The following is a 72,089-nucleotide window of genomic DNA, read 5'->3' as shown; positions in this document are numbered from 1 at the left end:
TCTATTATCTCCAGTGGTATACCAAGCTAATAGACTATCTTAATCATTAGCATTATTTAGAATTATTGGCACTTAGCAATGCTGTAATAAAAATGGACTAGATTTTAATTGGTTGATTATTCTTTTTAATTTTTCTGCAAACAATCCAACTATTTACTACTCAAACCTAAGAAAAACAGTTTCAACTACCTACTCCTTGATTAATTATTGTCTCTTAGAATATTTGAATCACCACTGAATTTTTTATTTGTATTCAAGTTTCTGTATTTCAAACTCCACACTATAGACACGTGCACCAATTTACATGTCTTGTCTAATCATGACAACACTCTGCCTGAAATACCAGAAAGTCTTCTTCTTAAGATAAAAACAGCACATGATAAACACAGCTAACACAGATGTGCATGACCAACTTCCCCCTTACCTCTTCATCTCTCCTCAAGTAACACTAATCCATTCCTGTCCACGCTTCATCTCTCCCAACTTGTTGCTTTTGCTCTCATATTTGGCATACTTCTCCATTACTCGGAAGGTTCTCTTTCTTCTCTTTCCTTAGCTTCATTGTCTCTTGAGATCTGGGTTGGGATATACTCTTCATCAGAGAAAACTTTTCTGGTTCCTTAACTAAGCCAAGCATCCTTTATAGGACTCAAAATTGCAATTTGAATTTGTGTCTAATTTTGTTCATATTTGAAAATACTTAATAAATACTTATTAAGTGTCATCTGTGACTCTTGCACTGTACTAGGCACTAGAAATACAGCAATAAATAAATAAACTAACATTCAAGTGGGGCAGTGAGATAATTTATATTATAATGTCAAACTATATGAAAAGAAAAAAATACAGCAGAGAAGTGATTAGGAAAAATAGTCAAGAAATTATTCTCATTATGAGAACAAAGAATAGAATGAAATATAGGAAAATTATTATAAATAAGTGGGAAAATATCACTCCCAAACAGAGGGAGTATCAAGAGTGAAGAGCTTGAAGTAATATTCTGCTTGGTGAGCTCAAAATCCAGCAAAAGTAGCAATGTGTCTCAGAGTCAGGAGTTGAGAAATGAGTTCAGAACAGTCACAAAGGGATTGAGATCAGGTACAAAGAGGTTGAGATTACATGAGATGTTATAGACTCAGACAAGGATTTTCCCTGGGGATTTTATTCTTAGTGTGCTGGAGAGGTTTCTGAGAAGGGAAGTTTGCAATTATTCTAGCTAATGTGTCAGAAAGATGATGGGGCAGTGGAAGAGCAGAAGAAAAGGGATCATTGGGATGTTACTGCAGAAGCATGGACAATAATGGCTTCTGCTAAATTAGGAAGATAATGATAAGACATCAGACAGTAGGAATAAATTCTGACAATAAAACCATCAGAATATACTGATCATTTGGATACAGTGTATAACAAAACAAAGACTCCGAGATGAGTATGGGTTTTGGCTTGAGCAACTAGCCAAAGAGTGGTATCATATACTGAAGTGTGGTAAATTGGGAGAGGCACAAGTTGATGAACTTTGGGTTTTGGACATGGTAATATTGTAATGTCTACTGAATATCCAAGTAGGGATGTCAAGTGAACAGTTGGACATATGCCAAGGTTCAAGTTTTAGGACATTTTTTGTGTTGCTTATTTTCAAATCATCAAAATTAACAGAACAGAAAAGACTATAATTTCCATGATAATTCAAAAATAACTGCTTTCTATTTATAACCAGTAAGATGGAGACAAACCAATTGACTTTATATGTGCTATCATTTGAGAAACGTATGGTATAAGTATACTCTATGTAGCTCTACTAGTCTTAGGCATTGATAGCACCAAAGTAGGTGTTAAATAAGCACTATTTTGGGGGTTTTTTTGGGGGGTAATTAAGATAAATAGAAAAAGATATAAACTCAGTCTTTGGCACAATAAAACACAAAATAGAATTTACAGAAAAAATTTTGATAAACTGTCTAAAAGCTAAGAATTAGGAAAGATGAGAGGAAGCATATAAAATAAAAACCAGCCAACAGGGAGTTAGCCTTTGTGCTCTGGCTCTTTAAAAAAAAAAATCCTCAATTCTCTGTCCTTCAACAAAATCTGCAACAAAAAAGGCTACATGATCTCAGGTTTTTTTCTGAATTCAAAGGAAATCAGTCTTCTTTTCTTATTCACTTAAAGTTCAAAAATGTCCTGACTTTTCTTTGCAGGTTTACTTTAATTTAGGTCTCACCATTAATACCCATTTCAAAAGTTCCTTAATATGGTCCATATGGTATTAGTGCAATATTGTTTGTCTACCACCCAAAATTTATGTGCCAGTCTCCTCAGCTGCATACTCAATGGGAAACTCTCAGCTTATGTAAGTTTTTTTGTTTTCATCAGTTAGCCATTTTGTTGAAAAGAAAATGAACTCCAACTGTCTAGGACAAAATAAACAACTGAGAACTTCAAGAAGGATGAGGGCACTGCAGCTTTTAAAGAAAACTTCCATGATTACTGTCATCTGAGCACACTTCCAAAAGCAAAACAAAAATATTTGAAAATGTAGAATGGACATTATCAATTAATTAACAGTGAAAGGATAGTCTAGTTAATTCTTTTAAAAGCATATCTAACATTTCTCCCTTTTACTTAGTACTCTACAAATATTTGAGAACACTCACCCAATGATACGAGGTTCAAAACAAATACTGAGACCTCAGGGTTTCTCGAACATACTGCTTTTTGGTGAAATAAGTGTTCACATTTTAACAGCAGGATCTAGATAACTACCATAGTCAACAGATTTTTTTTTTCTCCTTCTGAGCTGCAGCCCTAACGTAAAGAAAGAATATTCTATAGGGACCTGTGTAATTTCTATTTGTCCATTAAAATACTGAACAATATGAAATTTATGAATAAATTAAAAGTATAAACTACCATTAAAATTACCTATCATTAATTTCCCCTAAGTCTTCTGTGAAATACCTCTTTCTTTCTTCCAGGCAAAAATTGATTAATGCCTTTACTGTGTTTTCCAGTGCCTAGTATTCCAAATTGTGATCAGCAGATCATTAGTGTTCAAAAAGTTGCTAATGGGTGCTCTAAGTTGATCATGATGATGATGATGGTGATGATGACAAAGAAATAAATAAGGAGATCATATTGAAAGAAGTTTTAAATGTTGCATGATGCATTTAGAAGATAGTGAGATAACATCTCATGGAAAATAGCTCATGGAATTTATTTAAACCAGCAATTCTCATAATTATTGACCAGAGAAAAACATTTTTTTCTTTAACACATGAATTATTCTCTGGCTCAGCCTCAAGATTTCTATGTAGTATGGACCACAGTTTATTGTTAAGTTGAAAGGTACAGTTTTTATTGTATACAACATGTTTTATAGTATCTATGGGTAGACACACATATATAAATATACATATAATACAGTTTTGAAAATATTCCTCTGCTAATTGACAAATGCCTCTACTATATAGCACTTCCTACTTTGTGTTGTATCAGACAATGGACTATGTGTTTATAACCTACCTTGTTTTGGTCTTCCTTCGTAGATTCCTAAATAGATCTGATCTACTAAGTATCTACTAATGTGAAGTTGATAACGATGACAATGATTTTAATATATTTAATATGTATCACCCATGTAAAAACTCTTTAGTTTATTACTTCTATTCAAACACTTTTATTTGGGCCAAATTTAAACATATCCCCCATAGGAGCTCATACTACTCTCTTTCCCAGATGTGACTTCCCATCCTAGGCCGGTTTGTTAAAGCCATTTCCATCCTTCAAAGCCTTGATCAGATAATGTTTCCTCTGTGAATGTTTTGCTGATCCCCTTCCTCAAAGTTCAGCATCCCCTCCATGTCCTGATTGCTCACAGCAGCTCCTCTTGCACAAATCTTTGCTCTCAGCAGACTCTCAGTATTACTGCACACTTCATTTGGAGACACTCATAACTTTCTATGCCAGCTGTACACCTTGATTTGTGCCTTTTGAAACAAATGATCAAAAAGTTACTTGTTGAGCATATAAAGAAATGACTTTCCTAATAAACAGCATTCAATTTGGTAACATTTACCATTTGGATCTTTGAGCAGAACTTCTGAAATCATTGAATTACATAACAAACTGGAGTGGGAAAGAGTTTGAAAGCATTTAGACCAATTGTTTTCAAACTTGGCTAATTAGCAGAACACCCTGCCTCCCTAAGGCTCTTCAAAGTTATATATTCTAAAGCTTTTCGGGTACAGATCTAAATTTTAATCTTGGAGAATGGATTTAAGAGCCGTATTAGCTAGATTTTTTGAAACCTGTCTCCACTCTATCAAAGAAGTCACATTCTATAACTCTTTTTCTTTTAACAGGCTTTCTTTGAAAGGCTGACATTGGAGACCGATAGCCAAACAATGAAGAGTGGTGTGGATACACACCTATAATCTCAGCCCTCTGGAAAGCTTAGGCAGAAAGATCAAATTTTAACCTCAACTTGAGCAATTTACAGACTTAGTAAGACCCTGTCTCAAAAGAAAAAATGGCTGTTGATCATTAAGTCTTGTGTCTAGATGTCCCCCCAAAGCCTTATACCATCACAGGTGGGGCTTTTCTGAGATGACTGAATCTAGAGTGTGTGATGCTGTATTTAAGAATGTGATGCTGGGAGTGATGCATGGTGTGATGCTAGGATTAAGGGTGTCCCAACCTGGATGTGAGTGCCACCTAGGAAACACTAGATGGGTAGACCAGAAAATGCCATAAATAATACAGTATTATCCACAGTGCCAACAGCAGAGCCGCTGGAGAAGGTGGTACCCTGCAGGCAACTGAGACCATGCAACTTGGAAACTGAGGTGATGTACAAAAATCTGCACTTGAAAAATATTGTAATGTCCTTTAAAGTTTGAGACCCAATGGATTATTAATAATAATTTGAAATTTAGTGTCCAAAAGACCTGTTTTTAAATCCAGATTGGCCAATATATTTGGCTATTCATACACTGCACAATGAGAACAGTAATATCTACAGGACTTTCAAAAGAATTAAAATGGATAGTATATGTAAATGTATCACATCAAATGGAAGATCAGCTAGATTATTAAATACTAGCTATTCTGTGAGAACCTGGTGGTGGTGGTAGTGAATATACAAACAAATGCATCCCAGCAATGAATGTACTATGGCCTCTATTGTTCTTTCTGATGCTCATATTTACACTATTCTGTACCCATTGACTCCTTTCATGTGGAATTATAAGATTTTAGTTTGTATGTACATGGCAGTTGATATAGCACAAAAAATAATCCACAGAAAATTATTAGTATCTTCTTTTGTTATGGATATGTACACTTCATAACAAGTATTTTAAAATTTTTGCTTTATGAAAATTTTTGACTTGAAAATATTTTACAAAATGTTTTGAATTACAAAAATTATTTGTAACTATTATAATTTTACAAGAAAGAAAAATGGAGATTTGCAGGTATTAACCAACTCTTGACTCCACAGAAAGTGTGTAAGTGGCAGAATTGATATCCTAAATCCTGAATTTTGCCAATGTATCAAAAGAGACCTTTGGAAATATTTTCTGAAAAGTTACAGAAATGCTTAACAAACATATTTTATTTAATGCAATACTGTTTGATGATGCCTAAAATATAATTCCTTGCATGAGAATGTTTAACTCAGCATACTGTGAATTACAGTATTACATGAATAAGGAAAAATCACTTGACCTAGAGAAACCATGAGAAATTATCTGTTTTGAACAAGAAATGTTGAATATATTTAATTCACAGATAGGCACAACATTAATGTGACTCATTAAATGTACAATGTACAAATTCTCGCCGAAGCTGACCTCTAGGCCAGTGTACCCAGTAATCCCTACAAGAATGGAGCATTTCACAAATCCATGTGAATCACATCTGTAAAAATTAAGATCAAATCCAGAAGCCCTGACCTTCCTTCTTCCCAAATTGCAAAATGTAATAAATGATATGATGTTTTCATGCTTATGCAATTAAATACAATTTGTAATTTTTATTTCCCTCAATGTATTTTTGCACAAAATGCATTATAGGTATACATTTCTAAAAAGTCTTGTCCTCCCCTTTATTTTTGTTCAAATATTAGAATTTGAGAATCTACTGTTGAGAATCTTTCCATGGAAGTACATGAAGTAACATAATTCCTTTCAGAATATTACTTTGCCTGATGTAGTATTGTTTATTTACTACATTCTGTTAATGAATTTTTCAACATTCTACTTTTCCAGGATAAACCATATGAACTGTCAGCATGATTCAACAGTTTTGATCTGTATAAAATATCAAGTTCATATAGTTCAACCTAATGTAATCAATGCTGAAATTTATTGCCTTTTATATTTTCAATTTTATACAAAGTATAATTTCAGTGTAAATTCTGAAAATAAAAGTACTAGGTCAAAGTATATACACATCATAATTTTAATACACGTTGTCAATCCTTCTGCACCATAAGGATTATTCAAATCTTCATTTGTAATACATGTATCAGTGCCTGTCTCCCTGCAGTTCCTTGTCAGAGCATTGTTAATAATTAAACTTTGGGAAGTTTGCCAATCTATTGATTTCCATTTACTTTTTCCTTTCCCATAAATGACATTAACCATTCATATGTATATGTGAGTCATTTTCTGTCCTGTGTGGTTAGCTCTATTTTCATATTCTTTGCTCTTTTTACCTTCTATTGTGTTGTTAGACTTTTCTTATTGATTTCCAGATTGTCTTACATTAAAGAGATTAGCACTCTTTGTGATATAACATGTAAACATTTCTCCCCAACTTACTTGTTTTTTTTTTTAATTTTCTCTCCCTGTCTCTTTTTCTCTCTTTGTCTCTGTGTCACTCCCTCTACTTTCCCTCTTCCTCTTTTTACCCACTTCCTTCTTCCGTCTATCTCTGGATAACAATCATTTCCCTTGTGCCTTTTGTTTTGAATCCAAGTGTAACAGTTCATTCTATTTAAAATTTATAAATAATCTCATTTTCCTAGCAGTTTCATAATTTATTTTTTACACTGAAATATTTTCCCTTTTTGAAGTATATTCTAAAGAAAACTATGATATTGACTTGAATCAATTTTATTCTGCTTGTCTTTCCATTTGTTTTAATACCACTTACTAAATAGTCCTTCTTGTCCTGCATTGATTTTAGATGCTGTCTTCCAATGTATTTATTTCTGCTTCTGAATTTAGGGCTTCTTTCTGTCATCTTTTTTGTTTCCTACATTATTATCGTATCATTTTAAATTTCCCTGCTTTATAATATATTTTAGTATTTGTCAGTTTCTTGTTGATGCCACTATTCTTCAGTTTACCTAACTATACATATGTCAAATGTTCTCTATTTTTAGAAAAAGAGAATATATAATATAAAACTAAATAATATATCTATAATCTGCACATGGAAAAATCAAACAAAGTGATTCACTGATGTGCACCCTCTCCTGTTACACCTCTTCCTTCACAGTAACTATCACTGTATTGTATTGTTCCAGACTATATTTATACACATATAATTAAAAATCTATCCTTTTAATTATATATGTAGTAATATACTATACACAGTGCTATATAATTGTTGCCAGCAATGTTTATCCAAAGAAAATAACATGGTTGTAAACAATGCACACTTCATGTTCAATGTAATTAAACAGTCAATACCCATTTTTGAGTGTATAAATATTTCTCATATTTCCATATTTGCTGTTCATTAAGAGAATGATAAGCACATAAAATGCCACCACTAACTAGAATCTGAACAGTTGTCACTATAACCTTCTTCATAGTCATTAGGTACCATGAATTGCATTTATAACTTCAGAAACTTTAAGACAAGATGGCATCTATATTCTGTGTAGGTGGCCACACTGCCAGAAGTAACTTGAGGTTCTGCATCATATGAGGTTGTGTGCTCTTTCTTTGGCACTTGAAGTTACTTCCCATCTCCCATTTAGCGTCTACCACGCTAGCTAGCTAGACTGACGCTTCTTATCACCTGCACAGGTACACATGAGATGGTGAATGTTCTTATTCACGAGGAAATGACTGCTGTGAAAGAAGGAATAACACAGTGATCTGAGCGTCAATGTTTCTGAGATTTGATCCCCCTAGTTATTAGCTTCATGACCCTTAACATCTTTAACCCCAGATTCATTTTCTGCAAATTATCTCACTTTCCATAGAGCTCTTAAGAGGGTCAACTACTTATGTATTGAACGCACTTTGTAAACTGAAACTGTAATATAAACGCAATAGTAAAATGAGTTTTGGTAAAGGTCAAAATGGCAAAAAAAAATAAATAAATAACCTCACTGGACATTGAAGAAAGAGAACCAGAGACCCCAAATACAAAATGCTAGAAAATAAACCACAATTTTACTGAGGGCCTCTCAGGTCAGCAGCTGATCTCTAGCTCCTTTTATTCTTCCCAGTGCCAGAGTCCAAGCTCTCGCCACTGTCCTCCAACTGCGCAGTGAAAAATGAAGAAGTTCAGTATCTTCAGCCATCAGGAAAATGCAAATCCAACTACACTGAGATTCCACATCACTACAGTAGCTAACATCAAGAATGCAAAAAACAATAAATGCCACTGAGGATGCAGGGGGGAAAAGGAACCTTTTTACATTCTTAGTGGCAATGTAAATATAGTCATTTTGGAAATAAGAATGGAGATTCCTCAAAACACTAAAAGTAGAACCACCATATAATCTGGCTATATCATTCCTGATTATTTACCCAAGGAATTAAAGACATCATGCAACAGACACCTTTATAACCATGTTTATACAGTACTGTTCACAAAATAGCCATGTTACAGAGTCAGCCAAGAGCCAAGATACTCATGAAGAGTTGGATAGAAAAAGAAACACAATATGTATTTTATATAGAATGGAGTATTTTTCAGCCATAAAGAAGAAAGAAGTCCTGTCACTGTAGGAAAAAAAAGGATGAAACTGGTAATCATATTAAGCAAAATAAACCAGATTCAGAAAAACAAGTATCCCATGTTATTTTGTGTGTGGACTCAAGAAGGGGAAAGACAACAGAAAAGTAGAAGGGAGAAGGTTAGAGAAGAGGATATGAATCAAGGGGAGAGGAGTGAGGAAGAGAAAGGGGAGTAATAGAGTGAATATGCATACTATCAAAGTATGGTATACACATGAATGAAATGTCATAATGTACTTCAATATCCAGTACAATTAATGTGCACTAATAAAAAATAAATCGATATGGAATGGTCCAGCATTCGATTCCCTTATGGATGAGCATATTGTATTTAGCCAAGTGCATAAATAATAATAATGATGATGATAGTGCTAAAAATAGAAAGCAAAGACATGTACATACTTTCTATGTGCTAAGCGCTGTCTGGGTGCTTTACTTTCATGAATGTATTAATCCCCATAATACTCCTCTGAGTCAAAAAATAGTGAAGAAACTGATACGTGGAGAGGTTAGATACATCATCCAAGGTCACACAATTTGAGCATTGAAAGTAAGATTAGAAACCAGTCAGTCTGTCCATTGATCATCTTAAATGTTTTAGACCATTGTTTCTTTTTGTCTTCCTCATTTCCTGGAGTAATTGTTCTTCCACTCAGATCTCATCCAGAATATTGTATATTTTGTGCTGAATTTCTTTTCAAAAGCCTCTTGTTTTGAACATGGATTTAACTCTTTAAAGTAACATAAGTACTATATGTGTTCAGTTAAGTGTTCATAACCTGAAAATAGTGTCAATTGCAGTGCTACTGCTGATGGTTCTGGCTTTGTAGGGGCAAGAAGAAGGAGAGATGGGTGCTTAGCTAGTAACTTTGTCATGTTATGTGAAGGAGTGCAAATGAAGTGGTAAAGAAAGACTCAGTGTATTCTGTGTTGGATACATAACCAGGAACTGTAGCTGATATATGACAACATCTAGTAAATGTGAATCTTCCAAATCGATCTCCAGAGGAACTTGAAGCAGACTTTTTTTTTATTTTTCCTTTTTGTATTCTAAATTTTGCTTCTATATTTGCTAAATCTCCCATTTTAGGATTCCTAGTGGGAGGAATAGCCTATCTTTTACCCCAAAATCTGAAAATGGTAGATGTTTATTTCTATAGCGTTTTGTATGCCCAGGCTCCTGACAATTGGACGAATCTGCTCCAGACTTCAGATGTGAGCTAAAAATTCAGCTCTGCCCCCATTGTCTTAGCACATGAACTCAGGAAAATACAAATAAATAGGGAAAGGGGCTCTAATGTCACCTATGTAACATCCTGAGGAATAAATTCCAAGAAAGAATGCTGAAGTATGGTGGCATAAGATGTTCATATCAGGTCAGTTCTCCTCTGTTAGCTTTGTTTTCGTTCTTGAGCCTGTCATCTCAGAACTGATTTTACAGCCTTACAATTAACTTAGACTAATCTAAAGGGAATGGGACACATTATTTTTTCTGTTTAAGTTAGAATTTTATTCTACTTTTCTCATTAGGCGTCTAGCACAGTACAGCACCATGGGGAAGTGAACACTGACATTCATTCATTTACTGAGTGTGTACTAAGTGCCTACCTCAAACCAGATACCAAACCAGTTGCTAGAGTTACAAAGGTATCAAATCATAATCTCTGCCCTTTGCTCAAGAAATTCATATTATATCTAATCATAATTTAGAAGAGTTCTTAACCCTATCTTCCCATTAAGTTTCCAGATATCTGAAATTCCCATCACCCTAACAGTGATAGTAAATTAAGATGTATCCAAGCAACTGCAGTGAGTGAATCACACTCTAAATAATCTAGCTGGCCATTATATTCAATCCCCATCAATAGTAACTAATGTGTTAAATCCATCATTTTTAATTTAGAGACTTAAATTGAGGAAAATCAGTGTGTTGAGAAAGAGAGAGAAAGAGAGAGAGAGAGAGAGAATAACGCTTTACTCCCACCATGGAAAAGAAAGCCTGATCATATTTTCTGCTAGTATTTTTCTTGTCTGCATCATTCCATACATGGGATTTCACAGGGGATTTTGTTGTTGCCATATTTCTCCAAACTCCTTGACCTGGGCAAGAGTATAGTTTCTGCCCTTGCTTCCCTCTCTCCCTATTACTTCTCATGCCAGCAAATTGTACTGTGAGTGCTTAAACTTTGCTTAGCAAATTGGATTTGTAGTGATTTTATCAAGATCCTACTTCTACCCCTTCTAAAAATACTGGTTGCTTCGAAAGCACAGCAATTTATTCCCCTATTCTCTTGGAAAACTATTATACTTTAGACACTATACATGGTTGAAAGCAGTTTCAAATAACAAATATGTAGGAATAAGGTTTAAGAAAGACATAGCTTCCTTGGAGCCTATATTATTTATTGTTCTGTTTTGTGTTGTGTTGTGTTGTCTTTTCCTTTCTGGCAGCCTAAATAAACAACTGTAAATGCAAACTTCTTGGGTTATGTAGAACTTTTTTTGTTTTGGAATAATAGGAGACTTCTCAAGGTAAGGTGTCTATAACTGCTAAGGATATTTAATCTCTTAAGGACCCAAGAACAGGGACACTGCTAAACCTTAAAAATAGGCAGATATTAAGGATTAAAGTATAGTAGAGAAGGTTAAAAAAAGACCCTCTCTCCATCTCTAATCTCCGATTCTCCCCATGGATACATTCTATCCTCCAACTGGCTTTGCAGGGTTTTTCTCTAGTTCCCTATCTAGAGCATTGTTCACTGACATTTCCCAAGTTCCTATTCCTTAGCTTACAAGCATTTTAAAAGAAGTAGAGTAGGTTATTGTGGGTGAGTTTCCACAATACCCTGCTCCACATTTCTCAGATGTGGAGTGTACTTTTATTTTTGCTTTTACCATCTTTTTCTCTTTGTTCATCCAAAAATCACTCTGCACAGCTGGTTTCTTCCATACTCATTCACCCTGCACTTTTCAAATAAACTTTTTGGTACCATTAAAAACAGGTATAGTATGTTGTCCTGTATTATCTATTCTCAAAGAAGAAATTGAATAAGTCCAATATGAGTATACTGTTGACCTTTGAACAATATGCTTTTGAATACTAATGGTCCGCTTGTATGCAGATTTTGCCGGGTTTAAACTTGCATCAATTTTTAAAACTCACAGATAAACTCCACAACCTTTAAATAATAAAAGAATAAAAGGAAAATATTTATAAATCTAATTTAAAAAGTTAAAAACTACCAAAATGTGTGCGCACAAAACACAGATTATCCATGATGTCATTTACAGAGAGGAGAAATGTAAACAAATATACAGATGCAGTATTAAATTATAACTACATAAAAGTAACTATAATACATACTTTTCTACTCTAATGATTTATTTTTGGTACTTGGAATCACACCCAGGGCCTTCACACTGAGCTACATCCCCTGCCCTTTTTGATTTTTTTTAAAATTTGAAATAAGGTCTCACTATGTCTCTAAATTGCCCTGGTTGGTTGTCAACTTGAGAGTCTCCTGTCCCAGACTTCCACAGTGCTGAGTTTACATGCATGTGCCACACATGATACTGTAATGATTTCTTAGCCAATTCTGTTCCTACTGGAGTGAGAATATGTTATGAGTACTCCCTAAAACTTGCCATCTTCTTAAGAATAGTTTGTCTTTCCAGTAAATTGCCTTTCTCAGTCAAAAGTGATCTCTGTGGCTTTGAATAAATGTATATAATATACGTATATACACATATGTGATATAATACATATCATATACAAAAATATACGTTACTCAAATGTTGGTGTTAACAATAGGACTTTTCACCAATAGTAGAATATTAGGAATTGAGTTTTAGGGGAGTCAGAAGTTATATGTGGAGATCACTTGGTAGCAGTAGCACAAAGTGATACCCACAAGGTACCTCAGCATCCCACAATTACTGCTGGCCTAGTTACCTTAACATCAGGAAGCAGTCAGTGTCACCACAACCATGATCAAGGAGGGTGACTTAGCAGCCATCTGCTGTCCTGGCCTTCAGCACTATGGATACAAACCCTAGTACCGCGGACAGTGGCATGCAAAAGCAAGGTGCAGCTGGCTTTTCATAGGCATGGAACAAGAAAGTTACTGCAAGAAAGATTGGGGAACATTGGAATGGTTTGGTGGAAGAAACAAATGTATTTTTATCATCAGGAGTGACACCAAGAAAGATGTATTTGTGCACCAGACTGCCATAAAGAACAGGCAATATCTAAGAGGTAGACAGTGAAGTTGATAGTGAAGAACAGGGTGTGGAAGCAGCAAAAGCTACAGGCCTTAGAGGAGTTTCGGTGCAAAGCAGTAACTGAAGCAGACTGTAGCTATTATAAGCGCTACCGTGTGTCACATTGTTCCTCTGTATAATCACCAGCAGAATATGAGAATAGTGAGAATGGGAAAAGAAAGAAAGATTAGAAGGTGCTTTCAAAGGCCAGGCCTCAAAATACTGGCTCTCCTGCAAGGGAATGTCCCACCTTACTTCATGCAGTAATGCTGTGTGTGTTGATCACTATAATCCTCCTATACAGGGGAGCAACAGAGGCTGCTGACAACTAGGGTGCAGAACAAGGTAAATAAGTGAGACAAACAAGTATCAAGGTCATAGATTACAACTGTGCTGGGACTTCCTTACTAAAACAGTCTATAAGGGATAACAACGAAGAGGAGAAGAAATCAAAGGGGTGAGGTCAAAGGTTAGTATCTACCTCAATGTCCACACTGCTATGACTTCAATTACTGAAGCAGACACCAAGAAAATCCTACACCAGAGAGCAGCCAAGAGACAAAAGAAGTCAGTCTATCACCTGAGAATTCATTCACTCCCAAGGCTGAGCAGGGCAGGCTTGAGTAAATGTCAGCTTACCATCTCTACTATCATGTCATCACCCAGCAGCAAGAAATGATTATGAAATTCTAAAAATAAAAAATGAGAAAAATCAGACAGCTCTGAAGGCCTTAAGTGCTTGTTTTTTCCCTGTTGATCAGATAGCTAGAAGTATCTGTGCTATCTGTGTAACATAAGGTTTTATTATTACTATCTAAAGATGTCTCTTTTTAGTAATGACAAATACATTTTTGAACTTTTTTCCCCTCAGTATACTTTTGAAGGTTTCTAATTGTTTCACATCTAAACAAGTTGGGATTCCTGAGAACTTCACTTCCAATTCCTTATAAAAGTTTACAACTCTTTTCCCCCAAAGTAAGTGAACTATAAGCACTTTTGAATAAAGATTTAAAATAATTTATAAACAAAGTTATATGTGAAAATTTGGGCACTGAAATTCTCCTGTGTAATTCAGTACTCATCTGTACCAATCACTCTTAGAAAATGACTTGACTTTGTGTTAGTGTAAGTTCATGCTGTGTGACTTCCATCACCACCACAAATCTTCGTTACACGTTCTTTTCCTACACTGACCACCACTACTCAGGTGTTACATTATCTCTTAGAAGAAATATTCCGCAATCCACCACCCGCTGGCCTAAATCAGGTTCCCTTCCAAATGTTTCCATAGAGTCCTGTGTATCTTTGTGCCATGGTATTATATAAGTGAAGAGAGGAAGTTCTAGGTCAAGGGCTGTGGAAAAGATGGAGATAGAGAGGCCACAGAGGCAGAAAAATGTTGTAAACTTCATAGAATACAGTGAAGCAGTTGGGCAATTTTGTTTGTAAATTGTTATGGATTGGATCAAGAATGTCCCCAAAGACTTCATATTGAAGGTTAGATGATCCTCAGGACAGCAATGTCCAGAGGTAGATCTGAAGGTTCCAGCCTTGTAAGCAGGTTACTGAAATGTGGAGGTAGAGACTAGTCAGAGGAAGGAGGTCATTGAGGAGTTGTGGCTGTGAAAAGTACATCTTATCCCAGGACACTCTTCTCTCTTCTCACTTCCCTTGCCTTCCCTTTCCCTCCCTTCCCTTCCCTTCCCTTCCCTTCCCTTCCCTTCCCCCACCCCCACCCCATCAGGAGAGGAAAAAAGCAACACAGGCAAGTAACCTTGGGAAGAAATCTTTGAAACAGTGAGCCAAATGAATCTTTCCTCTTTAAGGCAATGTTCTTGGATATTTTATCACAGTGACAGAAAACTGATTAACACATTTTGTTTTCTCTTTTTTTTCTTTAAAGGACTTTAGATGCAAGAATATGAATAACTCGAGATTCTCTCATTAGAATAAGAAAAATATTTTAAAGTGTATATTTAAATATATCCTAGGCTTAAATGATCTATTTAGCTATATCTCCATATACATACATTCATTAAGATACAAATTCCAAAAGCATAAAATGAGAAAATGCTTTCAGAATGTAGAGAAAATATAGGTATATTAGGTTTTACGCAATGTATGTTCTGCAAATATAAACATTGCTACTGAAATAAAAATACTTCTCTTAAAAAAAATACTTCTCTTACTTAACAGACTTGTTACCAGCTTCTAAAAGATTCTTGTCTGTCATAAGACAATTTTAAAACAATATGAAGATCACTTTATACACTCTTCTACTCATTTTTATTCACATTGGCTAAAAGAGATCCAGAGAGACTATTCAATCAAATACTTGCATTACATTTTTATCAATAAAATCTTTGTCTTCATACTCCAGAAAAAAATGTTGACATGAAAGTTGATAGTAATGAGATGAAATTGTTCTTGTCAAAAAACCCAGACAAAATTCCAATAGTGAAATAATGAAGGGAGGGGAGCCACGGCTAGTTGTCTGAGATAGTTTCAAGGACTTTCTAAGGCTCACAGAATTACTTTCTAGTTTTCTTTGCAGGCTTTGTACAGCATATTTAGATTTGGTAACAAAATTTACTTTACTCTTTTTCTAAAAGAGACATGGAAAAGATTTATTTAGAAGGAAAAAACTGCATACTGAAAGGGGTGTGGGTGTTCAGAGAACGAGACATGTTATTTTCTGGAGCTAGAAATACTTATGTTTGTCTTCAGGGGGTATAAACCTATGGGATTTGAGAATCTATAAAAATTTTTGTCTAGGCTTAAAGGAGAAAAAAGTTGGCTTACCCACAAAAAGAGAATGGCCTCTTTTACAGGTGAAAGGCATTGGCCTAGTCTATTGTTTTGTTTTGTTGTTTGTTTTTACTTTTATAACTTTTTTCATTCATTAAGTTTATTGGTACATTTAAGTATACAATATGCTGACATTCATCATTGGGAATTTGTGCCTTTGCATGATATATCTTGGTTCTTATTTTTTTCCCCATTCCCTTGCCCTCCCTTCAACCCCTCTACCCCTCTATATTTACAAAGACTTTCTTTCTGTTTTTTCCTTTTCTCATATTTATTCCTTTCCCTTCTTTCCTTTCCCCTACCCCTCCCACTTCCCCTTTCCCTTTAACTTTGGACCTTTCCCTCCTACTTCATATTATCTGTTTCATATTATACATTTACATATCATACATATTACCCTATTTCTTATTATACATTTTGATCCTCAAGAATGGCTGTGATCAAGAAATCAACCAATAACAAATGCTGGCTGGGCTGTGGGGAAAAAGGAACCCTTCTGCCTTGGTGGGAGTGCATACTGGTGCAACCACTGTGAAAATCAGTATGGAGATACCTCAAAAAACTAGGATTAGAAGTCCCATTTGATCCAGCTATTCCCCTACTGAGTATCTTCCCAAAAGAATTAAGGTAGCACACCACAGCTATATATGTGCACCCTTGTTTATAGTGGCAATGTTTGCAATTGCTAAAGGTTGAAAACACCCCAGTTGCCTATCAACTGGAGACTGAATAAAGAAGATGTGGTTTTTTTATAAAATGGAGTACTACTCTGCCACAAAGAATGAGAAACTAGACACAGTTATAGCTAAACGGATACATAACAATGCCATACTCTTAAGTGGAATAAATTGGAAACACATGTAAATACTGGATAGTTTCTCTGGTGTGAAAGTGTAAATGAAGATCAAAATGCAAAATAGATAATGTGAAATAGGAAAGAAAGGTCCTCTACAACTCTTGAAGAATGAAACTGTTCAAACAAGATGCTCTGGGCAGAACATTGGCCTAGAAAGACATCTCCACCAGCAAACTGATGCCAATTGTTGCCCAGGTTTTGCAAGACTAATGAACACTGTATCCAAGTAGCTTACTTAAGCTTCTCATTTCTGTTGCCTTTAAAAACTTTGCGGGAAGAAAAAAAGAAGTGGGGGGGGCGAGAGAAAGAGAGAGAGAGAGAGAAAGGAAGAAAGGAAAGAGAAAGAGTGAAAGCTTCGCAAATGGGAAAGGGACCAAGGGGAGGCAATGAAGAGGGGAAGTGAATTTAAAAAGAATTAAGATGTGTTCTCTACATGTACCAAATTCCCCACAATGAATGTAATCAATATGTACCACAAATATGTACTAATAAAAATTTTTTAAATCCTTTCTTCAGCCTGTTTTAGCATGTCTGATTTGCTATACTATATTTCCACTGAATGTTCTTCTGTCAAATGAATTGACATTGGTAATGTTATACCTCTGAAAGTACATTGAGTAATAATATAAGGAATAATTATATTATACCTGATAAAATATATACTTAATATCAAGTATATAATATATCAAGTATGACATGTCTTAGTGAACAGCATGTGGCTATCTTCTTACTTTTCTCTTGGTGCCTTAACTCCATATTTAATAATTTAGCTCATCTATCTAAACAACTTTCAACTTACCTCATGGGTTGAACTATCGCATTATTTGTCAAAAACATTCCCTATCTCATGTTTACTTTTTACACAATTTTTCACTTACATTTATTCCTGATTCATGGATTTACAATCCATATTTAGCCATGCCTAGCCCACAAGTCTGTGAAGACCCCTCACTACAATTCAAACACTTTGTCTCCTTCTCAACACAGCACCTGTATGATCTAGCTCATACACATCTCTCTCATTTCATTATCATAATGTTTCAGCACTAAACTACTTGATGTACTATGCTTTTTCTTCAAATAGTCTGTGTTCTTAGAAACTTTTGAATATTAAGTCTTCCCTGCACCCAAAATGTTATAGACATTCCTCCCCCACAGATCCTTACCACCACTGAACTCATCCGATCCTAGGAATCTACACTGATCATTTGATATTACAGCACCACTTCTGGAAACCCTTCCCAAGATTTCCATCCCTCAAGCTGAGAGAATTTCTCTCCATTGTTTCCCATGGTATCTTTTTTCTTCATTGTATTTACTGTATGTCATATATCCCATGGGCGTGGGTTTCTCAAAAGTCCGCATTTCCCACTGCTCATTATTAACATATGATATATGATGCAATGTGTGGTTTAGGATCTTAGATCTTTTTAGAATTTATTAATATGCAAATATGTAAAAAAACTTACCTTATCTTTGTCACATTCTTACCTCAGACTGTAAATGAAGTGTTCCTAAGGAATATTAGGACATAGTTTCTGCTTTTCCCTTCCACCATCCAATAGCTCAGCACCAACATTTAATTCACTTCTCCCTCATCCCCTTAAATGAAGGAGCCATGAGGTAGTCCGGAGGGAGCACTAGGAAGAGGTCTTGGAGCATGAATAGTGCATCCTGTTTTGGAAGCTGCATACTTGGAAGTGAGGTGCTATCTCATCCCTCTCCCCACCCCCAGTTTGGGTGCACTGGAGCAAGCCATGACCCTTGAAGAGATGGGTTGGCTGCTATACAAGAACACATGTAAACTAAATTCCTAGTTGGTCATAATTTAGTTGTGAATCCAAGCCACAAAACAATTTTACTGGTAATATTGATAAAAAGTTTGGTCTGTCTCTGTCTCATTCATATTCTCTTTCTCTCTCTCCCTCTCCCCCCCCCGCCCCTCCAGGGTCTTGCTAAGACACTGAGTTGCCCAGGCTGGGCTCAAACGGATCCTCCCAAAGTGCTGGGATTACGGAGATGCTCCACCACACCTGGCTTCTATTCAGTTTTTAAACTCATCTCCCAGTTGGATTAAAATTCAAATGAAAGAGATGTGATTAGTTTCTTCAGAAACCCCTCTTAAAGTACTACCACTCAAACTTGTATGTAAAAGTAACTTTTAAGGGAAGAAAATGTAAGTAGAAAAATACTGACAATAAAAAGCTACTTAAAAATCTATATTCAGCAAGCAGTTATAGATTTGTAATTTACACTTAAAAATAACTGAGCTCCCCAGCAACAGAAGCAGAGATTTAGAAATTTACAGTTCTTTAGATGAAGCTGGAAAGAATAAAGAGCTCTTATTATTCACCACCATCAATACTCAACTTCTGCTGCTTTGATTTAAAGAGTTAATTTATCTTTGTGGGGGAAAATTATCAACATAAAATCTAAAATTAATTGTATGTTGAGTTAGAAGAGACTTGAGTAAAGTATTTTAAAATAACCATTCCCTTGAAAAGTGAACTCTATGTGACCTTTACCAAAGCTATGTGATGTTAAAATTTAAGTGAGTAGAAAATTAAACTGAAAATGTTCCACCATTTTCCTTAGTCACACTGACACCATTACCTCTATTTATCTATAACCAAGAGGCATTTAGTATTTCCAATCCATATGAAGTAAAATCATTTTGGAGATAACTTTAGAGTAGCACAATAAAAGGGATCCTAACTGATAGATAAATGTGAAGCAGTCCCTACCATGGAAAGGGCAATGAGTTTAGAAAGAAGGGAGCTGAGTTCATGACTATCTATACCAAGTTACTCATATCCCTAAGATTTAATTCCTTCACATGAAGAATGAGAATAATAACACAATCAATTTTGGATAGTACTCTAAGGATTTAAATGGGAATTATATAAGACTCATGCATATAAAATGCATACAACAGTATCTCCATATAATCTGTAAATAATAATATGGCGGTAGAAAATGGGGTGATCCCTTTCCTGCCCACCCCATAGGTCATGGCTGACATAAGAAAAGACAGATTAACAAGAGAATAACATACCAAATTTAATTAAAATTTGCATGCAGGTGAACCTTTAAAATGCAGGACAAATACAGAAAACTGTCCTGCTTTTAGGCCTGGATTTACTGAAGCATGGGCAGCCATTTAGAAATGTGATTGGGCAAAAGAATATGATTTAATGCTAATAGACTGAGTAGGGGAACCCAGAAATATCCATCTGTTCTGACTTCTTGGACTTGCTGTACAGCACTTCTTCCTTCCAACTATGGGATGGTGTCTTTGTAAAATGGGAGTCTATGTTCTACCATCCAATAAGGTAGGTCAGAGATTTATTTTGGTTCAGCTCCAAGACAGAATGGCAGGAGAAGATCAGAATAATACTCACATCTGGTTGATGTGAACTGCCTTGGGAAAAGGAAATTCTAATGACTATGGTTTATGTCTGGGGAGAGGAAAAGAAGCAAAAGATGGGAGGAAAGGAGAAGGTCAGAGATTTTGCTTCTGAGGCTGCTTCTGAGAGCTTCAATTTAGAGTATTATTTCTGAACCCTAAAGTCATAATCAAAAACACTTTTAATAAAAAAATACTTGTTACTGCCATACACTCTTCAGGCGTTCTACATATACTAGTCATTTCACCCTTCAAATCTATAAGGTAAATATTAAATGTTTATTTATATAGTTTCTTACCTAATAGAATCGCTCAAATGTCCAGATATCTCTTATGTTCTATATTCTCCTCTTACACTCACAACCTACTCTATTTTTAAAGTATCTCAAGGCCAGGAATCAAACTTTTTTTACTATATTTCATTGCGTCCAGGATATCACTAATAAAATAAAAGTCAAGACAACCAAAAAGGAAAGAATGTGGTAGGACAATGGCCTATCCCAGAAATCTGAAGACAAACTGCAGGGAATTGTGAGGTCTACATAAGCAGTGACATTTTGTTAACATCTTTGTGTTCCAGATGCTGAACTTTGCATCTGTTATTTATGTGGAATAATTAGTTGAGTGAGAGACACAAACAAGTGTCTTAGATGGATCTTTTCAGCCATAAAATTGAGACCCTAACAGAAAATGCAAGGTTCTTTATATAACACAGAGCAAACTTATTACTCAGCCTAGATTATGGCCAGAAGCATCAAAACCACCGGGCTCTGGCATTCATATGCTCTGTAATATGTAGAGAGAACAGATTTTCTCATGCACAATTTATTCTTGGAAGGAATCAGAGAGAGCATCCTAAGGGCCATCTGCACAGCCATCTACATAAGTACATATCTACAGATAACTTTCATAGGCACATGTAAACTAATTACCTTCATTTGTTCTTAGCCTTCAGAAATTGAAAGCTAGAAATCAAAACAGCATCACAGCTCTTTATGACCACAAAGAAAGGAATACTGATTCAACATAGAAAGGTCAAGGATAGTTTCTTAGGGACGACAAGCAGAGGTAAATCTGCAAGGAAGAGAAGACAATAACCAAGATAAAATAGAAGAAACATTCCAAGCAGAAAAGAACATTCCATCCATGTTAGCTGATTCCTGATGGCAGAAGTTGTCGGGGAGGAAGTGATGGAACCAGAGCAGAGAAATGAGGCAAGAAGTGATGATGGAGAGATTATTGTCACACATTTAGGACTTTAGCTTTAGTTCCATAAGTACTAGTGCTAGTTGAGGTGTTTTAAGTGGTGATACAACCTAATTATTTGATGACAATATCCATATGATAAACTTTCCACTTTAGGTAGATGATATAAGAACATAGATGGATTATTCACAGTACTTTAGATAACATGATTAAACAGATTTTTGTTCACTGTATTGTAGTCATTGTATTATCAGTGGTTTCCGTATCTGTGGATTCAGCCAAACACAGAGAAAATATTCAGAAAAAAAATCGTATTTCCTACCGACATTTTCCTTATCACTATTCTCTAAGCAATAGATTATTACAATTGTTTACATTGCATTTATATTTTTAGGGATAATAAGTAATCTAGAGATTATTTAAAGTATACAGGAAGATGTAAAAGCTTATATGAAAATACTATGGCATTTTACCTAATGAATATGGTAATCCACAGCTAATTGCATTCCGAGGGTCTTAGAACCAATATCCCACATATGCAGTGAAACAAATAATATTTTAATAACATGTATAATAAACATATACATGCTAGGTAAACAAATGTTAAGCATTTATTTGATTTAAATATTTTGTAATAAAGAGCTAACCTGTGGAAGCAAAATTTTTTATATGCATTTTTCTAGGTACACAAAATTATATAATTGTATAATTCAATAAATCTTATAAATGTTTAAATATTTCACTATTTAAAAATGTATAAGTACTTCATATTTACAGATATTTTATGCTTAAACCAATATTAATTTTATTATTTTTCCTATTTACTCTTTCAGAGTAAATGCTATTATAAACTAATTCCTGTTATAACCACATCAGTGATCCCTAACTCATGATTGTTGAATAACTTTGGAAAACAAAAGTAATAACTACAATGTAAAACCAAGAAGATGACTAAAGAAATACAAATTAGCACAAAGAATGTACAATAAGTAAATCTAGAAGTGTTTTTAATTTAAATTTTTAAAAATGCTCATTTCTTGCTATGCATAATTTGGTTTAATTTGAGATCTTTAAGGGTACAGGAATAAAACTGCAAAATGGTCTTTCAGATCTAACTACATCTTTTGATATGAGAATTATGTAAGCATGAGCTAAGTGTACTTTGCATATATTCAGGTAATGTTTCTGAGCATATTACACCTACATATGCTATGCAAAATGTTGCAGAAGATTAAAGTACCCTGGCCACATTTGGGAAGCTGCAGTATGTCTGTCACTGCATGTAAACATATGCAGATTTATGCAAAATATTCTCAACTATGTGTACCTGAAGTCCCAAGCTCCCCACAGACATGCAAAGCCAGAAGGTTTTGTTTATTTTCAAATTATTGGAAAACCTATAAATGTGACTAAAGAAATAGATATGCTTATATTGTATTTTCAAATTTGGGGCATCTGTGTTTTTTTTTTTTTCTTTATTACCTTCTTAAGTCATTTTGCCAAGATTTTAAATTCATCAGCAATAATCTAGACAGTAGACATAAAGCAAAATACGAAATGTCTATTTGCTTCCAAAAATCCTCCAGGAGTTAGGTAAGAGGGTTCATATTCCATTTTACATAATGAATCTGATTCTTTCAGCACCTAAGTGCTATTTGTTATTTGTTATTTGTTCAAGGGTGCTATTAATTCTTTCAGATTATTGGAAATAAGTATGCAATATTGCTAAAGTGGTTCACCAGGGTAAAGTCACTTTCCTACATACGTGATTTGTCACAGCATGATGAATTAATTTTTGTTTTGAGCAATCAATTAGAAAGTACAAAGTCTCTCGTAGTAGTAAGAATAATGTAGTATTAGTAAATTTAAAGAAATAATAATATAAATATTTCCTAGAGTGTCATACTAGATTTTTTCACAATGGATGGTTTCTGAAAAACTGAAAGCCAAATTATTGGGGCTTAAAGGATAGCTCAGGGTAGAGAGAGTGCTTAGCATTTGTGATGCTCTACGGTGAGCCTCTAACACACACACACACACACACAAATAACTATCTGCCAAATCTTCTTTTAAATCAAGTAGTTTATTTTCCCAGGTGAGATTTTATAAAATGGTTATGTCAGGGTCAGTGATAGGGGACTTGCCTAATATGTACAAGCCTCTGAATTTGATCCCCACTATGATAAAAAAGAATTACATAGTTCACAAATTCTTAACACTTCACAACAAGTGGTAGAGTGTGTGTTCTTCTTGAACTGATGCTTTGTAACTACATAACAGATAAGATATGGAGAAGGTACCATGGTGACAAACTGTGAACACTGGTCTCAGAAAAATAGCAGTATCCACTTCCCAAGTTTCTTGGAATGCTCACCTTGGAAACCTATCACCATGCCAAGAGGGAGTCAGCTAGCCAATATGTGGAAGGAAAGGAAAATAAACTGGGATCCTTGACCCTTAGTTCCAGCTGAGCTTCTAGCCAAAATACAGTGCCAATGTGCCATTAATTAGTGTGTGAGATTTCTTGAAAGTGGACTGTCTATTGGAGCATAGCAGAGAGAAACATCTTCCACCGTCCCCTGCCCAAACTGCACATTCATAAACTACACAAATGATTGCTGTTTTACTTTGTGAGGCCTTAAGGTTTTCTGATGTAATAACAGTTAACTAAAGCAGAAAAATCTTGTAAAGTTGCTTTCCTTTGTAGATGTGTGTGTGTGTGTGTGTGTGTGTGTGTGTGTGTATGTGTATGTTTCACATGTCTTTCCATTTAATGACATCCGGTGCTTTGAGCTATTGTGTAACCCCAAAGAGTTGATTCTTTTTGTTTATTTGATTGTCTGTTTTGGCTCTGGGGATCTAACAGAGTTGGTTCTTAAAGAATCTTCAGCCTATTATTGTCATTGTCTGGTAGTAGTTCTTCATCATCCAGTGGCTTATAAACAGGTTCTGGTATAAAAAAATATGGACCAAAGAATAAAATATGCCCACGAATCCATATTTGGCAATTACTGTACTATTTTTAAATGTGAAGGCAGCTCTATTGATTTATCAAACACATTACATTTATCAGAAATTATTTTTATTCCCATCTTTTCAACTAATGATAAAATGAAAAACTGTGTACTTGCATTGAATGTTTAACCAACTTCTGCTTGACTGCATAAGTTCAGTAAATGTATTAATGGAGCACTTGGGGGAGATATATTTTGAGGGGATTTTTCCATTCAGTGTTGAAATTCTCTGTTCTTTAATGTTCTGTAATTAAGTTCAAATTGGAATTCACTGCAATAGAATGTTTCTGTGACAAGTTACTGGAAGTTGAAACCACCTGATGGGGTTTTAAGTAGTTGGTTGGGCAGAGTGACTCAGGAATACCTTCAATTATACTTTCCCAGGAGTCTGTCACTGATGTCTGAAATTTTTTTATAGAAAAAATAGGAGCCAGTTAAATAGTTATATAATTAAATCCTTAGTGTAAATTGATTTGTTTAATCAGCTCCCATTTTATGTGATGGCTACCTCCTCGACACTTGTGTGGATAACAAGAGATGTAGCGCTGCTGCTCTCAGGAAATCAGCAATCAAACAGAGTGTGGCACAAACGGGTACAAAGGGAATGAAAGTCAAATTTTCTTCCACCTGTCTGACCTTGTTGCTGTAACTCTGCGTCAAAGAAAACATATACAGGTGTTTGATAGGATTTTTATTTTCTTGAGCTAAAGTCTATTTTTGTCCTTTCACACCCAGGGAGACACATTCAGGTTTTCACCCCAGCAAAGGAGAACTTAGTACCTTACTGCTTCCATGTCATCTTATCCTCCAAGGGGGAATGAGCTTCTGTGAGTGCCGACTTAATACCAGAAAGTGACTTAGCAAAAGGGAGAATCAGGTTATAGCTCTTAAGGCTCCTTGAAGTATTTTTACTTAACAGTGAACTTTACAAATTACCATATCAAATCCTCATGCCTGTGACTGTTTTCAGCTCTAGCATTTGCTATTAGCCACTGGCATGTGCAATCTGGAAAATATGTACCGTTGGTGGCCATTGTCCTGCTCCAGTTGGAATTGGTATCTGAGTAATTCAGCAATCCCTTATGATCAATGTTCTATAGCTCTTGTAGGCATCTCTCCTCTGCATAAACATTTCCTGATCTGCCTTCCTGCTCTGCCCTAGAGGTCTATAACCATTTTGTAAAACAGCTTTAAAAAAGAAAAGTATTTCTTCCACATCTATTAAAATGTCTCCACAGCAGTAGATAGGAGGTAGGTGTTGTTTCTGTCATCATTATTTCCTTCAATCTGTAATGTACATATACATATCCTTACCCTAAATATTCTGTCCTCTAGATTAACAACCTCTTGACAATCCAGTGTGAAACAGACTTAATATTTTGCCCAAGTAAGAAGGTGTAAAACCAGTCCCTTCTAATTAGATAACTGTATGCTGAGTATTTACACTGTTTCTTTCCACTCGTTTATTTGTTACTACCTTCATTTACAAGGTGATGCTATAGCTGGGTCAATAATGTCAATTTAAGATTTTGAAAGAACTATGAAAATAGGACAACAATCAAAACTGACAATTTCAACTGAATTTAGGATTCCTCTTTTACAAGTTAACTTATTTTATAGAATCCTCAGTGTTTCCAATTATTTAAAAGAATGACAATGACTACAAAGTTTCAGACTGCATTAAGTGTATTCTATTACACTCTATGTTGTACGACTACCTTCTGATAAAGTGATGGATCTTTAGTTGAGAGAAGGAAAACCAACAGAGATAGGTAGATGTCTAGCATTTTTTGCCTTAACTTTGTCAGTCCTATCCTTTAGTCTCATATACACTTTAGTTCACTTATTTCTCACAACATAATGAAATAAGTTTTAATTTTTTCATCTTGCAAGTGAAGAAATTGAAGTTCATCGAGATTAAGTTCAAAGAGCTAGTAAGTTTTCAATCTATAGCTTTCATCATAATCTGCCTATATTCTATAGTTTTTAAAATAAACCCATAGAAAGAACCAAAAGGAAACAATAGCAAATGAATAAATATTGCAGAACACTGCAAATCTTCCCAAAAATGAGTAGAAAATTCTGAAGTTTAGTGGAATGGAAAATGATGAGACTCCAAAACTGGGAAATCTTAACTTGTGTTAAGAGTGGTAGACTGGGAAAAGGAAGAATCAAACAAGGTCACAAAGTTACCGTCAACAGAAAAGTCAGGTTATAACTGTTCAATGATGGTTCTGAGCATTTCCCAGAGTAAACCATGATCTTACTTCTCCTTCTGTAACCCAAATGTTTGCACGTCCATGCTTTTTGGCATCTTTGTACCCTTAAAGATGTCACCTATTTTTTAAATTTACTTGAATAGGAATATAGATTTTCTTTGAATTTGGAAATTTATAATTTATCAAACTTATACTTTATCAAATTTATCAAACTTTATGAACGTTTTAAAACTAGAAGATTTAAGATTTCAAATTTTCATTTTTTAGGGTTGGAATGGATGAATAATGTCAGAATCACATAAGTTTCTGGGCTGATAATTTGTTTTCTCAGTTTTTGGGGGGATTAGGGTAAAAGATAGATAAGGAGCTCATATTAAAAAGAAAACGAAAACAAAATAAAACACTATCCACTTAGAAATGGGAAATGTATTATATCTAAATAGTTAATATCAGATTTTCTAAAGACTAATACCTCTGATTCTGAATCCCAATTTGAAGAAGTCTTTGAGAAAATTCTGATAGTTTTTAGATGAGCTTTTAAACAAGAATGACCTGATAACAGTTGTCAAGAAGAAAAAGAACTCAAGACTTGTATTCTACAGCTGTTATCTTATTCCCATGAAGAGGAATAAAACAACAAAAAAAATGTGTTTTCAATGGAGCAAGGAGAATACTAAGATATAAATATAAACTTCTGGACCATGACAGGGACAAGTTATTGCAGTTCCTTCAGAACCCTAGCAGTCTTTGTTCTGCTTCAAAATAAATACAAAGAAGCATTGAATATTTAACCGATTCCTTCTGAAACTAGTGGCTAATAAAACAAATGAGTCAGAATAAAGTAATAGCCCATCTGAATAAATGTTTTTAACCGTATGTGTATGCCCATGACCCTCAGGAAAAAAAATGGAACTCATATTGCTTCCTAAATAGTTCGTTTCATTTGAAGCAGCCTTAACCTTAAAAGGTCATGCTAGTGGTGACAATGTTTCTTTCAAAGTAACTAAGCACTCACCTACTTGAAGCTTCAATTCTGATTAATGGTTTAGACCTATTCTTTGATTGATTTTTCTACTTCTGACATCCTTATAGTTTTCTGTACTTGTCAGAAGTTTGTATTTGGAACTTTACTTCTTTCATGTAATTTTTTAATCCTGCACATTACTCTGAACTCTCCTTGTAATATAATTTCTCAGAAGGAAGTACCTTGAATCTAGGCTGTCCCCATGTCAAAATGGTATCCGCATTCCTAAAGATTTAGCATACAAATATTATTATAGCAAAAATGATCACTGAGTTCCTTACTGTTTCAAGTCTTGCTTATAACCAAAATATAACAATGCCACCACCTCCTTCTGCCACCCACTCAGTTCCATTTCAAAACTTTTTCTATTTTGTCTAGGCAATGATCCATTCTACTTTGTTATCCTTGATGATACTTTTTCTGCAAAAGTCCTATAGATCACAACATAAATGTTACATTTCTCTGGGAGCTACTGCCCTCACCTGAAATGACCTTCACAAGATCACAGCTTTCTGGCAGGTAAATGCATAACACAATACATTTAAGGTTTCACTTCAATTTCTCTCTTCAACCTATTTCAACTCCTGTAGAGTATGCTTTCCATGGAGACAGCAGGAAGCTTGAAAAAATGAAAATTCTATTATTGTTTTTAACCCAAACTACTTCACAAAACCAGCAGAGGATTGAACTCAAAGAGTTATACTCTCAGTACAATGATTTTCTTCCATGAAAAGATAAACAGGACCAAGAAGAGGTGAAGGAACATCGTTTCTTTACACTGCTCACAAGACTCTCTAAAAGAGTTAGAACAAGGCTAAGAAGGCAGAAAGGCCCCTGCCTGCAAGCTGAGTGCAATGTCTTTCATGTGTAACCAAGGCCATTCACTCATGGTCTGCACATACAGTTTATCCTTTCTTCACAAAGGTCATTTCCAGATTATACTAGCACAATGCTTGATACTACAAATTTTCTTACCATTTATGTCATTTAAATGAAGCACTTCTCATATGAGAGCCATTGTTATGATGAGAATGAGGTCTTACAGCCAGGCTCCCTCTAACTCAGATATGCATAGTTCACTCTGGGTTTGTCCTACGCTGGACCTCTGGCCTATCTGGTTGAACTGTGGCTGAGTTCTTGCTTCTCACCATTCTGTTTTGCTAATCTAAGAAAGATGACCAATTTTCTACTTTATCATATTCACTGATTTCCAGGCATAAGTTTTTCTATAGAATATGTTTTTACTGGCATAAATTTCCCACATTCACTAATTTAGTTCACTCAGCTTTTAATAATATAGAATTTTTATCATTTCCTACTCTGATTTTGATAATATAGCATTTTTATCATTTCCTACTCTTATTTTCCTCTCATTAACCCTAGCCAAGAGTTATTATGTGCTAGCCATTACACAGTTATGATCAAAAGAGAGTTGCTCTCTGCCTAAGACATTCTGGAAGATGTAGAGAGAGAAAAAAATAGTTTTTGTTCATTTTTTATTAGTGCATGTTTGCAGTGCATCATGATTACATTCATCGCGGGAGTTGGTACATATGCGTCAAACATCTTAAGTCGTTTATCATCCCTCCCCTCCACTGTTCCCCATCCCTCCATCTCTTGGGCCCATCTACATTTAAAAAGAAAAAATTAATTTGAAATTCAAATTTGAATCATTATAAAAGAACCTAAGTAGCTGTCTTTTAAGTTATGACTCAATATGGCAAGAGCTGAACTATACAAAACGCTGGTGTGCACTCATGGTAGAAGAAGGAGGAGGAGGAGGAGGAGGAGAAATAGAGGAGGAAAGGGGGAAGGAGAAGCACAAGGCCAAAAAGAAGAGGAGGAGGAGAAGGAGGAGGAGGGAGGCAGAGAAGCAGGAAGAGAAGAAGAAGAGGAGGACAAGAAGGAGAGGAAGAGGAAGAAGAAAAAGAAGGAAAGAGAGGAAAGTTAGATAATATGAAATGTATGTTAGAAACTAAAAATACAGCACACTGCAATAGCAAAGAAGAGGATAGCAAATGAAGTCAGGAAAAAATGCCATAAATCAGCATGAGATGATGGATATTAAAAATAAAAAATATTAGACTTTTAAATATTTACAAGGATATTAAATAGGTGGAAGAAAAGCATCAAAATAATGTAATATTTTCTATTAATGTTGCACATATGCTTTTAAATATAAAACACAGAGGGCTACTTATAATAAAATACGACATCAAATAATATCTTTATGAGCCCTCAGTATAGCAAGGATAAATAAAATCTTCTAAAATCCATGAAGTAAAAAGATTCCATATAAAGGGATGAGTTTCACTATATCACCAAAATTCTCAGCAATAGCCAGACAACCATAGGCTAATACCACTGTGACTAAAAGGGCCAGACTTTCATTGTCGAATTTTACATTTGCTTTATTTAAGAATCAATTGGAAAATAAATTCATGTTTAAACATATTACTTTCAAAAAATACATTGCTTGTTTTTTCCCTTTTTACAGAAAACCAAAACATAAACTGAAAAAAGTGGGGAAAAGATTTATTTAAGAAGAAGGAGGAGGAGGAGAAAGAGAAGAAAATAAGAGAAGAAAGAGGAACAGAAGGAGGAAGAGGAGGAGGAGGAGGGAAAAAGAAAAGTCTCCCAAAACCCAAGAAGTTTACAAAGACAGTAGCAGATCTAGTTACACAGTTTGGGCAGATCAAATCGTCTATAGGAAAAAAAGTGGAAGTCTCTGGTGGAACTGAGATTTTAGAAAACAATGCTAATAGATTGATAATGTGTTAAAACAAGTGTATAAAAACTGAGCAAATACTCAGAAATACTTAGAAATATGAGCCAAATACTAATTTCAAACAATATAAGTGACAAAGGGATACAATTCTCCATTTTATACAACTTACTAAAAGATAATACTTTTATATACAGAATCACAATCGATGCAATACAATTTTTGGTAAAACTTTTTAAAGGATGTTGGTGGAAATTGGAGAGTGTGGTATGAATGAATATAAAATCCTGGTCTTCCATAAGAGATCAATAAACAGTAATTAAAATGGCTGCATCCAGAATCATCCATATATGTATATTATTTTCTACATGAAAATGGTAACCTCAGATAAGACTTACTCAGGCATAAACTTAAGACGAAGCATCACTATTTTTGTAAATTCTTATATGAGCCATTATTTTATGAGCCATTATTACAATTTGATTTAAAAATGACCATTTTATAGACTAAAATAAAAACAAGTCACTAAAATAAGAAAAATAAACATAAGATGTATCTTCTAACATAAACTTTTAATCTGAAGGATAATTAAATGAGGGAGATAAAAATCACATTTACTCTCACAACTTAGAGATGATGACGATTTTTTCATGAAATATTGTTATATATGTTTAACTGAATTAGTACCATACTTAATATGAAAAATTATACATGCTAATCTCCCCTCATTTAATTTCCTGGTCATAATTAGGACAAAAAATAGTACTTTGATATTTAATATAATGAATTTATAAAATTTAATACTATAAATTCAAGCCGCTTAAAAATTTCTGAGAAAATATATATATGGAATTATAGAATATATTTTTAAAAATGAATCTAGATGGAAATAGCAAGTGAAGGACAGAAGGCCCAGTTCTGCATTGGATGAATGCAGTTCTTTCAAATTAACTAATGAATTAATTTTAAAAATTGACAATTAATAATTATACATATTTATATCATGATACTTTGAAATCTGTATATGGCTTAATTGAACTCATTAACATGAATTAGCTTACATATCTATCATTTTTATGGTGAGAATACCTAGAATCTAGTACTTTCCAAGACTACATTCCTAGTATCAGTGAGAAGAGCCATTGTAGTTTTAAGGAAGGAACAGGAAGAGAATTGCACTTTACAGGCCCTCGGAGCCTCACTTTACCCCAGAGGGGTGCTTCACTGGGCTCAGTTTTCAAAGTTAAAATATGTAATAGATAGTTAAGAAGTGCTCAGATTTGGTAAACATAAATTAAAAAGAAGTTGTCAGAATTTTCTATGAATTGTAAATAGGGCTCTGTTATCCTTCTCTTCTAGTTTCCCCAGCAGGCCTTCAGATTTTTTTTTTTTTTTTTTTTTTTTTTACAAAATTACTAAATTACATTCAGAGGCAATTGAAACCCCAACTCAGAGCTCCAGATTTAGTTCACACTTTTCTATAAAGTTGTTGAGGTTTTATGTGATGAGGCTATGTCTTCGTTGGCTCCATCTCTCCCACCCCTGGCACATGTATACACAGAACAAGGAAAAAAAAACTGCTTGACAAGATGGCATAAAACTGAAGACATTAACTCAGATCTAACAGCCATGGAAGCCTAATGACACAGAACACATCAGTCAGGGATCCTCAGAGAACTGAAAATTGATATGAATACAAGTTTCCCATTAGGAACATCATGTCATCTAGTTTTGTACATAATTATCTGCATTTGCCAGTGTTAAAGACTTTGAAAATATAATGTAAATTATGGCTAACACTTACAGGCCTTTTTCAGGTCTTAAAGGATAGAATATTTCCACTTTAAAAATGGCAAGAAATATTTCCCTCTATCCATCTCTGCCCGCCCTCCTCTCCACCCACCGAATTGCAGTGAGTGATGGGATCTGCCAGAGGTAAGTAATGGAAGCCTCTGTGCTTGAATAGTCCTGGTTAGGATACACTGGGTTACATGAAACAAATAAGACCTGAGCAGGCTTCCAGCTCTGCGTTACCATGGCTTCCCATGACAATCCGTGCAGTAACTGGCTAACATTGTAACTGGACTGCATTGCTCGGGAAATGAGTTGTACTAGAACAAAGATAAAGCTCTTCACTTTTCAGACAATGTATGCATGATATGTGCATGTTTTTCTTTTCTTTTTGTTTTCACATCTAGAGCTAGAGGCTATGTAATCTGCAAGGAATCATGTAGTCAGTTTATGGCAGAAAGAATCCTCATTCCTTGGTCTCCTGCCTTATGATTGAATTTATCAGCTCTCTGTATCCACAATTTTCATCTACATATTTAACTATACTCAAATTGAAGATATTGAAAAAATATTGCACCTTTATCTCTTTTCTGTGGCTATAACAAAATTCTGAAACCTGGGAAATTTATAAAGAAAAGAGAGATGAATATGGCGGCAAGTGTTTGTTATTCCAGCAATCCGAGAGGCTGAGGCAGGAGAATGATAAGTTGGAGCCCAGCCTGGGAAACTTAACCAGGTAGTAAAATAAAAACTAAAACAGGGCTAGGGATATACCTGGCAGAGGTCTTGGGGTCACTCCCCAGTATCACACAAAAAAAGTTTAATTATGGTTCAAAGTTCTGGAGGCTGAAGAGGCTAAGACTGAGTGACTCTATTGAATCAGGTTCTGGCCAAGGCTTCATTGTAGAAAAAACAAAGGAAAGTGGGTGCAAGTGGTAAAGGAGTGTGTGTGCCAGAGAAGCAAAAGTGGAAGCTGGGGAAGCCGAACTCATTTTATAGTAACACAATGCACGGTAACAAACTACTCACTCTCATGGGAACTATATCAGTGCTGTTATGAGGGCAGAGCTTCCTAACCCACAGTGCTCCTTAATGACCCCTCCACCTCTCAGTACCGGGGGGAGCAAGCCACAGTGTCAGTTTTGATGGAGACAAATGCCAGTCAAATCTTCGTAATACAGAACACGTACTGACTTGTCCTTTTCTTGTCATTACTCCCTAAGCAATATGGTACAACAGCTATCTATGCAGCATTCCTATTGCACTAAGCATTGCAGGTGACTCAGAGATGATTTCAAATATGTACAAGTATAGGTGATAGGATTATGTAAATATCCTACATTTTACTCAAGAGATTTGAGCATTCATGGATGCTGGTATCAGCGAGGGTCCTAAAACAGATCCATTATTGAACTCTTCACAGTGAGAAAATGCCCAGCCCTGGCAGAACAGCTTGTTTCAATAACACGTATGCTCCATATGTGCACTGGATATGCAGTATAGTGTAGAACCATGTCATTTTGAATGGCTTCCTTATGACACTACGCCATCGTTTCCACAAGATTAAATTAAATTCTATGCTTTTAAGCATAGAGTGGCTAAGAAAACATCTACATTTAATTCCCTGAAATGTACTTGTTACATAGATGATTCCCATCTAGTTACTTTATCTCTACATGTTTTAAGTTATTTTCTTCTCTTAAACACAAATGAGTGGCATTTACCCCAAAGTTTGTAAGGATGAAATGACTAAAAACATGTTAATCACTTCATATCATCTCTGTGCATTCCACTGGACTGACAAGAAAAACCTTCCTAGTTAAACTGTTAGATTCTGCAAATAGTTTTCTTCTGTTGAAGGGCAGCACTTTCTTCTTTTTAAAATCAAAATAAGACAGTAAGCAAAGTGGTCAGCAGCTGATGTGTGCCCTAGAGGTGCTGGAGTTTGTTGTATTATAAATAATACTGCTCAGGTTATCCCTCCTGAGTTTCTGCAGCATGGTAAAGGTAATAATGTGTAACGGATGGAATTTCAAATAAAGAATTATTAAAATATTTGTTCAGTGACCTTTTTGTTCTTTACCTTTGTTTTGTTTTTTTTCTGGCTGTTAACATTCTAGTGTAATCTCCATTGATCCTAAGCATTTATTTCAGTTCTCCTCATAATATACTTCTAATCAGTTCAGGACTCCTATTTTATTTTCTTTGTGGAAACAGGGAATGATATGTGATAGCATTTATTAAAAAGTTTATGTCTTATTTTAGAAGAACAAGTCCTGGAGAATGACACAATGGTGAGCAGATCTCTCATTTAAAAGGGAGCAAAACATTGGTCAGCTTCTCATGGTATGTGAATTACGAAAAATACTTTGAAAGACTTTTTGTATTCTACCATCTAATAAGGTGCCATATGGTAAAAATCCTTCCTTGGTATTAAAGGATGCGTAGAGTGCTAAATTTGTCTGTGGTATTTCATTCCTGATAACCAAGAATGCTGAAATAGTCTATAAACTATTTACATATTTACGATATTTTCAGGATATAATTCACAGATTGGAAATTTTTAGATGAAAACAACAAAGGAGAGCAGAAGCAAGAGGACATAATTTTTCAGGAAAAATGCTTAAAAGAACAAGAAAAAGCATCTTTTCTGATGCATGGATTAGAGGTGACTCAGAACATTATCACAACAACATTCTCCAAGACAAGAAAATTCGTGGTAGAGTAAAGAATGAAATTTTGCTTTGTCAGAGTCTATGTCAGACGATCTTGACAGAAATAACTGAGTATCTGTTAAGTGTACTATGCACATGAATAGTCCTGATTCTAGGTTTGTGATGGAGAGAATCAGATTCATTAAGAGCCTTCTAAACAAAGACCTCTCCTTTAGGAATAGATTTATAAAATTAATAATTCTAGAAGTTTCCATTTCCTGGAGAAAAAGATTTACAGAACTAATAAACTATATTCTAATTTCATGCTAGTATCACTTGTGAATTGTCATTTTCTGAACATGGAATAAGTAGCCCACAATAATTAGCTCCTGACCGGAAGACAATACACTGGGAAAGTATTCCAAAAGAAACAGTACTGAAGGAGTAAAGTTACATAAATGACAATCCATGAAACCTTAAATTCATTAAAGAAACTGGGTGTGAAAGGTGAAAGATCTTCTGGATCTGACAATATCATACACTGTGTTAATATTTCAGCCAATTTTGTTACAAATGCTTAGAAATGCTGCACAAAATAAAATCAGCACTAGAAATGAACTCTAAACCAAATTTAAAAAGAAGATAAATGACCAGATGCCCAAATGAAGAATAACAAATTCAAAACCATACATGTACAAATGAAAGTTTTAGTGTATATAAATGGCTTTTTTAAAAAATGACACATCACCTTACAGTAATGAAAAATTCTCATTGAAATTGCTCAATTGTATAAAACTGTAACCAACAATAAAAGTGGCTGATTTCTTGTCCTTCTGTTGGTTTATTTTATACAAAAAACTGCCAAATATGTTTTTTTGGGGTCACTGAGAAGAGGCTATTAGAGTTCGTCTGTAAGTGTTAATTGCTATTTGGGAATAAATTTATAGAATTGACAACTCTAGAAGCTTTCATTTTCTCCAGAAAAAGATTTACAGAAACAACAAACTATATTCTAATTTATTGCTAGTATTATGTCTTATCTTTTTCTGACAGGTAAATAACCCATAATAATTACGGAGTTGCCTGATATTTACCAATGAATTTGGTAATATATGTTCAGATGGTAGAGGTAAAAAAATCATAATTTTGGCTAACGATGGATATACCAGATTTTGAAATATTTGCAAAAACAGCAATTTGGACAAAAATAGTGTATAATGGCAACATCACAGCTTTTACTAACACTAGTGTAATTTTCTGCCTACATTTGTAATGAGAAGAAATAGCACACTTCAGGTACAGTTTGATTGAAATGAAGATGAAAGTTTCTCATCAATTCCTAGGCCCTGAGAATCTATCCAATGCTCTATGGAGGTTATTATGTTGCTGGGTAAAAACCTTTGGTTTTTGTGTATTGTATCATTTAATCTTACCATGGTCCCTGTGAAGACTCACTCTTATGTAAGTGATGGGCAAATTGAGAAACAGTAGTTTGACTCCTTTCCCTTTGTATCACATGATGGTTAAACAGTGAACTAAGAGTTTGACATATGAGGATTGACTGCCATATTTGTCTTTATTTTTTAAATTTTGAACTGAAACGGAATTCTTATACATATATTTCTTATTTTTTTCATTAAATTTATTGGTACATTTTAGGTATACAATATGAGAAGAAAGGAACTCTTCTCCATTGTTGGTGGGAGTGCAGACTGGTACAACCACTGTGGAAATCAGTATGGAGATACCTCAAAAAACTAGAATTCGAGGTCCCATTTCACCCAGCTATTCCCCTGCTGGGTATCTTCTCAAAAGAATTAAAAGAATCAAAACACAGTTATATATGCTCACCCATGTTTACAGCAGCACAGTTTGTAATAGCTAAAACTTGGAAACAGCCCACCTGCCCACCAACTGGAGACTGGATGAAGATGTGGTTTTTTTAATAAAATGGAGTACTACTCAGCTATACATATATTTCTATGGATCCATGCACTCAGATAATCATGTATCTATCCAGTCAAGAGTTATTTCTACCAATTCATGTACCATATCTATAATCCTTCCATATCTATTTATGATGTTTGATATTTTAATGCTTTTTTTATGAAATGTATCTATGACAATATCCTATATATATTTTAATGTCTAAATTAATTATCTGAATTCAAGAGGCATTTTAAAAATTCAGATACATTGATATTTAATCTCACATACATAAATTCATCTCTTTTCAGGAATAAATGATGAGTTTTACCCATGCACAAACTATCAACAGTAGGGTTATAAAATATTCTCATCTACCCAGAAAGTTATCATTTGTAGACTATCCCCTTCCTCCTAAACTTTTACAAGCTTAGGAGTAGCAGGTTCAAGCCCAGCCTAGGCAACTTGGCAATTTAATGAGACTCAGTCTTAAAAAAAAAGGCTGGATATGAGGCTGTGTGAAGAAGACTCTTGCTTCCATCCTCAGAATCAAAAAAAGAAGTAAATATTAACCACAAGAATATGAGAAGAGTTTCTTAACCAGATGAAACAAAGGAATAAAGATAGACCATAAAATGACAAGCTAACAAGTTTCATTATATTTTCAGTTTCTATATAAAAGTCTCCTTTAAAATGTTTTAAAAATAATCTTAAATAAACAGAAGCAATACTATGGAACATAAGTAAAAGACTGCTCCAATTAAAACAGGATAGATAATAATAAGATTAAATTTATTCCTTTGGGGAAGGATTATGATGGATAAAGTTTAACAACAGAATTATCCAAAAATAAAAGTATACTAGAATCACTCTGGATAAGAGTATCATACAATGCATGATAAATTGTAAGTTAATCCAGTTGTCACAGTTTCCCACAAATATGCATTATTGCTTGACAAGGAAGAGAAAGAAGGAAATCTGTCATTCTGGTACCCATCTTGGCTACTGAGAATATATTTGTTGAAGTGAAAGTAAAGAAAAAATATGAAAGAACACAAACTTATTGTCTTTGTGTTAATCAACAAGAATATCTGATGCAAGAAGTTAAACTTTATGTGCTGCAAACATGTACTAATAAAATAATAGAAATAAAAAATTTAAAAGACAGCAATTTTGGCTCTAAATTAAAAGCTAAGTAATACCTCCCAGACTTTGGATGTGCAACTTAATAAAAACTCAACAAATCCAGTTTTACTTCCATAGTCTCAGATTTTAAAGACGATGACTCAAAGTGGTTCAAAAAGGTGAAGACTCCATAAAGCCTTTTTCAACTCCTTCTATTAGAAATATCAAAATCAACTTTCTCAAAAGGGTAAAATAAAGGATATCTTTTGACTGTTATGATCATGTATTTTTCAATTTAAGGGAAAAAGTATCATGTTATGAAAAACTCTTGCAACAAATAACACAATTATAATTACAAAACTTTTTGGATAGTAGGTAGCAGAAAACAAGTTATTTGCAAATGGATTACATTCCCTTTGCATTGTTTATATCACACAAATATTATTCTGATGTTAAGTACTTGGCAATGTTGTTTGCTTCTACATCCCCATTTATCATGTCACTCTTTTCCCAATCCGTTGTAATTTCATTTTCAGTCTTAATTTCTGTTAAATAATTTCTCTTTTCCTTTCAATATTGTAGATTGCCCCCTATTGCTTGATATGTTCTACAACTCTCATTTCTACTATGCTAAACACTGTATTAATTTCTACTATACCAATTTCTTCTAAATAATCTTGGTTGCCTCTGCTCACAAATGCTGATGCATAGACTTTCCTCTCCAAGGAATGAATTTTCTTATACTAAATTCCTCCTTGAGAGATCTCCACAACTTTTCTGACTTTAACCTAAATGCTTTTTTTAATTTCAAAAATTTTGACATTAGCCATGATCTCTTTTGAGAATATTAAACATATTTACCTTATTACCTTGCAGATATCTCTACATTGATATTTCATGGATTTTTTAAAGTCAAGACAACCACTTATTTTGTGCCAATTTAGACTTTCATCTTCTTTGACCCAGCATGTTCCCTTACAAGCTGTTTAAATTCATTTTCCACATTGCCACATGTTCCATTTACCTAAAATGTAGACATATCACCCACCTACTTAAAACCCTACCAAATCTCTTGTTTGTCTAAAAACATTGTTCTAATAAACACCTGATTTGCACGGTTTTTCTCTCCCTAGTGTTCTAGCTTCGTCTCCTCCTCTGTAGCTCGCATAGTAGCAAGAACAGTAATTGAAAAGCCCTGGCCTCATCATGCTAAGCCAGGATTACAGGCTTTGTCCAAAACTCTTGTCTCTGCCCTATTTAAATAGACATACACATGTCATTCTTTCTTCCCTAATAATCAGAACTGTGTCTTAAAACAGTTCACATATCAGCTCATTGAGAGGTTGTTTGTTTGTTTTTTTTTCCCTTGTTAGGCTAATGTCAATTCACTTTATTTTCCCCAATACCTGTGCATTGATGAAATTTTGAATATTGTAAGAAAATATTACCTTATGTCTCTCTCCATTTCACTATTGTTAATATGTTTCCTAATGATGGAGATTCATGTAAAAGATTTTTCCTTATTCTCTTTTGTAGAGGTATAGCTTGACAAATACCGGATAGTAATACAGCTCAATAAATGATGGTTAAAATGAAACAGGGAAAGAAAACCAGCATACACGAATTATCTTATTATTTCACAGGGAATAGTATAAAACAGTTAGATATTAAAATTCCTGTTGTTGTGAATCTTCCACTACTGATCATGGATGTTATCAGGGGATTAATGCATGAAGAAGAGATTCCAGTTATAGCAGAAGTAGTCCTAACAATAAAAGTCTATTATTCTAATTATAATATGTTTCCCTTAGAGATTAATTTCCAGCCCCAGAGATTTTTACCACTAATAGGATTACACTAACAAGTAATAATCTGTATATGAAGATACTGAAAATACATTTGACATTTTATTTCTTGAAAATCTCTGATGTGTGTATTTTCTAAAACTACCAGCAAAGATGGTATGCATGCTACACAAAAGGAAGCAAAATTCAATTTAAACAACCATTTTACACAATGCAGTTATGAAAAAGGGGGGATAGTTGATTTTCAAATGTAAACGTATATTTGAAAATAAAATCATGACAACTAAAGCTTGATTGTTGGCTCTTTTCATTCATCTGAGACTTCTAAACTCAGCTATTTTAGGTCTGACCCTCACTTCTTTTTCTAGGGAGTGCCTTGTACATTTTCTTTAATCTTCTACTTCCGTGATTAGACTTTTTAAACACTTACCAAAGAAACTTGTGATTAATGACAGTTAGAACTTATTGAACTTGAAGGACAAATGCTTGCTTCACCAGTTAAGGGAACGAGCTAATCAAAATGAAGAAGTGCAGGGCAAGAGAGAACAAGGGAGAGAAACGAAAGCAGTGAATCTATATGGATTCGCTTGAAGTGATGAGCTGAACTGTTAACTTTTCATTTACTGCATCACAAACTTGACACAACCTTTGTCTGTATTAAGAATAATGGAGCAGTTCTTATAAAAAAGTATAAAACTTCTCAAATTAAACCTCCCTTTTTATTTTTATAGCTTCTGCTTGGTATTATTCCAGCTTCTTCACAGTAAATGTTTCACAATATCTTTCACAGATTGGAAAGTTTTCCACCTCCACAGTTACAAATCCTACTATAACGAACCAAACTGGCTGTCTCTTCAGGGACTATTCTTCGTACTTCAGCACAAAATTGAGACTGAACTTTTATTTGCTGAAAAGGTGACACAGTTGTCTTTTATATAGTGTGGTCTTACTTTATTTTTCCGGTAAGTTCAGAGTTGTGGGCTCCTCAAATATTTCAGTGCTAGATTGTTTGTGAACTAGAGATGAATCAGTCTTGAAAAGGAAACAAATCTTTTGGGGTGGAAATGTGCCGAGTAACAATCAGAGTTTGCCATGTTGATATTTGCAATGTGTTTCATCAAAATATTGGAGTATGGATAGAAACTCAGGTATCTAGCAACATAACATAGATGATTATATGTTCTTTCCTTTCAACTAATTTCTGCAAAATGAAAGCAAACGTTCGAAAAGTAAAGATGAATGTTACTGTTGCTTGTATAATTATTACAGTGCTAAATAGAAAAAAAATAAGCCATGCATTTTCTAAATGATAATGGGAAATTTTGCTAATCCAAATTGTTTATACATTGGTTTTCAGAAAAATTTATGGAGGATGTGACACACATAAACATAATATACAAGAGACACTATTATACTTGAAAATATAAAGTACCCTGATATATTACTCTCCTTTTGTTACTTTTAATTCTATAAAGAAGATTTATTTGGGTATTTCTTTAAAATATTTCTGCTCTGAATGTGCTCCTCTATCTAATAAACATAGACCAAGCAGATGGAGAGCTAGAAAGTGAAGCAACACAGAAAAAGAACACTCCACTGGGCCAGAAGAGAATCAGGGTCAAGAACTAGGATCGCTGCATTTGGAGCACTTAGTTAAAACAAAAATGTCATTATGTACATAGTTATTTTTCCTGGTAAAAATTGTCCTTTTCCCTTTCCGATCCTCCTGGAAATACTTGTTGCTCCACTTACCGGTCTCTAGGGGGCAATGGAGGGAAACGTCATATCCCCTGCAAACTGCCCAAGTGCTCCAAGGCAATAATGGGAAGAATATTCCCAAAGCTGTCTTGGACATGAGATGCCTGTTTGATTTGGCATATTCCATGGCTAGTACCTTTCCTTCAGCCAATTTACTGGAAGCCCCTCCTTTTGTTATACCTTCTCCTCTTCTCAGACACAGGAGCTCCCCACAACTTCACCGTATTTTCAAATATTTTTAGAATGTGACTTTTGTCTTGTTTACAGGACTTCTTTTTTTTTAGCATACAAGTGTTTCATAATTAAAAAAAAAACCTCTTCTTGTGTTTCAGAAAGTTACTCTGTAGTGTATCTCATAGAATAATCATTAATACTTAAGGGCAGTGTTTAAAAATCACTTTGACGTTTTTATTCGGTTAACTTAACTTCTATCTAATAAGGATTTGGATTTCCTATTGTTGAGATTATATGATGAGTTTTCAGTGTGGCTCATTTGTTTCTATGTAAGTTCACATAATGTACGACCTAGAAATTTAGAAGGAAACAAATTTAGATGAAAAGCTCAAAAGAAAACGTGTATCTGTATCTGATGCTAACATTTTGAAAAACTACAAGAAACAGAACAGGAAAAGCAAAGTTGGGAAAGAATGAAGTGAGAGGAATGACACTCTCTGACTGTAGGACTTGACATCATGCTACAGTAATCAAGATATGGTGCTCTTGATGAGAGGACAGACACAGAGATCAATGAAAAGAAAGAGAGTGGAGAGACATATCTACACAGACATGGCAAATTGACTTCTGAAAAAGATGCAAAGGAAATTCAGTAGGGACTGGCCAAAATAAAATAATACTGATGAACATCAAATACTGATAAGGACAAGGAACAATTGGAAGTCTCATGATTCGCTGCTGGAAATGTAAAATGGTGTGGCTGCTTTGGCAGTGTATTTGTTTTGCATAAAATTCAATATATACTTTATAACCCAGCAATCACACATTCAGGAATTTACCCTAGAAAGTGGAAGCTTATATTGTAAGTTTATAAAGAAAAAACATATACAGAAAAGTTTCTTGTAACTTTATGCATATGTAACCAAAGCTGGAAGAAACTCAAATATCTTTCAATGAATGAATGTCTAAAAAAATGTTGTACATTCATATACCATAACACTATATGATGATAAAAGGAATGAATTATTGAGCCAATATGTTTATTACCTAGGATAAATCTCTAAGGCATTTTGTGAAGTTAAAAAGCCTATTTCTAAAGGCCATACAATATATAAAATTATTAATATGATATTTCCAAAAAGAGAAAATTGTAGTATACATCAGCAATTGTCAAGAAGCAGAGGTGAAGTGTATGATTACAAAGCAATAGTAAAAGGGAATTTTGAGAAGCAATGAAAATCTTATATATCTTGATAATGGTGATGGTTACATGACTGTCTATATATGTGAAAATTCTATAAGTTTATACCAAAACTACAATTTGCTATGTGTTAATTTTTAAAATGAAATTAAAATGTGTCAGAAAAATATGAATATAAGGTTTCCTTAGTTTAATTCTTTTTACAAATACAAAGGGGAAAAAAGAAAAACATGAATTGATACTGAATGATTAATTCAATAATGTTCTTTAATTATATGATATATTGTGAGGACAACTAATTTCAAATTACAGTTGAAGAATAAATGGGATGACATTTCAAAAGAAAATATTTTGAACAGTATTATAAAAATATTTAAATTAGTAGTACTTATAATATCCTCCTCTATATATTTAAACAACATGATCAAGTTTCAAAGTCTGTGAATGTTTAATTGATCAAAACCTCTGCGTGTATTTATTATTTCACAACATTTGCAAGGAACAGCATGAGGATAGAGTAAAAGGACAAACCAGGCAGAATTTTCTTGTAAACAAATTTTAGTATTTTATTTTTATGAATCTTGGTTATCTTGTTCTGGAAATGTGTAGCTCAAGGAAATTTTTACATTGGTTACACAGTTACTTCATCCTATGCAGTGACAAAGGAAAGGAATAGTAGGATATGATTTCACATTGGTGAGGATGTCATTAACAGATAAAGTTAATAATAAATGTTGTATTTAATGGCCACGTTATTATTAACATCTACATCCAGCCCTCCTGGATGAGCTGGCACACCCACCATTACACAACTGCAGTGGGAAGTGACCAGCACTTAAGTGATGCAAACCTAGTTCCCAGATGCCCTTTGTTCTTTTCTCCAAATTAAAGGAAAGTAATTGAAATGACAGCCAATTCAGCACAAAATCATTTCTCTTCTTTATACACAGTTGTATTATAGTTTACTTTACTTTAAGTGGAGTATCAAAGAGTTCTCATTAGCAAAAAAATGGTTAACTGAAAAATAGCTTATTATATAAAGCAGTACAACTATGAGGAGATAGATATTATTGAAAAACTTATAAAACTGCTTGCTTCTATAGATAATTTACCAGACTTCAAGTACTGAAAAAAGCAGACTGAATTTATTCTTATCTATTCACAATGTCTCAGTATTGTTAGTGAAGTAATTGGTCATGCATAGTCATAGGCTTTTTCTTTCCTAGCTTGAGTTGACATTTCATTGTTTTCTTTCATATGTAAGCAGGGACCATAGCCTTAATCTTCCTTTGACCTTTAGTACCTCATAGAGTGTAATTCCGTACTTCATTAACTGTTCATTAATATTGTTTGTATTTCGTGTGATTGGTAACAATCAATAATTATACTATCTATCTCACAGCCATGAACATATTTCAGGAATATAATTTTATTTTTAACTGATACATAAAACACAAAATTGTGTATATTAATGAGATCAAATGTGAAGTCTCAATACATATATTCATCGCATAATGTTTAAATCAGTTTAAACATACCTGTATCCTGAAACTTGTTTTTGTTTTGGTGAAAGCATTCAAAACCATTTCATTTAAGTGTTTGAAATACACAGCACATTATTGTTGTCTACAGTCACCCTGCTGCACAGTAGCACACCAGAAATTTTTGCTGGTAACTGTAACTTAGCACACATCCCTCCTTCTTCCCTACCCTTATCTCTCCGACCTCTAGTAATGCCATTCTACTGTTCACTTTTTTCTCTTTTTTTGGAAAAAAGACTATTTTTATTTTTCCATTATTAATTTTATTGGTACATTTTTGATATACATAATGATCAGTTTATCATAGGAAATTGGTACCTGTACACAATATATTTCCATTCCTCTCCCATCCCTTCAACCCTCCTTTCCCTCTCTATTTACAAAAGTTTTGTTTCCACTTTCTGTTTTTTTCTTTTCCCTTCTTCCCCCCGCACCCCTTCCCTTCCTATCTGAACCACAAGGGTAAATAAGGATCAAGATGTTGAGTTCTAAGAGAGCAACATTTTTGAACTTCACATATGAGTCATGAGGTACTGACATGTATTTTATTGAATGACAATCAAAACTCTTATTTATTCTTTAAGCTTGTAAATATGAAAGTTTGAAAAAAAGAATTCACCTTTTTATGTTGTGTGGGTTTCCTTGCAACATTCAATGGGTCAATGTCTGCCTCAAAAGACTAACTCCAGAACATTTTGATGATGAGATGCTTTGCCAACTTTAGCAGAGGTGGGCCTTGGTGGGAAACAAGGAAACTCCCTAGGGGACAATTAGATAAAAATTAATGATTCCGCCAAAAGGTCACTATGCCTTGCTAACCTCTGCACTCAGCAGAACACTGTGTCTTTGGCATTCCTCAATAAATCTGGGAGTTTGAGTCAGTTTAGGGCTTCATTTTGGTGAAGTCTCTGACCCCTTCAACAAAGACACTCTCTGTCTCTCACATTTTTCTTTCATGTGTCTATCAGGCTTTTCTGGCCTGAACCCAACAGTGCTGATTTTTTGACTTTACTGTAACAAGTACTAAATTAATTGGTGTATAATATTGAAAATTTGGTTATTAATGAACTATTGTGGGATGGAGATTACTTTTAACTTCATGGGTAACACTATATGACCATGCCTTCCCAAAGAGAGGAAAAAACAAGAAAAATTGTCCATAGATCGTATTGCTAAAAGATAACTATGCAAAGGTTGGTATATCCTTTCATCTTTCTCTAATAATATTTCATGATGTAGAGAGCAGAAGGACACCAACTTTATGAGGTTTTTATGAAAGATACAGTTTAAAGGTATCCTCTCTTAAATGTAGCTCACAGTGGAATTGTCCTCTTAACTCATCCGACTTCTGAGTGAGAGTCATAAAATCACCATAAAGTGCCTTTGGTCTCCTCAGAGTGTGAAGAGACTTCACCTGAATTATTTGTGCTCATGGGTGATAGATTTCTTGCACTTTTCCTGCTTCCCTTGGCTCTTTATAAATAATTTTGTGTTAACAGCTTTGTCTCACACTTTGGAAATTATGTTTCCTGTGTCTTTCATGGTCTTGAATTCTAGTTTTTGTCCTTGACCACAGAATGATACATAAAACTCCCTTATTTACTCCACCTGTAGATTCACTGTGTAGACACTTCATGTGCTGTACCCTAGGCCAGGAAGCCTTTACTTTCTTACAGAACTTTGCAACCAGCTTTATTATTTATTTGTTCTGAATGTAGTATAGCACATTATAACATGCAAAGTGTTTTCATTTCTATTATTCTTGTTTATTATTATTGTTTTATAGTAATCACCTAAAATTCTTAGAGCAGATATAAGACTATTTATGTTAAAGGAAAAAATATCAAAGGTTAAAGATGTAAAGTTCCTTGACTAAGGCCTCTCAGTAATTTTCTGAAAGATTTAGGGCTCCTATTTAGGTTGCCAATTCCACTTTCTATGTTCTTTTCGCACATTACACTATCTCTTATTTATCTCCTGGAAGAATTAAACAAAAACAAGTTGCTTCTTAAAAAACTTAACAATTTCTAACATTGGTATTATTGACTTACTCTTTTCAAAATATAAATATTTAATAGCCATAAACATGCCCTATGCCTTGCCTAATGCCTTAGAGATGTATAACTAGTTCTACAAAAATCAGGTAGTATTATGTTAGGAAAATTTATTATATTCAGCCTCGTATTACTCTTCTGTTCTTATTAATTTTGCATGAAATGGACCAATAAATTAACTCTTAGTAGTCACTGGTTGTAGAATATGCTGATCCACATATTTTCTAAGTTCTATAAAGACAAAGGAAAAGTCTAGTATAGGAAGAGTCAAGGAAAGAGGAAAACAAAATGGAAAATACAGTTAAAGGCAATGTCTACTTGCAGGGAGAATCTGTATACAAATACTTTATACATAAATATATTTGACTCATATTTTGTTATTATTCCTTTTTATTTTGTATCATTTAATAAAGCATATTTATTAATAATCTGTGAAGATATAGGCACAGTAAGTCCTCATCAATGAATACTCCGAAGCTTCTAATCATTAGTACAGGAATACAAATTTAATCATATAATTGCTAAGGTGGCTTTGTAATACTCATTGTCTAAAGAACATAGACATAGTAAGGAGAATATGAATACTAACTTCTATAATACTAGCTAATATTATAGAATAAAATCAATGCTAACATAGAAACAGTTTAGCTCACATTATAAATAATGTCTGTAACAATGTGTATATCCTACTAACAGAACCCAAAGTTTTTCAGTTTTCCTATGTAATTCCAATATTTAAATATTTATTAGAATGTACTTACACCTTCTTTCTCAAGTATTTTTTCTTTTAGTTTCTGTCTCCCAATTAATATTTATAGCTATTCTTTATTTTTTTAAATGTGAAGGTAATATTTATCTCACATTATTGTTTGGTAGGTAATTACATTATTATTCTTTTTATGATTTTCTTTGCTGTTAAAATTTTATGTCTTTTGTTTTAAGTTTTAACCATGTTTGTTGTTAATGGGCTCAATGTTTCTATAATTTTGCTTTCACTCAAAATTTGTGTTCAATTCCATACAAAGTTTATCTGTTCTTGGATGAATTATCTCTTTGTATTCTTCAGTACATATATAAAGAGACATATGTAATGATAATTGAAGCATTACTCTTTGTCTTTTTTTTTTTTTGGTACCAAGGATCGAACTTGGGACCTTGTGCTTGCAAGGCAGGCGTGGGTGCCACTGAGCTAAATCCTTTGCCCTTACTCTTTGTCTTTTGTTGTCCTTTCTTTTGTATAGCTATCATGGAATCATTGATTATAATAACTAGAATATTGTCAAAATGACACACAGCTTCCTAGTCTTTAAGAGGCCTGGTTTTAGTTCTACTATACTTGAGGCTTTAAAACACCAATAAAAATCAATCTATTTCTAAAGAATCTATACCTTTTATTCTCCACTCTAAAATCATGCCAGCGCATTTCACATTATCTCCATAAGTCTCCCAGCTTTCTTCTAGTAAGATTTCTCATTTCAAATATCACAGAGACTTAACATCTCTAATTTCTTGGGGTGGTGTGGGGGGTAGATTTCATCTATGTCACTCTTAGGTTACCATTTTCTTTCTTTATATAGGAAAATTGTTGACCTTAATAGTTTTCAAAACCTTTGATATTATTTTCCCTTGCAGCAGAATATCACTTTTTTAAGAGTGGATATTTGAAGCCTTGTGAATAGTGTCACTTTCAAAGTGTAACTGTTAAGTGGCAGGAGTGGTGGCACATGATTCCAAAGGCCTTAATCACAAGTAAATGTTTTCAGGCAAGAAATAAATATCCATGGCAGAGCTAAATGCATCACAAATATTCCATAAATGTTTCTGAAGAAGTGAAGAGGTCAGAAAATGACCTCTTTACAATGTAATGAACTCTTTACAATAGACTTAAAACAATTCATGTCCTAATATAAGGCCAGGGTGTTCTTGATCACTTTCTGGCTCACTCATATGTGGAATATACAAAAATGTCTAAAATGAGTCAATTTGTGTATCTACCTAAATAATAATAATCATATTTACAACTCCCTGCTCTAATTTCTATATTGGGGAATGATGTAAATTCTACCTTTTAAAATGAATGCTTTCAAGATCGCTATAATCTCCACAAGCAGCACTTACAGAAAACAATCCTTCAGATTTCCTAAGAACCAGACTTGACTGTGATATTGATAGATAGACAAATCAAAACATCATTCTGCACTCTATAGTTTATTTACGACTAGAGTAAGAAATAGGTCAGGGCAGAGAAAATCCATGCTTAGAATACCAGATGATCCAAACAAGCAAGAGTAAAACTAAATACTTAACACATATCCTAATAGCAATATTTGTTAAGTCAGACAGTGATCCTACATTGCCATCTTTTTCATGTTCAAATAAGGGATACACAGTCCACCTCTGTGATGATATATCATTTTCATGGGGGAAGTTCCTTGATGACTGAAATTATATTGTCTAGCATCTGTGAAGTTCTTTCTGGTCAGGGTACTTACTTCTTTCAATATGAAAATTATATGATGTGTTTCTTGTCAAATATCCAAAAGCTCACAACATCTTATCTATTTAATCTGACAAATGGTTTTTAATTGAATTATACTTCTTTATTACCATGAATTTTTAGTTCAAAATTTCTTCACATTTTAAATATTCTTCTAATTTTTCCTGATATATTGTTTAATTAATTTAGTAAATTTAATCTCTTATTTTACTTCCTAATATTAATAAAAAATTTACATGCATTGAATACTCACAGCTTTTTGGAATACTTCTAACTTCCATTTTTAAATTTGAATTTTGATCAATATTTTTTACTAAGTGACTTGTTCATCTCATTAAAATCTTGGCTCTTCATCATTGAAGTTCAAAGACTATGGATTTCACCCTGTTCAGTCAATTCACAAATGTGTATCAAGCACTCCTTCATGCCAGGTGTTATTCTAGGTCCTAGGTTTGCAATTATCAGCATGGCAGAAGAAATTTCTGCTCTTCTGGAGTTAGTATTTTAACATAGAAATGCACATGGTAAAAAGTAATAAAAAATTAAATAAGTGAGAGCACATTGGATTAGAAATAAGTGAAAAGCGGAGATTTAATTTAAGGTGTTTTATCATATGCTAGGTATACATTTTGTACTGCATGATCAAAGAAGTCTTTCCTGAGGAATTAATATTAAAACTGATGTCTGAAATTTTGAACAATAATACTGTAAGTTCTTCCTTTTTTGTCATTCTTGTTTTTTTTTTTCTTATCTTGGCTTTTATGATTAAAGTTGCCACTGCTGTTGTTATTCACTTATTAAATTTACACTTCATTTTTTGATATTCAGAGTATTGAATTTGAGAAATACTTGGTCACATAATCATGACCCCCATCAAGATGCAAAACAATTCTATCAATTCTCCAAAAATTTCTATTGCTGCACATTATTGTTAACCCACAAAACCAGCCCATATTAAAAACATGTGTTTTCTAATAATATAATTTACTACTCTGGAATTCTAAATAGATAGAATCATAATATATGTAGCTTTGCCTTTCTGGTTTCTGTCACTTAGCATATCCATTTGAGATTCTCCAAAGTTGTGTGTGTGAGTATCATGAGTTTGTTCTTTTTGTTGATGAATAGTAGTTCATTGTTTGGATGAGCCACAGTTCTTTTATCCACTCACAAGAGAAGGACATTTAGGGTTTCCCTGTTTTTTACAATAATAAATAAGACCATTAAAACATTTGCATACAATTTTTTGTATGTGAACTCAAGTTTTCATTTGTTTTGGTTAAACAGCTTTGAGTAACTGAGTTACATGGTAACTGCACGTTTGTCATTATAACAACACATTGCTGTCTCATCTTTTTATTCTCATCAGCAATGTAGTAGAGTTCCAGTTGATCTAAGTTCTTGTATAGACTGGTACTGTCAAGTCTTTGTAATGATATTTCATAGTTTCAGCTTGCATTTCCTTAGTAATTACTGATTTTGAGCATCTTGATAACTATGCTTGTCATTCTGCCATCAATATATGCCTTCTTATTAAAATGCTTGTCAAAAAATAAAATAAAATAAAATAAAATAAAATGCTTGTCACATCCTTTGCCCTTTTTTTTTTTGTACCAGGGATTGAACTCAGGTCCTTGCACTTGGACAGCAAGTGGCGAAACCACTGAGCTAAATCCCTGGCCCTCCTTTGTCTTTTTATTTGGTTGTTTTCTTAAATTTATTGTTAGTAAGTATTTCAGATTACTTATATATAATAGATATAAGACTTTTATCTTTTGCGTTCTGTATTTAATCTCTCCTAGTCTGTGGACTTTCTGTTTTCTTAATACTTTGTTCAGAAAATAGAACAATATTTTATAAATAAAATTTATCACACTTTCAATTTTACAACCTTTTGCTGTTATATATGACATATATATGCCATTTTAAATTTATATTGACCAATAATCCACTGAGAAAATAATTTCCCATATTCTCCAGCTATCTTGCATTGATTTCTACAAAGTTGAATGAAAAAATTCTAAGTGCTCACCTGAAAGGGAAATCTTCCCAGCCAGAAAAGTGACCTACATGTATTTTTACATCTCAATCCAGGCAACCAACCACTTATCAGAAATGAGTTTTAATTTTAAAAAGAAAGGATTGTAAACTTGATGTATTGATTGGAAGAGTAAAGTGCACCACCTTTCTCATTCAAGTCCAATAAATGTAACTAAATGTACAAGAGAAAAAAGGAACTTCTTGGAGCTTCCTTTATCTCACTGGAAGCAGAAACTTCTAAGAAATAAGGTTGCTATAAATTTTTTTTGGAAGAAATCTAAACCCAAAGGGAGAATATGAAATAACACCCGAATCCATTCTCTACCAGAAGTTAATGACCCTGAAGGACATAGAAAGCTATATAGACAAATATTCACACAAACTTTCGTATCTCCTGCTTGTGCTCCAAAAAACTAATTTATCTTTCAAAATGTTATTTGCTTGTCATAAATCTTTCATCCTCTTCCGTCACCTATTAAGATGGTTCTATTAAGAAACCCCAAATTCTTACCATTCCTTTTGAATTACTTATCCCTAAACCCTTCCCTGTGTACTCCTGTATGTACTGCAAACACACAGATACACACAACAAAAAATTGTTTTCTGCTGTTAAAGAGATTATTTAAAACTTTTCAATGTCCAAATATATTTGTCAGGGCATTTGTAAGATACAGTTTAAATAGGTTTACCTTGATAAACTTTACGTTTAAAGCATTACAATTTTTCTTCTTCAAGATGTGTTTTCTATTAAATAACATTTTTGTCACCTATTCAAGTGTAATACATCTTAAGTATGAAAAGAATATCGATTCTTCTTTTCCCAAGAAACAAGAAGTTTCAGAGTTATTAAAGAATTGAGTCATCTAATCAATTGCATTTATTTTAAACACATGCTCTCAGGATCCAGAAATGTAAATGATTTACGGAAATTTGAAAAATCTTATTCGAGGCAGAGCTAAAAGGAGAATAAGTCTTCTTTCTTTATATCCCCTCACTTTACCATTTCTCTCCCAAAGTATGGAGGAAAATAGAGTGAGAATACAGTGTGATAAGAGGGGTATAAGTCAAGTAAGGACTGTTTTCTTAAGGATGGCTAAGTTGAAAGGTACAGAGGTGAACAGAGCTCTCTGGGGGTGTGAGCCTAGAGAGCCCCAGAAGAGGAAGACTCGCCACAATTAGAGAAAGGGGTAGAAGAAAGGAGGAGATGGAGAACCACACTTAATTTTTTACTAAACTACTTGGGAATTAATTGTCTATCTTCTCTGATATTAATTAATTTATGTATATATTCATATTCATTCTAGTCTAAGTTACTACAGCCATAATACATACACATGTGAAGAAAGATATTAAACAATACAGAAAGTTAAACACAGAGAAAACATTCTCTCATCTCTCTTCCAAGAAGCAAATATGTAGAAAGTTTATTCTTTAACAGTTCTATTTGCGCCTATTGTCAATACAAGTGTTAGAATCCTATTTCTTAATATATCATAATTGGGTAGTTATATGATTTTCCTTCATGATGGATAATACAGTTCATTACACTCATCTATCTCTTTTGGATTCATAGTTACACTTAGAGCCTATACTACAGTGGTTCTGAAGAAGAAGTGATTGTGCCCCATGCCCAGGAACATTTTGCAAGATTGGGGGCACTTAGTTGTGACAATCGACTGATACCATTTGTATTGAATGGATAGAGAATGTGTATACTGCTGCCCTCCTACACTGCATAGAATAGTGCCTTACAATACAGGATTATTCCATTCCAAGAGTCAATATTCCTGCTTGTATGAAATTTTTCCCAGTCTTTGAACATATATGGTTTTAGAAATATACTTAGGATAATCCTGATTTATCAATAGTTAGTATAATTCGTTCTGGCTATTATAATAAGAGAATCCAAACTGTATTTATTCTCCTTTATCTCAAATTTTTATTAATTTTGTATTGTTATAGATTTTAAATTTTCTGTTCTTGTTCTTATTGTAATGTTATCATGCATGCTTTCTTTGTCAATTAGCTCTAAGAACTCTTTATTACTATAGAGAATTTTAAATTCACAATAATAATAATATTGATTCAGACAAGGCTCATGAGGAAAATTAAATCCATTGGGTTAGATATGGAGAACAAAACATTTAGAGAGCCTTAAAATGCCACCTGTATATTACTAGTTCATTTTATCAAGTTTTAGGAAAAGTCACCTTTCCGATAATAGCACAGTGGTTATCACTTTAACCAAGTCATTGCTCAGTATATAGTTGGACAAATTCATATTATGTGCCTCTTGAGGTCATGCAGTATGGAAAAAAATATCGCATCATCTTATCATGAATAAATGAACAAATTCAAATGATGAGAAATAAAAACTAATCCAGGTTCCCCGAAAGGCTGAAAGTTATGAATGACCAAACATAGAAATAAATAAAGGTAGAAATCCTACTCTAGATTGAAGACGACCAAAGAAACATGATTACCAGATGTAATGAGTAAATATCAATTGAAACTTTACCACAGCTATCCAAAATGTCCTTTATGGCTGTTGTAAAGTTCTAGTGAAGGGTCAGTCATTATGTCTGGAAGACATTTTGGACAAGTTTTGAACATAAGCATAGAATGAACATGACTCAGGTTGTGAGAAAAAACAGCCCCCAAAAGATGCCATGTGTGCTGCAACCAACAAGGTCATAGTGTGGAGCCACCCAGTCCTTCTGGAACTCACACTTCAGCACTATGTGCCCCAGATGCTGATCATCAAGGTACAGGACTTAATGTTTGCCTTTGATGGGTTTCAGTCTTCCATTGGTTCCATTCCTTTCTTTCCTCCTAAATCTCACCTTTGGAATGCGAATGTTTACCCCATGTCATTGTATCTTGGGATAATGTACCTTGCTTTTTGATTACAAGGGCTCACCGCTGAGTTTGCTGGAGTTGTAGAGTTCACTCTGAACTTCAACTTTTGATGAATGCTGTAACTATTGAGACTATCGGGAAGGTAATATTTCATTTTTGATTATAGGCCATATAGGTGTATCATGGTAGATGGAATTATTAACTTTCTATTGTGTTTATTTGGAAATTAAGAATAGTTTAAGGAGATGTGTTTGGGTGTCAGGTTGACAAGGGGTGGGATGTTACAAAAAAACTTAATTGTCAGTGTTGTTAGCATGGGAGCTGTGTGCACTTCTGGGTACAGTGTGTGAATAATAAAGATAAGAATATGGGTTTTATATCTATTTCTTGGCCTCTTCTACTCTGATGCTGTGTCTGTGCTGTTTTCCAAACAACATGAACTAAGTAGTTTTGCTACAACACACCATTCTACCATGATTTCTGCCTTGGAGACAGCAAAATGCAGACTGAGCCTTCTGAAACTGTAAACCAAACTTAAACTCTCCTCATTTAGGTTGTAGGTGTCAGGTATTGTGTACCAGCAATGGGGAGCTAACCAAAACAGATGCTCAGTGCTATATGATTATATAGTGTTTCTACCATGCAGTCAACTGTAAATAAATTCAAGAACATAAATAATGTTTAAAATATAGTAAAATAATTATAAAGTAAAGAGATTTGAATATTTATTTCCTATTTTAATATAACTTAAGTATAAGTTCATATTGTAGAATTTTTTAATGGACACCTCTGAAGACTGTCTTGCACAATTCCTAACAATTTAACCACTGGCTTCTGAGTAGCCATAAAAACCAACTCCTGCCTTGGGAATGTTCCAAAAGGGGAAAATAGAGCCTGAGACTGCAACAAAATTCAGCATATACAAACTCCACAATGTGAGTAGTCATAAAGAAGAAAAAAACCCTAAAATAAGATGATGCCTCTCCTTTTTCCATCTGCAGTTTCATCCCTTGGAATGTATTAAAACATTTATGCATGAAACTTAATCCTAGGTGCTGTAGGAATGAACAAGATCAACATTACCTCTGCTCTGATAGACTTACACTGCAGTAACCTATTTTTTTTCATTAAGTTTATTGGTGCATTTTAGGTATACAATACAGTTACATTTACCATTGGGAGCTTGTCCCTTTACATGATGTATCTTGGTTCTTATTTTTTCCCCATTCCCCTGCCCTCCCTTCAACCTATCTTTGTTACCACGTGTCCCACTTCTTTTGGTTTCATTCTTTAACTCAAAGTATGAGGTTCTTGACTCCATTGGACAAAACTATACTTATGAAATCCAGCTTATCTATTCAGGTTTCTCTTTTTAATATACATCCATTCTTCTTGTTCAAGGCCGTTCTCAAATTTTCCAATATTCTCACTATTCCTCGTCTCATTTTTCATCACTAATTTTTTTGAGACAGTGTCTTGCTCTGTAGTTCAGGCTTGCCTTGAATTCACTATGAGCCCAGGCTGGCCTCCAACTTGTCACAAACCTCCTACTTCAGACTCCCAAGTGCTGTGATTACAGGTGTACACCATCGCGCCCAACTATCATCATTCATTTTGTACTTTTATTTTCATGGCCTAAGTGATTTATGAGAAAGGGATGAGAAACAGATTTTCATTCTATCATGTTAAACCAGAAGATATAATCTGATAATTTAAAATGCTATTTTCTATCTAAGGGGGTGAATTTAAAAATTCTGCCATTGCATGAAGGTATAATGGCAGAATTTAAGGTTTCTGTAGTGGTCTTGAAGATTAGTTGGCCTTTATATTTTTTAAATAAAGAAAAGAATAGAAGTACCATATTAAAATGAAAGAAAAAAATAGAACACAATAGAGTATAATCATTCCACAGCTTCCCTTTTTAATTGCCAAAATAAATGTTTTTTGTGAAATACTTGGTTCCAAAATATTATAAATTTCTACCCATTACTCAAAAGTTCAATGAATAAAAAGATAGGATCTTTTTATCATATTCATCTAGTTGGTATTTCTACCTGTTATTAACCTTTTGTTGTATTAGAATATTATATATTTTATCATATTATAGTTTTCATGACTTTTTTTTTTAAATGTTCCTTCTTTTCCATATTATTCTAAATGAAACAAAGTGACTTTGGTAATCTGATCAATGAAAATTGTATAAACATCATCTTTCAATGACATTATTTTACATCCCCTTTCCACTTTTTAATCTTTTTATTGCTTACTATCACCTTTAAAAAGCTGTTTATCATCACAGCAAAAATCAACCCTACCTTTTCTACATTTTATCTAAAGTTATGAAGATATTATCAGATCAAGATTATAAAAATAAAATTGATATTTTTTTAAATAGGTCTATATTTATATTTAGGTTATACATATTACAAACTGCTTTAAGAGATTTTTCTAGGTATCTTTTTAAAAAATTGTTTAAGTGAATATATTTAAGAATCAACCCCTGGACTTCACAAATCTTTGAAGTATTTTGACTTTATATTTTCAACACAGATACCTTCTATGGCCAGTTTATTTCACTTTTTGCTACATTTTCTTTTCTATACAATTAGTTCTTGTCTTCTTGTTCTTTCTAGTAAAGCTGCTATATAGAGACACCTGCTGGGAAATAAATGAACAGAAGAAAATTTCAACCTGAGCTTTGGAAACAAAAAAAAGCTTTCCTCATATAGTTTAAGCATGAGTTCTTCAAATAGCATATTCTGTGTCAGGGTACATTTTCCTCTGAAATATATCAAATACAACTACATCTGAAAACAAAAACAAAACAAAAAAAAATCTCCATCTGGAGCCTTACCATTGATCTAAAAATCACCACTTGAGCAGGTAGTTTCATAAATCTAAATATAAGAAGATGTGCCATATTCAATGAATATATGATACTAGAAAGTGTTAATAAATCTATTTCAACCAAGTTATTTATTAGATGCTCATTTCTTTTCAGAGACATTTTAAATATTTTTTCAAAATGATTAGAACTTCCCTGTTTCATATTTTTCCATCTCAAATTTTATTTAAAACACCTGCTAAAGCCAGGAAAATTTATATCTTTCATGCAATATTCTGCATTAAGGAAAATAGTTTCTTGAAAGTCTGTCTAAATAAAGTGTTGTCAATTTCAGCCTTAGTTTTCAGAATATACCCTAGCAGAACAAATATTTGATAATTAAATTAAAAATTGCAGTGCTTAATATTAAACCATCAATCAGACATTCCAATTGTGTTCTAAACCTCAGGCCGAGTTTAACTTTTTCAGAATTATGTTGCTATTGCATGTATTACCAAATCATAAGACATAAACATGTTGTGGGCATATCTGATTCCTTGGATGATTTTAACAATTCCATTTATATGCTCTGCTGAATATCAAATACGAGGGCAAGACTGTAGCCAGGTCTTGGAGTGCAGCCACTACAATTGTTCTCAAGTGGTAGTCACCATAATTCAGCTGAACATGGACCAGTCATGTGTGGAGAATGGATGACAACAAGATTTCCAAGCACCTGCTCTGTGCTCCCTTCCAGATAGGGAGAATGCATTATATGGTGACAAACCGATATCTGGCCTCCAGCCATGTGGCAAAGGTGATGACAATTGCTTAGAAGGCAGCGAAACTTGTGATTCGAGATGGGGTGAGCATTGCATAATTTCAGAAGAGAAGTGAGCACACTTTGAGGAAGAAGGGATGTAAAAATAAAACATCTTTTACATTTGTTATTAAATGACCTTGAAAACTCATCTTGTTTTATTTAGATCAAATATACATATCTCTTCCTCCAACAACATGTTGAAGAACAGAATAGCTTAAATGCTAAGAACATGAGATTCCAAAAACAAATTCAGGTTCATTCTTCTGCACTAAGCAGCTGATGCCAGGTCTTTCTTTAACTACTGTAAATAAATTTTCGTCATTAGCACAGAGGATATTAATGGCTTTATGGAGATGATTGATATTAAATAAGATAATGTATATAAACTAGAATATGTGATACATGCTGAGTATTCAACTAACATTAATATTTTAATGGTAACGATTAGCTGTAGAGGAGATTTCATGAAATTACTGGACACATCACATCTATTATTTTTGTGGGACTATAACGACATAATTATTCATATTCGTTGGAGAAAGTTTGTAGACAAAATCATAAAAATGATTTTTAGAACATTATGAACATTATGGAAAAATCAGATTGAAAAATGTAACACTGTAGATACAAATTTTAAGTAGTCTGGCATTACATATTCCATGTGTTATTTTCAATGAAATTCAAATTCATGAAATTCATTGCCTTGAGATCCCCCACAGAAACCTAGAATTCTGGTGCATCGATAGTTATGGAAATCCAAGACAAAATATTGAAAGAAATTTTAGAAAGGACTTTAAAACAACTGTAGATGTATCACAATGTGAATCACAACATTATTCTTTGTTATGAGACTTGAGTTTGGAAAATTTAAGCTATTAATCTAAGATAGTAGAGTTAAAAAAAAGCAACAACTGAAAAATTTCAAACTCAAAGTCTTTCATAACATTTACAGTATTCATTGTCAATTCTTCTGCAAGGAAACAAAGCCAGATTTCAAAGATTTTGTTTTTGTTTTGTATGTGATGGTAATATGTGCTATGGGCATAGAGAAAAGAGGAATGTATGGAACAGGGAAAGGGGATGTTACCAGAACCCCTGCAGTGGGTTCTGGTCTCCTTTGAGCCATGACAGCACAAGGTCAATTAAAAAATAGAGACAGGCTTAGAGAGGAGGCTGGGTACTGGGCCTGATCAATGCTGCTCTGGGGAGAAAAGAGAAAGGCATCCCAAGCTTGCCACTATTTATTGGGTTCATAGGGAGTAATAGATGACTCAGAGGGTGGTGATAATCCTAAATTGACAAGGATCTTATAATTGGAGGAAGTATCAGATGTTGGAGGTGGCAGTAATCCTATGACCACGAGGATCTTATGCTGATGAGGATCTTAGATTGATGAGAAGTTTATATTGATTAGGATAGCAAGATGAGCAAAGATGGTCTTACAACAGTAGGTGAAATGAATTAAGCTGATAAGGAATTTTTTTCCCTACCCAGGTGAAACCTTTCTACTTGGATCGCTAATACCCAGGATGTCTTCATCTGGTGTAATTTTGCCCTTGAGCATCACAACATCACAGGACCATTGAATTGAGGTCTCAGCTGTGACCAGAGGCAAATTAGAGTTATGTTTCAGCATTCCATAGCCAGCCTGCAAGAAGACTAGGCAAAAAGACTATAGCCCTAACCATAATTTAATTGGGAAATGATTTTTTTCCCAAAAATTATGTAGAAGGGCTCCCAACAGAGAAGGTTAGAAAAATGGGACTGTTTACTCGGTATAACATTTAAACATATTGTTTTGTTTGGTGTTAAGTGAAAATATAATATATATTTATCATCCACCTAGACATTAATATAATGTCAATGAACATGATTGGTATGTACTTTGATTCAAGTATTAGTATTATAAAATCACAATCTTTTTTTTTTTTTGGTACTGGGGATCGAACTCGGGTGCTTGCACTTGCGTAGCAGGTGATGAAACCACTGAGCTAAATCCCCGGCCCCAAAGTCACAATCTTAATAATGATAAATGATGATGATAAAGATAGAAGTGTAAGAATAAATAAAGACATAGATAAGTAAGAATAAATAGACACAGGGTGTTATGGCTAGGACCTTAAATGTTTCCTAGAAGTCATATGTTGAAGGTTTAGTGATCTGGCTGTGATGGTATTGAGAAGTAATGAAAGCTTGAAGAAGTAAGATCAAGTTGAATGAGGTGAGGTCCTTGGGGTGTGCCCCTGAAGGGGAAAGTGGAACCCTTTTCCTGTGCTCTCTCTTTCTCTTTGTATCCTGGCTGCCATAAAGTGAGTGACTTTGCTCTATCATGTCCTCCTCACCATGATGTCCTGTCTTGTGACATGCTTAAAGCAATGGGACCCACTGACCATGGACTCAAACCTCTAAAGCCATGAGCCAAAACACACCACTCCTCTTTATCAATTGATCATCTCGCAGTGATAGAAATCTGACTCGTACACAAGGTTACCATTAAGTGTCCTTTTGCTTGTGTGGGGAGGTAAAAGATGGAAGAAAATGATAGATATGATAAAAATTCAGGAGAAAAATCAGACTTTAGAATTAAGAAAAGTTTAATAGAAGAGAACAGTTTGGGAAAATTCTATAAAAATATTACTTTGCAACAACTATTTTTCTTTAAAAGTAGAAGGCAAATGATAAAATAATAATTTAGGTGTTCTGCTTATTACTATAACTAAGCACTTTTTCTGCATGCACCTTACTAGCTGGACCCAGATACAAGCAAGACTGAACTCATTATTGTCCCCTAAAGACAGCATGAATCTAAATCAGCTAAAATTTAAGGCTCAGGGTAACTTTTGGGCTAGTAATAAAATTCATGGTGCTTAAATTTCTCACTTCTAATGCATATTTTACAAGTCTCAGAGGAAACCTCTGAAACTCATAATTTTCCCCCTTTTCTCATTACTGTATTTGATGCACTTTCAAATTCTGTACGATGCCTGTAATACTTTGTGTAGCATTGCAAATTCCTATCTGAGAGAATCTGAAGTTGTTACAGAACAGTTTCTATCACAATACTTAACTTTAAATTGTTAAATGGGAAGAATGAGGGTGGGGGAAATGTGTCCAATGTGTCCACATGGCTGTAGCATCAGAATGAGCTAGTCTTCAAACTAATACTGTGGTGCTGGCTTTCAACACATGGCCCCTTTAATGAATTAGGAATGTTCATTTACTGTTAAATATTTTAAAATCCTTAGGTAAATATTTCTGTGTTTCTTACATTTATACTCTCATCACTTTATACATTCATTTCTTGCTTTCATTTGGCAATATGTTTTTGATATTGTTGAGTGATGACCTCTTGCCATGAAAGAGCATTAAACTTGCTGGCCTATGAAGAGATAAATATATGATCTATATTCCATTACCATTATTTCTAAAATAATTATCAAACAATAAGGGGACACATAGAAACATTCCATGGAGTCACAAATCTATTAGGAAATATAACAAAACTTTTCAATTTTGTTTCAATATTTTAATTTCTTTAAAAGAATGTAAACTGGGGCAAATTATAATTTATTTGATCATATACCACTAAATTCTAAGGTGAAAATATTTCTACAATCTTTGAGTAATATCAGAATTGAAGTCATGAAAATTTTAAAATATGTTTATAGTAAAGATAGGAAAGGAAGAAGTCATATTGTCATTATTTGCAGATGACATGATACTCCATATAGAAGACCTCAAGAACTCCACCAAAAGTCCTCTAGACTTAATAACTAAATTCAGCAAAGTAGCTGGATACAAGATCAACACACAAAAATGAATAGCTTTCCTCTACACAAATAAAAGACTAAATGAGAGAGAAATAGAGCAAACAATTCCTTTCACAATAGCATCCAAAAAATTGAAATACCTAGGAATCAACCTAATAAAAGAAACCAAAGACCTCTTCTCTGGAAACTATAGCACTCTGAAAAGGAAGATTGAAGCTGGTACCAGAAAATGGAAAATTTTTGCTTCTGGGTAGGAAGAATCAACATAGTGAAAATGGCCATACTTCCAAAACTTCTATACAGATTCAATGCAGTTCCAATTGAAATTCCAGCAGCATACTTCACAGACTTTGAGAAAACAATCCAAAAACTCATTTGGAACAAAAAGAGACCTAGAATAGCAAAAGCAATTCTAGGTAACAGAGACATGGCAGGGGGTTTCACAATCCTCAACTTCAAACTATACTATAAAGCTACTGTGTTAAAAATAATATGGCACTAGAAAAGAAACAGACATGAGGACCAGTGGAACAGATTAGAAGATGCAGAAACAACTCCAGACACACTCAGCCATCTCATCTTTATTAAAGGAGCCAAACACCGTCACTGGAGGAAAGATAGCCTCTTTCATAAATGGTGCTGGAAAAATTGGGTTTCAACTTGTCAAAGATTAAAATTAGACTTATATCTCTCACCATACACTAAACTAAAATCAAAATGGATTAAAGATCTAAATATTAAAACAGAAATGCTGAACTGGCTGGAACAAAGGTTGGGTAGAACTCTTGAAGACATTGGTGTAGGAAAAGATTTTATGAACAAAACCTCAGTTGCCCATTAACTAGCACAAACAATCAACAACTGGGATCTCTTCTTATTAAAAAGCTTCTGCACAGCAAGAGAAACCACCAGCAGTGTGAAGAGACAACTCACAATGTGGGAAAAAATTTTCACCAGCAGCCACTCAGACAAAGGTCTACTATTAGAATCTATAAAGAACTTAGAAAAATCAGACCTCCAAAATTTAAAGACCCAATCCAAAAATGGGCATCTGAAATGAAAAGGCATTTCTCAGACAAAGCAGTAGAAATATCAAATAAACATATGAAAAAATGTTCAACATCACTGGTCATTCGAGAGTTGCAAATGAAAACAATGCTAAGATTCCACCTCACTCCAGAAAGAATGGCTGCTATCATGAATTCAACCAATAACAAATGCTGGCAAGGCTGTGGGGAAAGAGAAACTCTGCTCCACTGCTGGTGGGAGTGTAGACTGGTGCAACCAGTGTGGAAATCAGTATGGAGATACCCAAAGACCTAGGACTGGAAGTCCCATTTGACCCAGCTATTCCCCAAAGGAATAAAAGAATTTCATACCATAGTGGTATACGTGCACCCATGTTCATAGCAGCACAGTTTGTAACAGCTGAAACTTGCAAACATAAACACTTTTGGTTTTCCTTTTAGGTTTTTTTTTTCCTTTTTTTGGTAGGGGAATGTGACTGAGAATTTATTTCTTGTGTCTTCATTCTAAAGAAACATACCTTTGGTGGACATATGTTATGATTTAGATCTAAAATGATCTCAAAAATTTTGTGTCAAAATCAGACTTTTGAAAGGAAATTGAATTATTAGAGCACTGTACTCATTAGTGGATTAATCCATTTACAGGTTCATAGCTGAATGTGCTGTTAGATGGTGAGTCTTGGTCAGAAGAGGTATGTTACTGAAGCTGTGACCTAGAAAGTCCTTTTCTCTCTCTCTCTCTCTCTCTCTCTCTCTCTCTCTCTCTCTCTCTCTCTCTCTCTCTCTCTCTCTCTCCTTCCTTGCTGCCATGAGGTAAGCCACTTTCACCTACTAGGCCCTTGTACCATGCTGTTTTTGCCTTGGAGCAGGCAAGCATGGACTGAACCTTCTGAAATTGTGAGCCAAATAAATATCTTCTCAAGTTGCAGCTTCCTTGTATTTTGTGCCACTAATGAGAAAGTGGCTAATACACTGTAGAATAACAAGTAAACAATCATTTTCTCTCAGAACATTGAACTATTTATTCTACTATCTTTACTTTTTAACTGTTGAAAATCCAGCTGCTGCTTCTTTAAACTAATCTGTATGTCCTACCCATGCCGTTTTTTTAAAATATAAATTGCTTAGTTTGGTGATGGTTATGTGACGTTTTGTTTTTATTTCTCCTGTTTGAGATCCTCTGGACTTTTTTGTCTCAGCATCAGTGACTTTCATCAGTCAATTCTAGGACATTTCCAGGCAATATGTAGACAAATATTGGGGAAGTTGCCATATTTTCACTGTCCTCTCTTTCTGCATAATGCATCAATCCTTCTCACTCTATCATCTGTGTTTCTTACCCTTTCTTATACTTTTTTGATATTTTTCTTTTTCTATAGTCTTTTACAGCAATTTCTTTTATGTTTCAATTCACTATTTCTTTCCTTGTCTGCGTCCATTCTGCTATTACTGAGATTTTAATTTCAATTGCTGTTTCTCAGTCATATTTTATAGCTTATTTTTCTAGAAATAGTTACAAATTCTTTTTCTCTCTTTAAATATAGGAACTATTAATAATATATCATTTGTATCTATTTCAAAATTCAAAGACATATTAGCTTGATTTGCTCTCTTTTTAAACTGGCTTCTAGTTAATTGTGGCTTCTTGCCAAGTGTATTTTTTTATCCTGTATTACTTTTCTCAGCAACTTATTCGTACAAATTCTTTTATGCTAAGTATAAACTGTAACTTTAGAGATGACATACTGCTTCTGCAAAAGATGAGAGAATGCTATGGGTCGGAGATCTTTTAAAATGAATTTCTGGTTTAAGAATTTAGAATTACTTTAGGTAATACTAATTTTCACTCCATTTGTAAAATACAAGGTTTGTTTTAAAAATTTTTAAATATATTCTTTCACTTCACTGTGACAGGAAGCAGGTTTATTTTGTTTCATCTTTGCCCTGAAATAATAGTCCCAGTTTTATTAGTAAAGTGTTGCCATTAATGACTTTTCTTGGCCTCATGTTTTGATCCCTGTAATCTTTGACCTGAAATGCAAACAGAAGCTAAGCTCAGTTTCATTAGATTCAGAAAATCTCAAGTGTTCTTATCTGTTAGTTCCTGCATTCTTTTAGAACATTGCCTGTTGATGTCTGAAATCTCCTCGGTAATTTTTTTTAAAAATCCTAAAATACATTCTCTAACACATTCAGGTGTTGGTTGTGAAGTTTAGTCCAAATCATCTATGTTGATAAACATGAGCATGGTCCACCGCACTTCTTGCTCCACTACAGTTCAAAGTCAAAAATGCTTTAATTAAGTAAATTTCTCTTGCAATGAGCTCAAATGGCAATTTTGGAGGGAAAATGCATCAAAATAGTCAAAATTACAAGATAAGAGTAGTGATAACTTTTATATAGAAGGATAATGAAGCATATCTATGTGTTATTGTGTGTCTTTTGATTTTAGGATATACAGGAAATGGATTTAAGCTCTATTGAAATGTTTGAGGTTAGGTTGCACATAAGATTTTTAAGCTTGAGGAAATAGGAGCAGTCTTAGAGAATATCTACTTTATCAAGGCCTTTAGCTATGTTATCGACCAATAACAACAGTACTTATTGTTTGCTGGATGAAGTTGGAGGCCAGGCAACTTGAATAATTTTATATAATCTTTGTAACTGTTATATAAATATGGCCATTTCAAAAAAGATAGGATAGACTTAAACACATATTTTAAAATAAATTTTATTTTATCCCATCTCCCCCAACCCTATCCTTTCCCTATATACAAAAGCTTTGTTTCCATAATATGAATTTTTTTCCAGCATTAAGTTTATTCATACATTTTAGGTATAAAATACAGTTACATTCATCATTGGGATCTTGTACCTTTACATGGATCTCTTGGTTCTTATTTTTCCCCCTCCCCCTGCCCTCCCCTCACCCCCTCCACACCTCCCCACTTGAAAAGATCCCGTTTCCATTTTTTTCCGTTTCTCATATTTTCCCCTCTTCCTCCCTCACATCCCCTGGCCCCCTACACCTTTGTTCCTATTACACAATATCAATTGCACATTTTTAAAATTAAAATAACAAGACCTAGCAGATATTACCACAGATTTTACAGAATTTAAAAGGATATAGAAAGCATATTTCAAAAATCTGTTTTGAAATAAATTTGACAACTTCTATGAAGTAACTTAGAAGACAAATTAATGAAACTAACTCTGGAAGAAATATAAAATTTGAATAGCACCTATTAAACAAAGTATAATCATAGCTTGAAAACCTACCTATATGACATCAGCAGGCTCATATACATTTTAACTAATAAACTATATCAAACATTTAAAGCTGAAAAAAAAAAGAACACTTCTCCTCTCATTTTAGGAACTCAACATTGTGCTAATCCTAAAACTGGATAAAGATAATAGAAGAAAAAAGTATAAACATAGATTGAAATTTGTTTAACAAAACAAACTATTAGAAGTCAGATCTGGCAGGATGTAGAAAGTGGTTTTGTTATAAGGATGGCAGTGTTGTTTCAGCTTTGGATGATCCACCCCCAAAAGTCATCATTTTAACAGAGGAAAGGAAAAAGCCATATGATCCTGTCACTAGTTGGAGAAAAAGTATTGGACTAAATTCCACAGCTGTTCATGGTAAAAGTTATCAGGAGACTAGAAGTAGAACAGAACCTTCTCAACAGGTTAAAGACATGTACTCCATACTTCCAGCGAGAATGCCTTATATGAATGGAGAAGATACAATGCTTTCTCCTTAAGGTGGAGAACAAGGGCAGACATGCTATTTATCTGTCCATTAAACTTTGAAATATAGGCCCAACAAAAATAGTCTGGCAATAAAATGACACAACTAGGATAGAATTGGCAAGGTAGAAGCAAAATCTTTATATGTAGATGAAATGATCATCTACAGAGAAAATACTAACAAATCTCTAGGAGCCCCTAGAACTTCTATTTGAATTTAGCAAGATTAGAAAACACAAGGTATATATTAAAATTCAGGTCTGTGTATACTTGATATAAATGAAGGATTGGATATTGAAATTTAAAGGTTCTGTAGTAGTACAAATGACCTAGAAAAGTTAAAAAACAAAAAGTGTTGGAAGATGTTTGATACCTAATTTTACGACTTCTTCTAAAGCTACGGTAATCAAGGCAGTGTTGCTGTAAGGAAAGACATATAGATCATTGGAATAAAACAGAGAATCTAGAAATAGAACCACACCTATATGGTCCACTGAGTTTTGAAAGATTATTTAACATTAGCATTTTATAGAATATAAACTCAATTCAAGAGCCGAGGAAGAGATAGGGTTTTCAGCAAACGGCACTAGAACACCTGGTATCCACATATAAAAAATTAACCTCAATCCTTTATTTCCATACATAAAAATAACTTGAAGGGATCTATGAACCTAAATATGAAAACCTAAAAGTATAAAACTTTAAGAAAAAGTTATAAGGGAAAATGCTTATGAATTTAGGGGAGGCAAGAACTACCTAGGATACAAAAAACATGATGTATAAAAGAAAAAAATTGATAAATGAGATTCCATCAAAATTTAGAACTTTAAATGACATCATTAAAATGAAAAGTAGTCCTTAAACAGACCATATTTCCAATGCATATAACCTATGACCAGAATATATAAAGAACTCTTATAGCTCATTACTAGACAACCCAATAAAAAGTAGACATAAGAAGATAATAAATAGCCAGTACAGCACAAGGAAAAGTGTGCAACTCTAGAATCAGAAAAATACTAATCAGTACAATAATAAGATTGAATTATACACTCATTAGGGAGATGAAGTTAAAAGTTTTAAAAGCCTTGTCATGACTTTTTCTTTTTGTTGGATTCTCCCCCTTTGCATTTAATTTGTCACACCCAATGGATTCATTCTGCTGGGCTTCCTGGGGTTGTGATCCTCATTGTCTTTTCCTAAGGTATCCTCTAAAATTTTTTGGAGTGCTGGTTTGGTTTTCATGAAGTTCCTGAGGTGCTCTTTATCATGAAAGTATCTTATTTCTCCATCAGTTTTGAAAGCTAGTTTTGCAGGGTACATCAATGTGGGTTAGAGGCTGTTTTCCTTTAGGGCTTGAAATACATCACTCCAAGCTCTTCTTGCCTTGAGGGTTTGCATTGAGAAGTCTGCTGTGATTCTGATGGGCTTTCCTTTGTATGTGATTTGTTTCTTTTCTCTCACTGCTTGTAGAATTTTGTTCTTCTGTTGGATTTCTGGAATCCTAACTATTATATGCCTATGTGTAGATTGTTTTTGATCAAGGCTAGCTGGAATCCTATATGCTTCACTTATCTGTATGTCAAGTTCTTTTCCCCTGCTTGGGAAATATTCTGCCATCACTTCTGTGAACAGTTTTTTTATGTCATCTGCACTCTCTCCTGTTTCTTCATTGACTCCAATCAGTCTTATGTTATTCTTCTTTGCATCATCTCGCAGCTGCTGGATTGATTTCTCGTGTTCCCTTACAATTTTAAAGCAATTTTTCTTTTTCTGATCACTAATTGTAATCTTATCTTCTATATCTGAAATTCTATCCTCACTTTGGTTCATTCTGCTGTGCAGACTTTCGATGGAGTTTTTAATGTCCTGGAAATCTGTTTGCATCTGTTTTATGGATTCCATTTGTTTCCTATGTTGGGATTTCATCATGTTCCTCAGATCCTCTATTTTTTTAATCTGTGTCCTCTCTAGATTTATTAACCATGTTTTGCACTAGAGTACAATCTTTGCTATTATCTGAGTAATTATTTCTGATTTCATTTTTCCCAGATCCTCATTTGTTGCCAGTTCAGAGAGTCCAGGTGGTGGAGTATCAGATTGTTCCATCTTGTTTCCCATTGAGGTTGCTGTAGGTGATCTGGAAGTCTGTTTTTGAGGCTTGTTTATGTGTTTTCTCATTTAAACAGGGTGGGGGGGTGCTTCTGGCACCCACGCTCCTTACCTTCTCTGCCCTATGAGCTTGGGATGGCAGTGGGGGAGCTTCCTTCCAGGTTCTGGGACCAGCTCACCTTCTCTCCCCTAGGAGCTTGGGATGGTGGTGGGGGGACCTTCCTTCTGAGTGCTGGGACCAGCTCACCTTCTCTGCCCTAGGAGCCTGGGATGGCAGTGGGGGAGCTTCCTTCCAGGTGCTGGGACTGGCTCACCTTCTCTGCCCTAGAAGCCTGGGATGAAGGCAGGGAGCTTCCTTCCGGGTGCTGGGACTGGCTCACCTTCTCTGCCCTAGGAGCCTGGGATGGCAGTGGGGGGGCTTCCTTCCAGGTGCTGGGACTGGCTCACCTTCTCTGCCCTAGAAGCCTGGGATGAAGGCGGGGAGCTTCCTTCCGGGTGCTGGGACTGGCTCACCTTCTCTGCCCTAGGAGCCTGGGATGGCAGTGGGGGAGCTTCCTTCCAGGTGCTGGGACTTGCTCAGCTTCTCTGCCTGGTCTTGAGCTTTTATAGGATGATAATCCATATTTTATTTTCAAATGACATTTTTCTGTTATGAACAAAGAAAACGTAAGTCCTTTCTCAATTTGCCTAAAACTGTACATATATTCTTTTGCTAGTTATTCTCAAAAGTGAAAAAAAAGCAGTATGTTAATCTTGCACACCAACCATAAATGAAACAATAGGTCTGGGAATTTTTACTCTTACTGTAACCATAGTTTAACTGAATCAAACAATGTGCTTTAAGATAACTTGAATGGTTGATTTAAGATTCAAATGACTGAAAGAGTTCACCAAACTTATATTGCTTGTTTTCAGAAAGCTTGACACATAGTTTTTCAAATCTATCCAAGCCATTATTAAATGACATGAAAGGTGTTTACTGCTTCAAAAGGCAGCCTACGAGAATATTGCTTTTTTCCCCTCTGAGCTACACAGTCCTTTAAATGGCACTTTCTATAAATGCTATATCTTTTCTAATAAGAAGAAATGCTGTGATCTCAGAGAACCCTCACATACTTTGACAAAACCTTGGGCCTCTGGGCTGTTTATCTAATGCTGGCCCTAGACTGGATGCTTCTCCCTATCTATATTTCCCTCTGAATAGCTCATGCTTGTTCAAAAAATATATATTCTGCAAAAAAGTTGTAAAAGAGACATAGTGAACCTGATTAGTGAGGGCTATTTTGAGTAAATACAGCCCATAAGATCTTTCTGATCACCCTCAAATGGAGATAAAGCTGCCTCTGCTACCAACTCCTACAGCTCCTCTCCAGAATAAATTTTTTCTTGTTTTCTTCCCCAAGGACACACTGAGTTTAAATGAAAATAAAAGAAGAAAATTTAAGATGGATTACAATGTATTAGTGAAATAAGCATTTGTGAGGAATCACTTAATAGAAGACAATATACTCTGAAGGAAAGAAAAGTATAATACCGTACTACATCTGTTCTTATGAAACTTCCAGTTTTCTACCCTATGTAAAGCCCTACAGTCCAATAGTTATCTCTTGTTCTCCTTCTAAATCTTGGCATGAATACCCTGACATTTCTCTTCAACTTCACATTCACATTGACTTCCTTCATTCCTTTCCTACTCTTTCCCAATCTCCACACTGGTTGTTCTAAATCTTTACCTTGATTTTGAAGTCCACAATCACAGAGTGACTTTTTCTTAGAAACTGAGTATATGTTCAACTTTATAAATAAAATAAAAGTTATTAAAGAACAATCATTTCTCTTATTTCTCTCTATGTATCTATATATCATTCAAACTCTCTTATATTGTGACCAGTTTTCATTGTTTCAGTTTCAGTTGATATTGCTTTCACCAATGTGCTAGATTTGTTCCTTCCACATCATTTATCCTTCTACTTGATTCATTTCTCATCTCATCATCAAGTATCTTCTTTCTTATTGATAAAAGAACATATGTCACCTAGATAAACATTTGTCCCTTTGTCCCATTTTTAAATCCATTCACAGCTACCCTTCTCAAATAAAGAATAGTATTCTTCAAGCTGTCTTCGTCACAAAGTCAATACTTTGATCTAGCTGAATATCCAGCCCTCTCTTTAGGTTCTCTAGACATTCACTCCTAACACGTCTGTTTTCAGCATCTTTTAAAAATATTGTGTCCTTGCAGAAATCACTTAGAGGTTTGTTTCTATCTTACCCCCAGAAGAATCAATCACTACCTGACTTAATATTCTATAGTGCATTATTCATTATGCTGTTTTCACATTTTAAACTACTTGCATATGTACCTTTCCTTCATTAAATCATAAATTCTTTGTGAGCATAACATTGCCTCTATTATCTTTTCTATCTTGACTGTTTGTAGTACAATGTCTGATGTATCTTAGGCTTTCAATGTACATTTGTTGACATAAACTTGTTCTAGCAATCAAGAAGCTCATTATCTAGTATGGTTATGGTACATTCTGTACAATGGTAACACAGAAATTGAGAATGCATCACTTCAGTGTGACCAAAGCAAGGAGATTGAAGAGAATTCCTAAACAATAGGGAAAGAATATATTGTATTATGTAAAAATAATAAATTGAAAAAAATAAAACCAGCAAGAACATAATGCTTAATAAAAGAATATTAAATATTCAATCCAGCTGGACACCAGTAACAGCAAGTTATGGCTTGAAAAATGGAGTGAAGAAGTTTTGGATTTAATTGATTAAAATGTATAAAACAAAACAGGCAGAACCCCAACAAAAACCAACCAAGAAAAGCAAAAAAGAAATAAATTTCTCTCAAGTATCAATCAAACCCTAAGCCAGCCACTCTCCACAGTTGAACAAGATCCTCTTCCTCCTGACGCTCAACGCAGGCCTTCCACCTCCTGATTTAAATGATGGTTTCAAATTAAACCATTCTGCATCCATATTAACATTAAAAGAAAAATTGATGCAGTATATTTTTTTCTTTCTGAAAATATGTCCCAGAAATTTTCCAATAAGCTGTCAGAATTTAGTGCCAATGCCATGCTTAGCTACAAATGAGAAAAAGAAAAATAAAAACTTTATTTCTTCTGCATAGCCATATTTCTTCTTTTTGTCTCCACAAAGCTGGACTTTCCTTACTGAAGATTTTGAATAAAAGTTTAAACATTTGCATTTCTAATGGTAAAAACAACACAAGTCAACTCAGAAGAGAAAGATGTCTCATAAGTTGACATTGTTAGGAATTTTATCAACACCTATTAGGTACTTTGTAGACATTTCAGAGAAAAGAAGCATTTAGTTTCCATTTGTCTATCAAGTATTCTTTAAGTTTTTCCTCGTTAAAATATAATATTCATAGTAATAAGCTACAAAGAAATCTGTCAAATTTAGTTCTTATCTCTGTGATTATGTAAGAGATTATTTTAGCTCAGTTCCATGTGAATGGTCATTTCAGCAAATGACACTGGAATATTTAAAAAGGCTGACTCTCTACTTCTGTTTGCTGAGTGATACGGTTTTGTTGAATGTAAATAACCAAAATCATTTCTTTCAAATAGCTGTGAGCAATCATCCCTCATTAATCTCTGAAAGGCTTTCCTTGCCTACATTATAAACCTAACACTGAAAATATTAACATGAAGCTCATATACTTCCTAACTTACCCTGGGAGTGAATTCTGTTCCTCTTATGTTGAAAATATTTTAGTTGCAATACTTTTCTTCCTCAAAAAATATTTGGTTACAATACTTTTCTTTCTAAATGTGAAAATAAGAAGTAGTGCTTTAAATGCTATGT

Source organism: Heterocephalus glaber, unplaced genomic scaffold, assembly GCF_053883595.1.
Source record: "Heterocephalus glaber isolate CG9 unplaced genomic scaffold, H.glaber_assembly_v1.0 deba00001662, whole genome shotgun sequence".
NCBI lineage: Eukaryota > Metazoa > Chordata > Mammalia > Rodentia > Bathyergidae > Heterocephalus > Heterocephalus glaber.
Note: the sequence above shows the minus strand (reverse complement) of the source record.